This window comes from Lactuca sativa, chromosome 4 (genome assembly GCF_002870075.4).
Source record: "Lactuca sativa cultivar Salinas chromosome 4, Lsat_Salinas_v11, whole genome shotgun sequence".
Taxonomy (NCBI): domain Eukaryota; kingdom Viridiplantae; phylum Streptophyta; class Magnoliopsida; order Asterales; family Asteraceae; genus Lactuca; species Lactuca sativa.
The window spans coordinates 926,762-998,850 of NC_056626.2; the positions used below are offsets into that span (position 1 = coordinate 926,762).

Genomic DNA, 72,089 nt, shown 5'->3' on the forward strand with positions numbered 1-72,089 from the left:
ATATACAATTTCACCATATATATATAAGCAACTCTTACCCCACCCCATCGATCCTCACAACGACACTATCCATACTCTCAGATCTTAAAATTTATCTATTTACTTAATCTATACTCCCAGATCTAATCCATGCTCTCGGATCAATAACTGTGCCCATTCCATACTCTCGGACTAGGGACAAATTTCTAAATCCATACTCCCGGATTAATGTCAAATAACTATGTCCTATCCATACTTCCGGACTAAGGACATCTGACTATGTCTTAATCCATAATCTCAGATTAATGACAACTAACCATGTCTTAATCTATACTCCCGGATTAATGAAAATTGACTATGCCCGATCCATACTCTCGGACTAAGGACAATGACTATGTCTAATCCATGCTCCCGGATCAATGACATAATTTAAAGTTCTATTCTCTGTGTATAACTCACTCGTACTCATAAGAAGATACTACTCAATATTCCCCATAATTAATTTAGGTTTACTCTTTATCCTAAATCATCATATATAATCAGGTATGTTCTTTAACACATATTTCAGGAAACATCAAATAACTCGCACATAAACATATATTTAATACTTCAATCAATACTTGTATTTAAATCATGTTCATGAAAGGGACTATGCACTCACTTGTTAAAGTGACGATTCCAAACTCGGGCAACACTTCGCTTTTAACGATTCTATTTTCCTTTGACAAAACCTAGCATTATTATCGCTAAGTTTTAGTCTAATCTTTATTGCGACTAACTATTAGTCTAGATTCATCATTAGCTCAAAGTCTACTTCATGGTCTATCAAGTAAGGAAAACCAGGTAGGATCATATCAGAGATAGGGTCCGTTTGGTATACGAAGTATACTGTTTGGAAATCCCACTTTAAACACCTCACTAAATCACGGCCTAGCCATCATCCCCGTAAGTGGATCAATCAGTATAATGACTTTGAATCACTGATAAATTTTATTTATAGATTCATAATAACGATATTATAAGTTATATCTCACTTAAAACGGGTTTTGCTAAAAATCTGGGTTCCGTTGGAGCAGAGCTTCTGAGCCGAAAAGCTCTTTTTCTTGGATCATTCGGGCGCTCTAGGTCTTTTTCTTAAATACTTGATGCAAACACTTGAAAAATCGAAAAATATTGTTGTCTAGACAGTGGACTCGTCGAGTCCATGGGGGGACTCGACGAGTCCAAGCATATGTCCATCCTACTCGTCGAGTAGGTACATGCACTCGACGAGTAGGAGGCCCAGAGTGCAGTTTTTCAAGTTTTTAAGCTGGAATTGGACTAGAATCATTACACTAAACTATTTTGGACTTATAAAACCTATTTTTATGTTGTAATGATTATGCTAATCCACTTTCAAAGGCTAGTATCAATATTTCAAGTTTTGGTATGTGTTCATATGACTCTTGAAATTGTTGATGTGGATGTTCATGAACTTATGAGTTTTGTTAGATCATAGGAATTATTTACAAATTGTTTGTTAGTTAATTCTTGATTTTGATGTGTTTTAATGGAATCCATAATTTGTCCTCAAGTTATGGATTACCAAAAGTCTTTTCTTTTAAATTCCATTAAAAACCATAGGTTTCACAAGTTGAAGAGTCTTTTCATCATAAATGTTTTTGTGGACTCCATAACTTGTCCTCAAGTTATGGATGACCAAGAGTCTCTTCATTAAAAGTTTTTAAAACCTTAATTAAACTCATAAGTTATGAAAATCCAAAAGTTTTTGAATTGTTCACAACTTGCCCTCAAGTTTTGGAATTTGTAAAGTCTCACATACACTTTAGTTCCAATCCTTAGAGTTTTATAAGTTAAAATTCAACCCTTATACTTTATTATATTATAACTTAATAATATATATATATATATATATATATATATATATATGTATAGGAGCAAGTCAGTCTTACCGTTAGTAGGCCTCATTCACGAAGCTGGTCTATAAGGGGGTATAAGGTTGTTGCCTATAAAATGGCAATTTAATGGGTGTCCACTCTCACCCACCGCTTCCTTGACTGGTGGAGGGTCGTTAGCCGAACGGGTAGGACAAGGATTATAATTCTCATTACAAGTATAATGATGAATATAAAGTAACTAAACCTTTTATAAAATCCCAATCTTAGTTACTTTAGGAAAATGTGAATTTGGTGCTAACCCATGAAATTTACACTTTGTACTTTACCAAGTCGTTGGTGGAACGTGTGTGGTTAACCGACACACTAACTTGGATTGATAATGATGAAAAGGGGTGACTTAATGTTTATCATAGATCGGTGGAGCGCGTGTGGTTAACCGACACATTGATTAGGTGATAATATTAAGGGTACCAAGTGAATTTGCATGGTTATTCACACCTTGTTTTGTGATCCTCGGCATCCCAGTCACAAAACTCTGTGTCCTATAACCTGATCCATACTTGGTACCCTTATGATGAATTAATGTATACTAAGCATAAATATATATATAGATTCGGGTAGATAATAGATTGGGTGAACTCATTCCAAGCCCACAACCCAACGAGGACAGGAAATGAAGCGAAGAGCACACATCCTATTAGCTGTCGGAATCTATTAGTATATATGTATCCTATAGTGTATACATTAAGGAATCATAAGATTAGCATTATGGTCCTAACTTTTAAAAGTAGCCTTCTACCAAGACTCGACTGTTTTGAAAGTAGCCTTCTACCAAGACCCGACTGTTCTGAAAGTATCCTTTTACCAAGACCCCACTGTACGACTATTATTAATTAAATCTAATCTACCTTATTGATTATGTGAATATGACACATGGTAAAGGTATTAATAATATTGAAACTGGAATTTTATATCCTTCTATAATTGTCATATTGACAGTGTAAGTACTGTAGTATTTGTAATAAGTAACTACTTTTAGTACTATTGCGCCTTAATTGAGGGTTAAGGCATAATGTGATGGCTAGATCCTATGCTAAATGCTCCCTTGTCAAGAGATTCTAGGAACTACACGCGACCCCTGCATGAGTGCAAGCCGCAAACATCCACATTACTATGATCATGTATACCCAATATAACTATCACAATGTAGAAGTGATTCATTGGTATAGTTAGATCCTGAAAATGTTCCATGCTATAGCACCTTATTATGTTTTGTTCTGTTATTGTGTATTGATATCGTATTTATGTAAATGTATTCCATGTAAGTGTATCTATGTAAAAGTATTTATGTAAACGTATACCATTAGTATAGACTCATGAACTGAACTGACTCTTTGTGTGCTTCATTGTACTAGAAGTAATGAATAGCATTCTCCTAAACTATACATATAATAGTTTACTAATGTTCTACCTGGACTGTTACTGAAAAGACTCATTTATCTACTAAGTTATACTTATACTTTAAAAACGGATCTTTGTGTAACTATAAAGTAACATAACCTTTAAAAGAGTTTTGGAATGTATTGACAACTTATAAATAACATAAGTAACATTTTGAAAGATGTTTATAACAAACATTTACACAATTATCATTGTGTTCAACTTGTATTCCCCCCCCCCTCTTTAAAACAGTTAAAATAGTTAAAAGATTCATTATGGGGTATGAACTCACCTGATGTGGGTGATTCAAACGGGTATGCGCGTACGGATGAGAAGTTCCACGAATGAAGTCCCAATACACAATAAGTCCTAAATGACATATAAGGACACATATTGACATGAATATAGTGTTTATAAACAACTATATGAAAGAAAACACCTTTCGGGACTAGGAAAAACCTTGATTAAGTGTTGGAATCACATGTTATTCATAAAAGGGAAGTGAAATGGCATCTAAGGGTGTTTACGGTTTTGTAACCAACTACACTTGAGTTTACGGTCGTAAACCCATGAGTTTACGGCCGTAAATTCATGGTACTTTGACCATTTTGTGATTTGAAGTCTTACAAGTTATACTAAGCATTCCTACTTCATGGTTAAGCCTTAGGAAGTGATTTAGGGCAACATATCACTCCCAAATGGAGTTTACAGTCCATGGACCATTTCTCCATGTATTTGTTGCCGTAAACTCCTATGGACCATGGTATTTTGATGTTTTCAAGTCCTAAACACTTCAAGGTAAAAGTCTAGGCTAGTTTTTAGGCATAAGGAAGGAATGTGGGGCATCATAACCCACTTTGGGGTGTTTACGGTTTTGGGAGCTCCCCAAACCGTAAACACATATAAATGGGACTTTTTGATGGTTTTTATGTGCTAAACACATCAAAGGAAGGTTCTAGGTTTGTTTCCAAGGTTTGGCAAGAGAATAGGGACACTTTAGCACCCTTTTTAGGGTTTACGGTCCAAGAAGATTCTTGGGCCGTAAACACCTTGTTCTTTGTGATTTTTGGGTGTTTTCATGATGTTTAACACTTGATCTAAACATATTAGGGCTAGAAATACTTACAAGTTGAAGATCAAGAAGGAAAAATTCGGATGATACTTGAGAGGATTTGAGTTTGGATCTTGAGTTTGTGAAAAAGTGATAAAAAAATAACTAAGTCTCACTTATATAGCCTTTAGGGTTTATGGTCCCAATACCATTTTGGACCGTAAACTCCAAACTCTTGAAGTTTTGGGCACTTATTGCTACATAATAAACCCTAGGGTATTCTCTCTCCTGATATCTCTTGATGTACTATCTTTAAAACACTCAAACTTGTTCCAAAAAGCTTCAAAGTTAGCAGAAACAGTTTTGACTTCTATTGAAGTGGATGGTTGTACAGAATAGAAATTTTTGGGTTGTCACATTCATGGTGGAAATTGGTGAATCGTCATTCACCTACCTTCAAATATTCTATAGCTTGGATTACGGCATCCCTCTTCCAAGTTATAAAATATTGTGTTGGGTCCTAGCCTTAATATTTCATATTGGGTGTTATATTAAGGATTTTAAATCAACTAACTTGAATCTCTCCCATTGTAGATGTCTGATTTAGACAAGTATGATCTTCCCAAATCTCTTGAAGATGATGTCCCACAACATCATGCTTCGCTTCCTCCACCTCCTCCAATTATTCTCCCCGAACCACAAGCTCGAAGACTTGAAAAGTTCAAACTCACTCAAGTCCTATTGGATAGTAAACACAAGGATGGAAAGCCAGTGTGTGCAAATGTCTTAGAGATGAAGATACATATTGACAGGCTAAGGATGATGGGTGTCGGGTTCCCAAGGAAGTTGGCTATTGACTGGGTTCTTCAGTCACTTCCTGGGTCATATGTTGAGTTTGTTAAAGACTACTATATGACAGATCTCGATATGACCCTAATATATCTTACCTATTTGCTAATTGTTGCTGAATCAGCAATGATTTGGCGCAATGGTCAAGCAACTTGGAATGGAAGGCCTGCCTCCCAAGCTGACATGGACATCCTAGAAATGATTCCTTCTCCTAAAGGGAAGGAATTGGCCATGGTCAAAAGTGATGATTATAAGAGAAAGGCCATTTATGAGACTGCTCTATGTTCTGGCTCAGATGAGCCTGTGTGTTTCTATTGCCAAGGAAAGGAACATTGGTATCGAAGCTGCCCTGACCACCTGAGATCTTTAGTCTGGATGTATGGTTCTACTTCAGGTAAGTCAACTATCTAGCTCTGTTAAGTTCCTAATTGTTGATCCTTAATACATGATGTGACTGGGTGGCATTTTAATGTTTTGTAGGATCAAGCAAAGGGAAGGAAGCTTAAAAAGAAGAGTATTGATGTGTGTGAACTCAACTAGTTTTAAACCTACTTTTAATTATAAAATTAACACACAAAGGTAGTGGACCTGTTAATTGTGGTGTAGCTAGATAAGTAGGGTATCGAACTCAGGGAACCGAAAATTTAAACTAATAACTAATTTTTATCTAAAACAAGTAATAAAAGGGAAGGTTTTCTCTAGTTTTGCAAGACTAGAAAACTTAAATAAACTAACTAACACGTAATTTAACTAACTTAACAGCTAAAACAAGTTATTACCACTAAATTCAATAACTAAGAGGACTTCTGTTTAGGTTCGACTCAATTGATCCTATGGTTGATTTAATGGTAATAGTGCAATGGATTAACCTTTCATTAGCTACCGATTCAAGTAATTAGGTTCACATCCGCTATCTCTAATCCTTAGAAAATAAACTAATTCAAGCAGTGGCCAGTTGTCTAAATTAATTAATTCTCTACATTATTTATTCAGGTTAAATACGACTTGTAATGGTTAATCAAATTAATAATTCAATTAGCCTCTTGTTGTTGGTTTATCAAACAAGCTCACACATTAACTTACCTATTCTCTAATTAATCCTAGTTTCACATTCACTAATCCTAGGCACATAATAAAGTGTTCACATAAATCACAGGAGCTAAACAATCAAGGATGCTCATGCAGCCTAATTACCTTCCTATTAACAGCGAATAGTTATGGTTAATGCATAAGGATCTTTAACAAGCTTAATTTAACAAAATTACCAATTTAAAGTTAATCCTACCATTAATCAAACCATAGTCTCAAATTTGTCTTACCTAAACAGAAGATTAAGGGTTTAGTTCATAATTGCAGTAAACTTAAGCTTAAAAATGAATTCAAAGAGTTTAAATATGATTCAAATAAAAATATTACTAAGAATAAACTAAAGTTGCCTTAATTCTCTTCAAGATTAAATGTAGGGTTGATTCCTCTACTTCTCACGACCTAATAGCACCTTCAATCGTAATTTTGCCTCCAAGGGTTCATCTCTCTATTAGGGTATCGGGCAAGAATTCCCTTTATATATATTTTCACAAAACAAAGGTGACTTATCGAGTCCAATGACCTACTCGGTGAGTCCATCACTTAAAACCCGTGTACGGCAAGTCAGCAACTCCAGAATCGCGAAAGTTCGACGTGATTCGTCGAGTTGAGGCCCAACTTGTCGAGTCCGTTTGGAATCAACATTTTCTCAAAACATGAAAGTCGTCTGAAATTGTGTCTAGTTTACAGAACATTTTGAATCTCCTCAATCGGAGTTACAGTTCATGAGATATGGCCAAAACACTGACAAGGGGTCAAGCTGTCCAACAACATCCTTCTTTCTTCAGCCTTCCATCTCCAAGCTTCCAATCACTCAATCCTCTTCTTTTTTCACCCGATCATGTCTTTTATTGCTGAAATTGAAATATTAAGCTAATTAAGTACCTTTTGTCCATAAAATGATATAAAATCAACAATAATTAATAAGAAAATGAATGATTTCTATGACTAAATAAGCCCATATCAAGTATGTTGAATCTGATCGCGAAGATGGATTTCAATCGCATGGTTCGAAGATCGGATTCTTGAGCTGCTGCTTAGGAGTTATGATAGATTGCTAGGAAATATGTAATAACATAGTTTCCATTTAAAGTTGCATTGTAAGGAAAAAGTTTTTTCCGTATTTTAGAAATGAATAAAAATTTTGTTTTACTTCATTTTATATCTCCTTGCAATGGAGTTTATGGAAAGTTAATCTGTGTATGTTTCTAGCAATAATGAATTTGATTCTTTCATCTGCGGTAGTGTCTAAATTTACCAAATAAGGAAAGATTCTCATCACCTAAGTTTCAATTGAACCGAAACTTGGAATCATGTAGGTTGTATTGCATGATGAATGAGAATTTTCATTTTTGGAAAGTTAAGACAAATTCCCTGACCACATGTATATGTGAGTCGGGTGAAAGACTAAAGGATCGGGTACACTGGGTGTGTGCAGGTCAAAGTCCACAACAAATATCGATAAGACTATTCGTCATGATTTATTAAAGTTTAGTAAATATGGTTATACTTAATAGTTTAAGTATAATTCTGAAACATTGGAAAAGTTTCAATGTATGGCAGAACGAATGAGAAGAATCAAATTTGGCAGAAAGATAAAATTTTCTCAAATCTAAAAAGATGGGAGAGTACTTTAGTATCATGTTTTATGATCATCTTAATGATTGTGAGACCATATCACAATTCATCCTCTGGGGAAATCTTAGTGCATTCTTATGGATAAGAAGAGGAGTCATGAATTATTGAAGTGGTTAAAATCAAGAAGATGAGTCATACTTCGTTCTAAAACCAGTCTTAGAGTCATACTTCAATATTGTAACTTGAGTGACACTTCTTAAAGAAGGTTTGTAACACTTGTCAAATGTAAGAGTAAAATGTTTTCTACTCTTGTACATTTGAAATTGGTAAGTTGTGATGTTTTGGATAAAACAAATACCAACTAAGGCCAATTGTGTGAAGTGCTTATCTTGATAAGAATCCGCACTGACTCTTGAATATTTGTTTGGTTGTCAAGGAATGGTTCTTGACAAAGAGAAACATATATGTCAAGAGGACAATGGGAGTCTTAAAGGTCTTGAAAGTTTCAAGAGCTAATCAAGGATAAAACCTATAGTTTATTGCTAGCACACGACTTGAGGTTTGTAACCTATCATGTTGACATAATTCTTGTTTCTGTGCCTATTCCGGTAAAGTTGAGTATGTATATGAGTTCTGTGTGTTCTCAATTGTGTGTATAACAAATTGGAAGCAATGGTGGGCTTTTGTGCTACCAAGAGGCAAGAAATCAAGAATGAACAAGTTCAATCCATATGGTTTTGAGTTTGTCACTAACCTTGTCTTGTGTTTATGGTTTTGACAAATTTATATGGTTAGGAACACATACACTATAAAAACTAAGTGTCATAAGGTTTCTTTCCAATTCATGAAAATGATGACGAGGAAACGCTTTCACTAAGTAGATTTTAAGTAGATAGCAATTGTGATATTTGCATTCTCAAAGTCATTAGTGGAGCATCTATGATTAACCGGCACACCAACATGGACTTGTGATAAATGGCAAAAAGGTCTAAACATTATGATTACGACATCCCTCTTCATAATTGTTTCGACACACATGTGAGCTATCTAAGGAAAGATGTATGAGTCTGAGAAGCTTAGATAAAGTTTTGTCAAAGCATCTTGTATCAGAAATCTGAACTTTGGTAAGAAAGTCAATAACGTATTGATTTCTAGAAGTCCAGCTGATTTCTGAGTACATGTCAAAGCTAGTGGGAGCATAATTGTTATGCTAAATAATTATTATGCTAGTGGGAGCATAATGATAAGTATTGTTAATTATAGAAAACAAAAGTTTCGCTTGGAAAAAGGTTGTTTTGCTATAATTAAGGGAGAGGAGATTATACTTCATTTCAATCATAAAAGTTTAGATTGAGATTTTAATCATCTTTAGTCAAGAATATATATATATATGAATTTTATGTTGGAATGGTTCAACATAAGGGAATTCTATATATATTGCGTTCTCAAAAATTCGATTATGATTACGACATCCCTCTTCATAGTCGATTTTTGAAAACATGGCAAATAAAAATATTGTAGCAAAAGACTGATCTAGTATCATGTTTTTATGTGAGACATCATGAATCGTGTCCCATATGCTTCGGGTATAGGATCGATCACATGTGATACAATATCTATCCATTCTAAATTTTCAAAATGCCTAGAGCATTAAGAGGGAAAAAGGAATAGAACCGGATATGACTGAAATGATTAAGCAATTGTCGAGAACAATCTAAGGTTTACCTAAGATTGGTTTCTCATGGACAGTTGGAAGTATGATGCTAAATTTTGGAAGGGCCATATTGACATATTCTGAAAAAGGTAGCTCTTGTTCAGAAGTGGTAGTCAAAATTGGAATATGGAAATGTTTTCCATATTGAGAGTTGGATTTTAAGAATCTATGAGAAAGTTAGAATCTTTTATGCAAGAAGGATATTCAAATGAATGTACTTTGAATGTGAGACTTCATTTCCATGGAATGAATCTCCACTAGAATACTTTGTAATGTCTATTGCCAGGTCTCTGTGACTTTTGTGCATAGTCATTGCAAGAGTAACAATGCATATGAGTTTAAAATCTAACAGTTTACAGTAAATAACAAGAACTTGATATTCTTATGTTTACGACAAGGATTTGGGATTATGAAATGAGCATCATTGGAATCATGTTCAATTGATCTACTTCACAAAGTAAGGATCATAGACAAACATATGTTGCATATTTGGAGTATGGCATGACTATTGTTTAGAAAACATAGTGTACATGCTTGGAGCATGGGACAACTATTGTTTTAATTCAAGTGTTAAGTTGATAAATCAAAACAGAATAATGTGTAATCAATATGGTGATGAATAAAATGTGTTTTATTTATATTCATAAGTGATGAGACCATATTGGATTCAATTATTCTTGTGTTTGCACGTTTTGACTTCCATAATAACTAGGTTATTCTTTCCGAATGACTAAGTTATTCAAATTTCCACAGTTGGTCATATGTCGGAAGTATGTATGAATTAAGACTGTAATGAATTGGGCTTGTAGATGACTAAAGGTGTTTAGCCATAGCAATGGTTGCTACAACATTCATGAGTGCTCATAAGTTCTAAGTATTGGATTAAACCCACGCTCACTTGCATCACTTCATGGAATTTATCTCGAGTGATCGTGAGACGGTAATATCATATAAGTCTTCAAACCAAGAGATACGAGTTGTTGCCTATGAGTTGATTATGCATTGATTGCACGAAAATGCATCAGTAACTTGATGTTATAAAACGTGCCTTTGTGTATAATTCAACAAGTAGTAGAAACAAGTATATGAGTCGAAGTTTATCTGTTCCTTCTAGTCCTTGGAGGATTAGAAGCGATATATGGGCCCCACGATGATTTTGTTTTGACCTATGTACCGAGCCCGGTCAGAACTAAGTTGATCTGTTCACTTAAGTTATATGTCAAACAAATCGGAAATTGAGAAACAAACTGTTGGACAATAAGTAAGACATTGTTCCATGTATTTGTCCGACTGATATCTAGAACAGAGGATTATATGATCACTTATCTAAAATGGCGCTTCATAGTTCAACAGAGTTTTGAGAGCTACGATTTCCGGTTGGTTCCTGAAGTCATATCAGCAAATATAGTTATTAGACTTATCCAAGTAGGAGACTGTTGGATAAGGTGTCTAAGTCCATAACAATATTTGAGATGCACTTGACTCGACCCGACATGGTCCATTTAGGTTGTACTTCACCCGAACGATTTGGATAACCTTTTGAGAATAATATGTTTATGATTTGTTAATATATTATAAGTTATAATATATTAATATGAAATCATATTACTTAATTAGTATTGATCATAAATTAATTTGGTGATAAAAAAGGTAACTAATTAAATATGGGCTATTGTATTTTATATAGTATGGGCTAATACTCATTTGGAATGGGCTAGGCTTGCATGGTAGTCCATGGAGCTTTTAACCCATGGATCCTTGGAAAGGAAGAGTCATGAGTATTAGGGTTTACATGGATGTGACCCTAACCCTCCACACTATATAAAGGAGTCCTTGGCACTTGATTTGTGACTAGTTGTGTGTGTACAAGAGTGGTGGCCATTTCAAGAGTATTCATTATTCTCTCAAGAGTTTTCCAAAGTTTGTGGTGATTTGTGATTTCCATTTGAGGCATCCACACTATTAGTGCTAGGCTCTCAAACTCCAAGAAATCAACCACTACTAAAAGATATGTCATTCTACTAGTAATTTTATGATTCAAGTTCCCCATTCCATGCTAGTTAGGATGTAAACCTTGGAAATTCTTATTTGCATGTATTTTAAAGAAAACATAGATCCAAGGTTTATAGGGTTGCATGTACACCATAGGAGTGTTAGAATGCTCAAAACCCAACATCGTCTTCATCCACAGTTGCGACCATGCATATTTTTCCTTTCATCTTGTTGTCAGCTTCTTCATCTTCATCTCCAGATGACCACACTTGATGATTTCTTTTCACTTGGGCAACGTACGTCCTCCCCTTTTCTTTTTCCTCCATTTCATGGTACATTTTAAGGTAGAATGCCCTATCCTTAACTACGTTTTCCTTACAATCTTTGGCAAAGTGATTATCCTTGTTGCATTTGTAACAAATGATGGCTTTAGTCTTTTCTTCGGCTATGGTACCGGAGTCTGATAGTTTGTTGGACTGCGATACTTCTTTTGTGTGGTGTGAATTCTGTGGTTGCGGTAGATGGTGGGGATTTCAGGGATATCTTGTGTGGTTGTTTTGAGGATGAAGTTCCGACTGAACGGTGATTTAGTAAATTGTTGATTCTTCCGAAATGAAGATGGTGGTAGCCTGTTGAATTGCTGGCTAACCAAGGAAATGAAATTTTGGAATTCTTCTTCATCATCATCATATTCAACATCTGCTTCATATGACTGCAACGAGTTGTCATATGAAAGTGGGTAGGATGATTCAGCAGGATATGAGTATTGTGGGGTTTTGGTTTGTGGGGCTTGAGCTATTAGGGTAAGTGGACCACCGAGATCAACACAGTCTTTTAGAACTGTTGATTCTTGTGCCTGGAGTTCTCCATACAGCTTGAATAATGACAAAGTATGAATCTTTCTATCACCTTGAACAATCATCTTTGTAGTAGACCAATGTCTTTCCAAGCCATTGAGAAATTGAAGGTTTGTTTCGTGATTACTTCGGGCTGTACCAGCATTCGACAATTTGATGATGATGGGCTTGAAACGTTTGAAAGAATCATCAAGGCTTTCTCCGGGAAGAGCTTTGAAGTTATTAAACTAATTTAGGGCAGTGGTGAGTTTCTTATCTTGTGCCTATTCTGACCCTTGATAGAGATTCTTCAGCACATCCCAGATTTCTTTCGCCGATTTACAGTTGATGATAATGTCGAAGTTGTCATGAGTAACACCACAGGAGATTTCGTAGAAAGAAATGGCATCATTTTCCATTTTGTCTATATCGTCTTTGGTTGGTTGATTCATTGCTCCTTGACCACCACCTAGTCGAACTTGAGCACCGTCAGCTTGAACCGGAGTAAGAATAGGGACATGAGGTCTTTCTTCCACAGTTCTCCATACATCTCTTCCAAGTCTTTTAAGATACCTCTCCATCCTTTGTGACCAGTGACGATATTCATTTGCCACAAGTATTGGAGCTCTGTTTGAACCTCCAACATTGTTGGAAACGTTTAGTGATAGAGCTTGTGCCATATTTCCTTTGTTTTTGTTTGATTTTTGAGAAAGATGAGCTTCAGTGGTATAGAAGGCTTTTCAAAATCAGAGTTTTGTTTAAAAAACAACCACTTTGGCTCTGATACCAATTGTTGAGAGAAAAACTTTTGAGAAATACTTGAACAAACGTTAGTGGAAGATAAGGTTGCGGAATATGTTAATCTCAAAGGATCATAAAAGCTCAACAATAATAAGAAGTTAAATTTGTTAGATAGTTAGTTGCGGAAATGTCAAGTGCGAAAAGTAAAGGAAATATAAATGACAACAAGTTATATATCAAGTAAACACTAAACTGATTCTTAACAAGGTTTGCATTCAAACATAAGTTAGTATATGAGATCAGTTAAAGTGAAAGAAGTCTCGAAGGCTAGATGGGATAAGAACACAATCTTAATATCGGGAGTGAAAGTTTAGAAAGATCCTTTAGATTGATAATCGGAAGGTAAGAGATAGAAGATAAGTGATGTAGAGATATGTATTCAGAAGTGTAAGTTACATGAAGATGAAGACTTTATTTATAGAGTCTCAAAAAGTTACAATAGAAATAAACAAGTAATAAACTTCTGACTTTATGTGACCATGCAAGGTTCACTGGATAAAATAATGCATATAAGAAAAGTCAGATGATGTAACTAAAATCTTCATTGCGGATGGATAGTTACGGATGACATCTTCAGATTGTGGTTGCGGTAGCAAAAGAGATTGTAGTAGATAGAACAGATTGCGGTAGGAGAAGTGGTTGCGGATTGTCAAGTTTAAGAGGGTCACTTTATGTATCAACAAAACTACTCTACAAACAAGCTAAAAATGTATATAAACAAAGGGAAAATATAATAAGGATTAATGGAAACGAACTAATTTTGTGGAATCGAGAACTTACCTGGGAGAAATTGATGACGGCTAAGAGAATAGGGTCGGTTGAATCGATGAAGCACACAATCAAATTGAGTCCCATTATTGACGATGAAAATAATTAAATCCCTTCCTCCCACCACCACCACCTCCACCATTGTCCGGTTCTCAATTTCCTACCTCAATGTCTAAATCCCTATGGCCTCGATCCGGTGATGATTCAAATGTAGAATAACCAAATCACGACTTTTGCTCTTTTGTTGATTTAAACCAAATCAAGACTTTTAGAACGATAGAAAGAGTGTGTGTGTGAGAGAGAGAGAGAGAGAGAGAGAGAAAATGAAAAGTGGGTTTCTTGAGTCACGGATGAGACCAAAGGTTTACGGTGGGTGCAACGCTCCAATCTTAGCTTCACAGGAGAGAGGATGTGCTAGCCGGAAGTGGTTCATTAAATCTCGATGGAAGCTAGAGGGATACAGTTTTGTAGGTGTCGATGGAAGAGGCAATAGGATTTTAAATAAAGTAATTTGCCTAAATTCAAGGGTAGATAATTTTATTAAAATTAAATAATACTTGGCCCATATTAATCCCTACATCCATATAATATTTGTTCATCCACATTTGAACCTACCTATTTTTCTCTCTCTCTCTCTCTCTCTCTATATATATATATATATATATATATATATATATATATATATATATATAGAGAGAGAGAGAGAGTTAGAATCACATATAACCAACAAATATTGTGTGAATGTATGACTAATTTTAGACCAATCAACTTTTAGGGGTAAAATAGTCAAATTATAGAATTCAGTTATAATTTGTATTAACCAACTAATTAAATAACCCTAATTGAAATCCTATAATTAAGGAATTTAACCCATATCACGTTGTGCCATAGGGTTTATTTTCTTTTCGTGTGTCTTTTAAAAATTGACTAGATTATAAGCAACCATTTGAGTCCTGCTCACCTTTGCTAATTTGTACAGTGGTTGTTGGTATACATGATTCATACAAGCTTCATCCTCTATGCACCATGTAGGAACTCCATCGCCTGCACTAATCTTCCTCAGGAAATTTGTTGCCCTTCACTCTTTAGGAACTCCATCTTCTTCATTCTTCTAGTAATACAATGTAACACCTGTGTTTCTAGAGTAGACATTAATATTGATGTAATAGTCTAGGTTAACCTTTGTAACTCGTTTTGAAATAATAGAAATGTATTATTTGAGTATTATGTGTTTTATGCTTAATCATTGTGACTTAATTGAATTAAGGATAAAATAAGTGTTAAAGTAAAATATTAGATAAACCCAATATCTATGAAGGAAGTTGTAGTGGTCGTAACAAGGGTTCCGGATATATAGAGAATGCCGAAATCCGAGTTATAACGAAGAAGTTATGACCTGTCGAAGTTTCGCGACAAAACCGGTACGACACTGCGTGACGTAATTAGTGAATTTACGATAGAGCGGTATTTAGCCTTAGTAATCTAAACGAAAGTCGTAGAATACGTTAAACCCAGAGCATACATAAAAATAACGTCTAAATCTGACTTTGTATGAGGAAGTTATGATTTTTCGAAGTTTCGAGTTAGCAGTATGCAGCCCAAAGTTCGAATACGAGATCGAGTGATTTCTAGCCAAAATAATCTAAACAACAATAATCGAAGATCTCATCGATAGCAATGCAACGGTGAAAAGACAGACGAAAACGAACGTCAGATGAAGGAGTTATGAATTTCTAACAGAGTTTTCTTATCCCGGCCTACTAAAAATAATACAATAAAAGTTAAAGTCAAAATTAGCCGACGGAGTCTAAATGAGAGCTGTAGAGCATAATCGCACCTACGGGTGCATATAAAGAACGTCGAAAACGGAGCTCGTATGCGAAATATATGAATTTCTGAAGTTCAGGGCACGAACTTCAACCCCTGTGTCAGAGCTCACGACATGAATAAAGAGTTCACGACGTGAGCAGGTGATGGACGCCTTCCAGGGCAAGTGGCTTGATGACAAACGCAATGACATATCGAGCTCACGACGTGAGCACTTGTGGCTCACGATGTGAGCATAGAACTTCAGCCTCTTATAAATAGAAAGCGAGGCCAACCGAGTTTTGTTGCTCAATTCTTTTCCGCTCACCCATATTACCTCGTTTTACGTGCAAGTTATACCCCCGAAGCCCCGGTATCATCACGACACCCAAAGCAAGTCCTGAAGCACCGAAGATACCGAGAAGAAAAGAGTTTCCGAGCCGAAGCTCTGCCCGCGAGAAACTCGGTGTGTGAAGATATCCCGGATTCATCGAAGAGTTACTACTTGAAGAGTCGTAATGCTGTCCGATAATCTTCTTATCAAGTGAGTGCATAGTCCCTTTCATATACACGATTTTAATACAAGTATTGTTGTAGGTATTAAGTATATGTTTTGAGTGAGGGTATATTCCCTTTTCTTGTAACACATAAATATGAAGTATCTCATATAGAATACGTGTTATGTGTGTGTGTGTCTATATATATATATATATATATATATATATATATATATATATATGATATGTTTATCTGGAATGACTATTGAATGTATATCTTATCAAGTTTATAAGTTGAATCTGAATGAATATGCATGTTGCTATCTACAAAAATGTTGGGTAAAACTGGGTAGATAGTTGACGTGTGATAAACTGATGAGAGGGCTCGATGTTATTGTGATCCAGTCATGTAGCGGAGTTTAGATGACAACCACAGACTTTTCTAGACAATCTAGTGGAACGCTGGCAGGCTCGCCACCTATAGGTGTTAATGAACTTAGGTGTTCATTGGTTGTACTCCATACCCCACATGGTTGCCTTGTTTGACATATATTACTGAGGAAACCCCGAAGCTTGTGACATCGCCCCGATAAAAATCCTTAGACTAGGTCCCTTGTGATAATAGTTTTAGGGAAGTAAAGTGAGGATAACGGGAATGAGTAATTGGGTTATTGTTGGTTGATAAAATTAATATAATTATTTATTGTGGGTTGAAATCCCTATATGCTCACCAGACTCCCAAACCTGACCCACTCAATTTTCTTTGTATTACAGGTAGTGACGCGAGAGCATAAGTTGGATGACTTATCAAGATATTTTGATTATAGGCTTGTAGTGTATATAACTGTTGTAAGACTTATAATGTGCCGTTTATGCTTTTGTCTGTATCGGAACATGATATCCCGAGTTTTGTTATATAATGAAAATACATTTCTTTAAGAAATGCTTTGGTAAATCTTATTTTATCATATTTCGTTTTGGGAACAAATTTCGCAACTCTTTTAATCAAATGATTACTCTGAAATTGTTTTAAAAGCATAAATTAAACCGGTTTTTTCTGGTCGTGAATTTGGGGGTGTCACATACAATCCATTTAACCTCTAAATCCTTCGCCCCTTTTCAAATTACGATTCTTCGTCTAATTATTGGTTCCGATTCTTTGTTCGATTTTTGGTTCTGATTCTTTGATTTTTTTTGGAATTGTGGAATTGTGATTATAGTTTACTGGTTCTGTTTTGAAAGTATTTTGAAATTGTGATTATAGTTTACTAGTTTAGTTTAGAATTATGAATCAATGTTTATCGATTAAGTGGCTATTGAAAAATTGAGTTGTGATTTAGTGTTTACTAGTTTAGTGATATAGTGTTATAACTGATATAGTGTTTACTGGTATGTTTTTGTATCATTATTAATGAATTTGATGACATTCTTACAAATTATGTTTAATATCTTATAATAATCTTCACATTCTTAATAAATCTAAAAACCTTTTAAATTGTGATTATAGTTTACTAGTTTAGTTTAGAATTATGAAATATGTTTTTTAGGATGTGAAACAAGAAATATATAGAGTAGTCACTGTGCATAATTGGCTTTTTGGTTATGTTATATTTCTTACTTTCTATGATTGGTGTTGTGTTGTCTTGAGAATTGAAGCTTCATTCTATGGTTTGGAGATGATACAAAGTGGAAGGTGTTGAGTTGCCTATTATCCCAACTTGAAGAATTTTGGTATGCTCAAAAAACTATATGTGAAGTGGAGATTTATAAGTGCATTAGTAATCAATCATGTTTGAAAGAAGTCATGTAATGTGCTAGTAAGGATTGGCTACTAGAAGTACTCTCCGACATAATGAATACAAGGAATGTTGGTACCTATGTTATGTTGGCCCTTGGGTACACTTTATTCTACATGAAAATGCCCTCCCAAACGAGTCATTGCTTTGATTTGAAAAGTTTGAGTTACTTTCATGGTCTAGATTCAATGGTTCCAACATAAAATCATATATGGTTATTGATGCGGCTGATTTAGAGCATCTTGAAGTTTTGAGAATTCTTTAATAGTTCTTTCAGAATGGATTAGACTTCTACTCGATTGGGGAAAAACCAAATCTTTTTTATTTTTTAAAAATTCTTTCAAAGTGGATTAGACATGTACTTGATTGTAGAAGAACACAATGTTTTTTATTCTTTAAGAATTCTTATAGAATGGAGTAGACATGTACCCGATTGTAAAAGAACACAATGTTTTCTATTCTTTAAGAAGGTTATTTATTCTTTAAGAATGTTATTAATATCATTCGCATAGAATATTATAAGAATGTTTGTTATTTTTGAAGAATATCAAGATATAATTTACCGAGTATCCAAGTATTTTTAACATATATTCTGAAAGAATATAAACACACATTTCAAACAATTACATAATTTTCTCATGAAAATCTGATTCAATGTTTTTAAAATAATTAATAAACAACGCATTCTTAAATAATTTAATCTAATTTCAAATTATAAGAATGATAAAAATGAATAAAACTAATAAGAATGGGTACTTAAAAAATTGATATTACAATCCCTAGAAATCATTCATGCATAATCCAATAAAAAAATCTAACCGTTCCTTAAAATTTGCATTTTCTATATTTGATGGTAGACAATTTGACTAGTTTACCCTTATGTTTGTTTACTAATAGAAAAACAATTTTTTTCCATTTAATTACCAGCATGCCATCATGATCTTAACAATTCATTTTCTAAATCTAATGGCCATAAATTGGTCATCCAATCACACTATATTTATAGTTCATATTTAATCCTAACAATATATATATATATATATATATATATATATATATATATATATAGTGAGGTTCAATAGATAACCGTAATTAACTAAGGAACCAATGAACTAATCTTTTTTTTCAACATTTAGAGCTTGTTTTTTTTTAAATAAACTAAACATATAGAAATTCATAACTTTTTATCCTTTTTCCAATGATATCAAATTCGGTAAAAAAAAAGATCGTCAAATTCACAGTGTGAATCCGAATTCACACGGTGAACTCGAAAAATACATAATTTATTTTTTAGCATTTACAATGTGAAGCTATTAATTTATAAATTTTTTGTTTTTTTTTCGATAAACAATAAGCTCTAAAACTTAAAAAAAAAAAAAAATTGGTTTCTTCGAGAACCAATAATTATGGTTCTTAGTTGAACTTTTTTTTTCTCTCCCTCTCTTTCTCTCTCTCTCTTTCTTTCTCTCTCTCTCTCTCTCTCTCTCTCTCTATATATATATATATATATATATATATATATATATATATATATATATATATATATATAGAGAGAGAGAGAGAGAGAGTTTGTGCATGTAAGGAGAATTCTGGACCAATCGATGAAAATAATAAATAACTATGATTTTGAGGGTCTATGGTATTACAATGGAATATCATGTACCATATTATCACTCAAATTTAATTAAAATGGTATTTTAGACAATTAACTATATTTAAAAAAGGAAAATCTTGAACTTTAAAGGATAAATCTGATTTTTTTTTAAATTAATTCAATTTCAATTCTAATTTAATTTTTAATCATAACAGATTATGACATATTTTATTATGTCAGAATGTGATTCTGTTAGAATGAAATTTTGTTAGAATAACAGTTTATAAGATCCTTTATGAATACATAAATAAGAAGAAAACATGAATAAATACATTATGAAATAATATACAAAATCGATTCTTCAACTAATAATATATCAAATCATTACATTCTATGATTGTGATACAAAAAGAACATCTTTCAATAATAACAACATTTTGAAAGAATAACAAGTGTAATTCTTACAAAACAACAACATTCTTAAACTGTGAGTGTGATCAATCATTGATTCATTCTTCACGTCATTCCTATAAGGTCTTCAAGTCATTCCTATCACAAATGCAACAAAAACATCAAAAACCAACAAAAAAAAACATTAATTGATTATAAAAGAATAATATTGCTAAGATTCGTTTTATATATTCTGGTGGAATACATTCTACTATAAAACACTCTTATTCTCCATATTTTCTTTCTTCTCTACATGAATGAGAAACTCTCCAAAAACCTAAAAAGAAAAAAAAAAAAAAAAAAAAAAAAAAAAAACATCAAAATCTAGCAAAAACACTAATCCACTAAACGAATCGACAAAATATATGACATTTTAATAGGCAAAAAATATTCTAAAAAATCATTAAATCTAAAGTGCAATTACCATTTAATTATGACAATATATATATATATATATATATATATATATATATATATATATATATATATATATATATATATATATATATATATATATGACATTTTAAATTTTGGCAGAATACATACAACATAGTAAATTAGCACGTTGTAATTTTGACAGAATAACTAGGGCAATAAAATATGATCATAAAACATTTTATTTGCAATGTTGGTTGCGTCAGACAATTCATCAAACACTTGGCATGCGAATCTAAAAGTGAGAACATAACCAAAAATTATAAAAAATATAAAACAAATATATTGTACTAGGTGTGAGACTCATGTATTACATGGGTTTAATTAAAAAAATAAATATGAAATTTTAATAATTTGAATGGTTTGAATTTATAAGAAAAATAAGAAAAAATTTGAATTATTAAAATTAATGAGACTTTAATGTATTGAATACATTACATATATAAACCATTTTTAATAAATACTTTACATATATATTACCTTACATATTAAATGTGAAATTTTAATTTAATAAAATGAAAAATACAATAAAATGAAAAGTGAAAAATAGAAAATTTAAAAATTCTAGAAAATGACATGTGTCCAAATGAATGAGAAGAGGACATGTGGCAAAAAAAAACTTTCATTTATTATAGTAGATTGTGTTTGGTCGTTCGGAAAGAATTTGTAAGTTGAAATAACAATAGGTAAAACAAATAAAATTCATTATTGTAGGTGAAAACCAAAATTATAAAACCACAACCCATTGAATATTATAAAACCCAGAAGAATTATGAAGAAATTAATGTCATTTAGAAGCCTTGAAAGACCCTTGCATTTGTAGAAGAAAAAAAATAAGCATCCATATCTTGAATTCGCCTCCTGGTCTTCCAAATAGAGTTATACATGTGCATTGATTATCCAATTAAGATTCCATCAATATTTAAAAAGGTTATAACAGAAAACACGATCAACTAAAAACTAAAAGGGAGAAAATTATGGAGTATTGATGCTAAAATTGAGATATTAGGGATTTTTAATTTCTCACCTTCAAACTTGCTTGGATGGAAAAGACGTCAAACATGATTTAATTTAGAACGAGTGTAATCCTTATTTAATCGAGTCTTTGTGGGTTCAAGATGGAGGTAAACGAGTATGCAGTCGACGAGGGAACAAAATAAAGGGAAATTGTGTCTCGTTTTTTTCTTTTGCCAACGGTTGTGGTCCTTTAGGGTTGTTTGACGGTTGTGGTGTTAGTGAACGCAGGCATCGACATACCTATTTCGAGGATGAATGATAACGTGGTGAACGATACAAGGATTTAAATGCTATTAAAGAGAAATTGACATATTATTTTAGGGATTATAATTCTTGAATATAATTAATTGTACATACATAATGACTAACCTACCATTTATTATTTAATTAGTGATTTCTTTTTTTCCTAACTTCTGATTGGTTAATTCATGCATACAACAGTTGTTGGAAACATTTAAACACCTCTCTCTCTCTCTCTCTCTCCCTCTCTCTCTCTCCCTCTCCCTCTCTCTCTCTCTCTCTCTCTCTCTCTATATATATATATATATATATATATATATATATATATATATATATATATATATATATATATATATATATATATATGAAGTGGCGGTAGGTCGACCTTGGTTGGGTTTGGGTTCAACTAATTTAATAATTAGGTTAAAATTTTCAACCCAGCCCAACCTGTTTATTTAAATGGGTTGATATTTCCAACTCAACCCAACATTTTAGATAAATGAGTTGTCACCGGGTTGATCTGTTTATGTTGTTCACGACCAAACCTATTAAATAAATGGGTTAAATTTGGGTTAACTCATTTAAAATCAATTAAATAAATTATATAATTAAATATTATACTACTTAAATTATAAAACGTAAATAAACTTCATAGTAATTGTTGGATTAATGTCTAAGTTCATAACTATATTTGATATGTACTTGACCCGACCCGACATGGTCTATTTGGGTTGCACTTCACCGACACAATTTATATAGATAGTATTTTGAGAATAGTATATTTATGATTTATATTAATATATTATAAGTTCTAATATATTAATATAATCATATTATTTAATTAGTATTGATCAAGAATTAATTTATAATTAATTAAGTGATCAAAATGAACTAATTAAATATGGACTCTTAGATATATTTATGTGTAGTGGGCCAAGTTCATTTAGGTTGGGCTAAGTCTTCATGGATAGTCCATGGAGCTTTAACCCATGAATCCTAGGAAATGAAAGGTCATGGGTATTAGGGTTTAACCCTAATCCTCCACACTATATAAAGATGTCCTTGGTTGGTGAAATGGGCACTAGTGTAGGGGGTACACTAAGAGGGCTAGCCAATTTCACTAGAGAGAACCAAGTATCCATATTCTCTAAAGTCTTCCAAGGTGTTTTGGTGATTTGTGATTCCATTTGAGGCTTCCACACTATTGGGGCTAAGCGCTTAAAGCTTGAAGACATCAAGCTACACCAAAAGGTATGTCATCTAACTAGTTTTTGTAGTATAGTTACCTCATAGTATGCTAGTTAGGATTAAAGCCTTGGAAATTTCTTATTTGCATGTATAATAGAGAAAACATAGATCCAAAGTTTATAGGGTTGCATGTACACCATAGGAGTGTTAGAATGCTTAAAACCCAACAGTGGTATCAGAGACATGGGTTGTTTTCTGTTATATTGATGCAAATGTTTTATTTTCAAAGTTGAAAAAAAAGGAAAAAAAAAACATGACGCTTGTCAAATTTTAAGATAATTACTTTTTATTTTTTGAAAAACTAATTATTTGTAAAATTTGAATCATTTGCTATACGAGTTGAATTAGGTCAAATTTAGTAAAGGATAAAATGATATGATTATTTTATTAGTTTTAAAAGTTTGATCTAAAGAGTTTTTTGAAACCTCCATAAGTTATGGATATGAAAAGGTTTAAAAAAAAATTGATTCAAAGTTTTTATGGAGTTACAAAATTTGGTGTTAATGTTTTAAAGAATTCCATAACTTATTCTTAAGTTATGGAACATGAAAAGTTTCATCATAAAACAAACATTTAACTCCATAAGTTATGGATTACCAAAAGTTTTATGTTTCCTTGTTTTATGAGTTATTTTTTAGATTAATGAAAAATATGTGTTAGATGTTTTCAATCCAAATTAATCTAAAAGTTGTTCATAAAATGTGTTTTTGTAACTTGTCCTCAAGTTATATGAAAAGTCACATTTATGAATCTTAAAAACTCATAAAAATGCCTTAGGTTATAAAAAAATGAAGAGTCTTTTCTTATAAATAGTTTTTATGGCTCCATAACTTGTCCTCACGTTGTGGATGTCCAAGAGTCTCTTCATTAAAAGTTAGAACATAATTTTTTAATTTAGGACTATATTAAGGGTGTGTTTAGATAAATTAGCTTATATCTTATTATTTTATTGCTTATTAGCTTATTAAAATAAACAGTAAACAATAAACAACAAGCAAGGGGTGAGATGCTTATTAAAATCAGCTTATTTAGTTTATCCCTACAATAATAACTGATTTTTAAGGATTTCTATCCAAACACTTAAACTTAGGGGTTGTTTGGTAAGATCTGAATTGTTAAGAGGTCTGAATTTCTAAGTGGGTCTGAATTTTTAAGATTTGAATTTTTATCATATATATATATATATATATATATATATATATATATATATATATGTATGTATAAGAGTAAAGTCAGTCTTACCGTTAGTAGGCCTCATTCACGAAGCCGGTCTAGAAGGGGGGTATAAGGTTACTGCCTATAAAATGGCAGTTTAATGGGTGTCCACTCTCACCCACCGCTTCCTTGACTGGTGGAGGGTCATTAGCCGAACGGGTTTGACAGGACTATTATTCTCCCTTCATTAAAAGTATTAATGATAAATACTAAGTAACTAAACTCTTAATAATACCCAATCTTAGTTACTTAGGAAAATGTGAATAAGGTGCTAATCCATGAAATTACACTTTGCACTTTGTTTAAGTCGGTTAGTGGAGCGTGTGTGGTTAACCGGCACACTAACTCGTATTTAACAAGGTAGGCAAAGGGTAACTTAATGCTTATCATAGTATCGATGGAGCGTGTGTGGTTAACTGGCACATCGATTGAGGGGTAAACACTTAAGGGTACCAAGTAACTTGCATGGTTACTTCACACCTTGTTTTGTGATCCTCGACATCACAGTCACAAAACCTGAAGGGCACACTCGAGATTGAAACATGCCATTGAAAGTTCAATGAATCTCAAAGATCTAGGAATTTCAAATCCAATTAAAACCTAATTAATTATTTCGTTTTTCATGGTGGAAATTGGTGAATCGTCATTCACCTACCTTCAAATATTCTATAGCTTGGATTACAGCATCCCTCTTCCAAGTTATAAAATAGTTTGTTGGGTCCTAGCCTTAATATTTCATATTTGGTGTTATATTAAGGACTTTAAATCGACTATCTTGAATATCTCCAAAAAGATGTCTAGTTCAGACATCTATGATCTTCCCAAATATCTTGGAACTTCACTTCCTCCACCCCTCCAATTATTCTCCCTAACCTACAAGTTCAAGGTCACTCAAGCCCTATTAGCAAGGCAAGGTCTAGGTGTGATCACATCTTGGAGATGAAGTCACATATTGACAAGTCGGGAGAGTTAGGTGTCAAAGTCTTGAGAAAGTTAGTAGTTCAATCACTTTCTAAGACACATAGTGAGTTCCTTTGGGACTCATATGAGATAGACTATGACAAGACCCTTAATGATCTTATCTATTTGCTTGGTTCTACTAAATCAGAAATGATTTAGTGTACTAGTAAAGCAAATTTGATTAGGAGATCAACTTCCCAAAACTTTATGGACAGGGACAATAGTGACACAGGAAATCCAGAAATGCATTCTCTTCCCAATGGAAAGGGATTGACCATAGTCAACTTGGTTGACCAAACGGTAAAGAGAAAGGCTAAGTCTGAGATAGTCCCATGTACTATTACCTAAGGATCCATATATTTCTATTTCCAAAGGAAGGGGCTTTGGTTATGAAGCTGCCAAACTTACCTAAGGATGATAAAGTCAATAAGTTTGACTTTATTTCAGGTAAAGTCCATGGTCTAACTCTATTAAGTTCCTACTTGGAGATTCTTATTACATGATGTGGCTGGGTCACATGTTGATGTTTTAAGAATCAAAGAAAAGTAAAGAAAATTAAAGGAAGTATATGCTGATTCTGATCGCGAAGATGGATTTCGATCGCATGGTTCGGTGATCAGAATTTTGAGCACGTGCTTAAGAGTTATGATAGATTGCTTAGGAATAGATGACAACAAGTTTTCATATACATCTGCATTGTAAGGATTAGTTTTTCCGCAAAGTTTTAAAATAAAAGAAAAGTTTTTAATTTTATTTATTTTAAAAAAATATCCTTACAATGGCATTTAGGAAAAAAAAAGATGTTGTTTATATGATTCCATTGATAGCAATATTGGAAATATGAATTTGAGTCTTTCATTTGTGGTAGTGTCTAAATTTACCAAATAAGGAAAGATTCTCATCACCCAAGTTTCAGTTTGATAGAAACTTGGAATCATGCAAGTTGTATAGTATGATGAATGAGAACTTTCGAGCATTGGAAAATTAAGACTAACTGCTTGTTCACATGGATGTGTGAGTCAAGAGAATGACTAAGGGATCAAGTACACTTTCTTGTGCACTTGTCAAAGTCCACCACAAAAGATGGATAAGACTATTCATCATGATTTACTAAGGTCTAGTAAATATGATTATACTTACAACCTTAAGTATAATTCTGAAGCATTGAATTTTTTTTCAATGTATGACAGAACGAATAAGAAGAATCAAATTAGGTAGAAGGATAAAAGTTTCTCAAATCTGAAAAGATGGGAGAGTCCTTTAGTATCATGTTTTAAGATCATCTTAATGATTTTGAGACCTTATCACAATTCATCCTCTAAGTACATTCTGAGAGTTAAGAAGAGGAGTTATGAATTGTTGAAGTGGTTAAATCAAGAAGATGATTCATACTTTATTCGAAAATAGTTCATAGAGTTATACTCTAAGATTATAACTTGAGTGACATGTCTTAAAGAAGGTTTAAAACACTTGTCAAATGTAAGAGTAAAAGTTTTCTACTCTTGTACATTTGAAATTGGTAAGTTGTGATGTTTTAGATAAAACAAAGATCAACTAAGGCTAATTGTGTTAAGTGTCTGTCTTGATTAGAATCCACACACTATCTCTTGAATATTTGGCAAGAAAGTCTTATAGGTCAAGGAGAAAATGGTAGTCTAAAAGATCCTGAAAGGGTTTCAAGAAGTAATCAAGAAACCTGTATTTCATCACTAGCACACAACTAGAGGTTTATAACCTATCGTGTTGACATTTTTGTGCCCATTCCAGTTAAATTGGCTATACATTTGAGTTCTACATGTTCTCAATTGTTTGGATAACTACTTGGAAGCAATGGCAGGCCCTTGAGCTGCCAGGTGGCAAGAAGTTAAGATTGCACAAGTTCAATCCATATGAGTTAGGATTTGTCACTAACCTAGTCATGTGGTTATGGTTTTGACAAATTCACATGGATAGGAACGCTTACACCATAAAATCTAAGTGTCATAAGGTTTCTCTTCGATTTATGAAAATGATGGTAAGAAAACTCTTTCACTAAGTAGATTTTAAGTAGATAGCAATTGTGATATTTGCAGTTCTCAAAGTCGTTAGTGGAGCGTGCGTGGGTAACCGGCACACTAACATTGACTTATGAGAAATGGCAAAAGGTCTAAACAATTTAGACTACGATTACGGCATCCCTTTTCATAGTTCTGAAATTGTTTAGACACACATGTGAGCTATCTAAGAGAGGTGTATGATATTGATAAAGTCTTATCAAGGCAATCTAGTATCAGAAATCTGAACTTTGGTAAGAAAGTCAATAAGTATTGATTTCTAGAAGTCCAGTTGATTTTTGGGTACATGTCGAAGCTAGTGGGAGCATAAGTCTTATGCTATTAATCATCATGTTAGTGGGAGCATGATAAAGGTTGCAAGTTAGCAATGTTAATTATAGAAAACAAAAGGTATCAATTGGGAAAAGTTGTTTTGCTATAATTAAGGGAGAGGAAATTATACTTCATCTCAAATCTAAAAGCTTAGATTGAGGTCTTAATCGTATTTAGTCAAGAATATATATATATATATATATATATATATATATATATATGGATTTCATGTTGGAATGGCTCAACATAAGGAGATTCTATGTATGGGTTCATTATTTGCGTTCTAAATTTCGATTATGATTACGGCATCCCTTTTCATAATCTGAATTATGAGAACTTGGCAAATACAAATGGAAATATTATAGCAAAAGACTGGTTTAGTCTTTATGTGAGACATCATGAATCGTGTCCCATATGCTTCGGATATAGGATCGATTACATGTGCTATATTCATCCTTTCTAAAATTTTCCAAATGCCTGGGGCATTAAGAAGGGAAAAGGTCTAGAATTGGATATGACTAAAATGATTAAGCAACTGTTGACGACAATCTAAGGTTTACCAAGGATTGGTTGCTTAAGGACAGTTGGAAGTATAGTGTTGACTTTAGAAGGACCATATTCGCATAGTCTGAAAAGAGGAAACTCTTGTTCGGAAGTGATAGTCAAAATGGAATATGGAAATGGTTCAAAGTTAGAAAGTATTCAATATGTAAGATTAGGAAACTTAATGCAAGAAGGATGTTTCCAAGGAGTTGATCTCCGTTGGAATACTCTGTAATGATTGTTGCCAAGTCTGGTTGAATTTGTGCATAATCATTACAAGAGGATCAATGCATATAAGTTTAGAATCCAACAGATTTCAGTAAATGGCATGAATTTGGAATTCTTGCATTTGCAGTAAGGGTTTGGGACTGTGAAAAGATGATCATTGGAGTTATGCTCAATTTATCTATTTCACAAAGTAAAGATCATAGACAAACATATTATGCATACTTTGTGTATGGCATGACTAGTGTTTAGAAAACATAGTGTACATGCTTAGAGCATCAGACAACTATTGTTTTAAATTCAAGTATAAAGTTGATAAAACCGAAACAATGAATAATGAGTAATTAGTATGGTGATAAATAAAAGTGTTTATTTATATTCATAGGGTTTGATACCATATTTGATTCATTTATTCTTGTGTTTCACTTTGCATGTTTTGACTTCCAGAATAAACTAGGTTATTCTTCTGGAATGACTAAGTTATTCAAACCATCCACAGTCGGTCATATGTTGGAAGTAGATATGAATTAAGACTGTCATGGGTTGGCTTGTAGTCTAAGATGTTGGACAAAGGGCTACAACACTCATGAGTGCTCATAAGTTATGAGTATTGGATTCAACCCGCGCTCATTGGAATCACTTCATGGATTTTATCACGAGTGATCATGAGACGATAATATCTTATATTCTTCAAACCTAGAGATATGAGTTGTTATTATGAGTTGGTTGTACATTGATTGCACGAAAACGCATTCGGTAACTCAGTGTTATAAAACGTGCCTTTGTGTATGATTCAACAAGTAGTAGAACAAGCCATATGAGTCGAAGTTTATCCATTCCTTTTACCTTCAGGATAAAAGCGATATATGTGGGCCCCTCGATGATTTAATGATGATACATGTGAGTGCTTGGCCAAACCAGGACTGATTTGATTTGTTCAATCAGTCAGTCATCATGAATCGGAAATCGGGAAACAACAAATGGACAGAGAGAATGATTATAATCCATGTCTCAGTCCATATGATATCTAAAATGGAGGAATATATGATCCCTTATCTAATGGACAAGTTCGTTGACAAGATCAGAGTTCGACAACGGCTTTAAGAGCTACGATTGCCAGTTAGGTTTTGAAGTCATACTCAATAATAGTTATAGACTTATCCAAGTGGGAGACTGTTGGATTAATGTCTAAGTCCATAACTATATTTGGTATGTACTTGACCCGACCCGACATGGTCCATTTGGGTTGCACTTCACCGACACAATTTATATGGATAGTATTTTGAGAATAGTATATTTATGATTTATATTAATATATTATAAGTTCTAATATATTAATATAATCATATTATTTAATTAGTATTGATCAAGAATTAATTTATAATTAATTAAGTGATCAAAATGAACTAATTAAATATGGACTCTTAGATATATATGTGTAGTGGGCCAAGTTCATTTAGGTTGGGCTAAGTCTTCATGGATAGTCCATGGAGCTTTAACCCATGAATCCTAGGAAATGAAAGGTCATGGGTATTAGGGTTTAACCCTAATCCTCCACACTATATAAAGATGTCCTTGGTTGGTGAAATGGGCACTAGTGTAGGGGGTACACTAAGAGGGCTAACCAATTTCACTAGAGAGAACCAAGTATCCATATTCTCTAAAGTCTTCCAAGGTGTTTTGGTGATTTGTGATTCCATTTGAGGCTTCCACACTATTGGGGCTAAGCGCTTAAAGCTTGAAGACATCAAGCTACACCAAAAGGTATGTCATCTAACTAGTTTTTGTAGTATAGTTACCTCATAGTATGCTAGTTAGGATTAAAGCCTTGGAAATTTCTTATTTGCATGTATAATAGAGAAAACATAGATCCAAAGTTTATAGGGTTGCATGTACACCATAGGAGTGTTAGAATGCTTAAAACCCAACAGTGGTATCAGAGACATGGGTTGTTTTCTGTTATATTGATGCAAATGTTTTATTTTCAAAGTTGAAAAAAAAGGAAAAAAAAAACATGACGCTTGTCAAATTTTAAGATAATTACTTTTTATTTTTTGAAAAACTAATTATTTGTAAAATTTGAATCATTTGCTATACGAGTTGAATTAGGTCAAATTTAGTAAAGGATAAAATGATATGATTATTTTATTAGTTTTAAAAGTTTGATCTAAAGAGTTTTTTGAAACCTCCATAAGTTATGGATATGAAAAGGTTTAAAAAAAAATTGATTCAAAGTTTTTATGGAGTTACAAAATTTGGTGTTAATGTTTTAAAGAATTCCATAACTTATTCTTAAGTTATGGAACATGAAAAGTTTCATCATAAAACAAACATTTAACTCCATAAGTTATGGATTACCAAAAGTTTTATGTTTCCTTGTTTTATGAGTTATTTTTTAGATTAATGAAAAATATGTGTTAGATGTTTTCAATCCAAATTAATCTAAAAGTTGTTCATAAAATGTGTTTTTGTAACTTGTCCTCAAGTTATATGAAAAGTCACATTTATGAATCTTAAAAACTCATAAAAATGCCTTAGGTTATAAAAAAATGAAGAGTCTTTTCTTATAAATAGTTTTTATGGCTCCATAACTTGTCCTCAAGTTATGGATGTCCAAGAGTCTCTTCATTAAAAGTTAGAACATAATTTTTTAATTTAGGACTATATTAAGGGTGTGTTTAGATAAATTAGCTTATATCTTATTATTTTATTGCTTATTAGCTTATTAAAATAAACAGTAAACAATAAACAACAAGCAAGGGGTGAGATGCTTATTAAAATCAGCTTATTTAGTTTATCCCTACAATAATAACTGATTTTTAAGGATTTCTATCCAAACACTTAAACTTAGGGGTTGTTTGGTAAGATCTGAATTGTTAAGAGGTCTGAATTTCTAAGTGGGTCTGAATTTTTAAGATTTGAATTTTTATCATGTTGTTTGGATGGAACATCTGAATTGCTGTCTGAATTATAAAAATGATCATTTTACCCTTCTGTATTCAATATTTCTGTTTATAAAATAACTAAACCACTTCTTAAGTAATTATAAAAACATACATATAAAAACTATACAAAATCCAACATAAACAAAAATCAAAATCATACATAAACAAATGTGACTTTTACACCATGATTGACTAGTCGTTACATAAGCTACATCATTGTGATTACAAGACCTTGTGATGCATAAGGTATAAGTAGTGCATGTGGCTTTCCCATCTCAAATCATTTGTTTTATATTAAGTCACCAGATAACTATACCTGATATAGCATCAACATATACAAAACATGAAACCAAAAAACATGAAAATGCAGCACAGGGGAAAGAAGGAAAAAGCACAAATAACATGAAAATCATTTTCATTGATTGAAAACAAGAAAAAAAAACACAGAGGCAAACACAATACATGGGAAAAAAAGAAAACAAACGCATCCTTGTTCTTGTTCTAATAAGAAATCAACAAACATTTGGAGAATTATTGATTTTATTCTTCTTGTAGATTTGTATTTTCAGATGATATCTATAATGTTTGGGATGTGATTTAAACTTGAGCAGGATGGATCATTAATCAAATTACCTTGCACATTTCAAGCAAAACAAAAGAAAAAACTTAGGGCAAAGCATATGATTGCAGATTGGAGGCGATTTCAAGCAAACCTGGAGGGCTTCGTTGCCGACGGTGATGACGTCGTTGCCGGATGCGACGTCGCTGGTGGAGTCGGAGGCAGAGGCGGTGGTCGGCTGGTGGCGGATAGGCTGGCCGGTTTACAGATCGGAGATGCAATGGGGATGGAGCGTCATGTGTTGTGAAAAAGAAGAGAGAAAGTGGGGATGCAATATTAAGGGCAAGCATGTCTCTTTTTTATTCAGACTTGGTTTCATATATGAAAAAATAAGAGGCATATGATAAATTAAAAGGTAAAAATTCAGATGTTACTAAACACTCTTAATCTGAAAAGTTAAGAGGTTGCCTTTTAATTTGTCAATTAAGAGGCTACCAAACAACCCTTTAGTTGTGGTTAGGGGTGGGCATGGTGCGGTTTTTGCCGAAAACTGAACCGAAAACCGCAACTTCGATTTTTTGAAGTTTACAAACCGTACTGTTCGGTTTTTATGCGGTTCGGTTTTTGCGTTTTTTTTTGGTTTTTTGCGGTTCGTTTTTTTTTTTTTTTTTTTTTTTTTTTTTTTTTTTTTTTTGCGGTTTTTGGTTTTTGTTTTGCCTTTTGGTTTTTTACGGCTGAATTTTGAAATCAAATGACATAACTTTCATCCAATATATTTTTAATGTTTGAATATAATAAGAATTAAATATAATATTTTTTTTTCAAATTTATATTAGATAATATCAATTAATGTATTCATAAAACTGATACTATCATCGATAGTACTCTTTATATTTAAATGTTAAAAAATGTCTTAAATAGTATTGTTCTTATAAATATCATTAAATGTATGCTTAAAAATATATACAATTATCCTTTGATAAGATATATATTTATATCTATAGAAATTTTAATTGTCACAAGTTCTTCATTCTTACAAACATCAACACTTTATATACATATATATGCGGTGCAGTTCGTTTTTTTGCGGTTTTTGTAACACTAGAAACCGCACCGCACCGAACATTTTCGGTTTTTGCAAAACTAAAAACCGTACCATCGGTTTTTATTTTGGTTTCGATTTTTCAATTTCGGTTTGCGGTTCGGTTTTTGTTTATCCCTAGTTGTGGTGGAATAAACAATAAGAAGTAAACACATTTTCTATTTTTTTATTTATATTAAAAAAAAACGAAAATCCAAACACAAATATGGAAAATATATAAAATAGATCTATGGTTCGAAGTCGCTTCTTTTCAAATTCACGACTTCCACATCTAGGGTTCCCTGCCCTCGTCGTTCTCTCAAAGAATCACCGTTACCAATAACATCCCCAGTGAATAGGTAAGATCTCCATCTCACCGATAACGTCCGAGTGGGCGGTGCACAGGTACGATTTTGATTACTTTTTCATTTTACTGACGTTCTCTGTGAAAGAAGGTCTCCATCTCCCATCCTGTTAACGTTTCGGTTCTCATGGGCTTGTTTACAGGAGTTATAGTCCGGTGTTCACGCTACAGCTTCGTGGAAGGTCTTTGGTCTCCACCTCCATATATTAGTTCCCGGCGTGATTCGCCATATACTATCATGTATGCTCTAAATTATTTTGGGTACTAAACTCGGAAGGTGTTGCAGTTAAAGTTAGAGGTTTGAGTAGTAGTAGTAGTTATTCAAACAAGGCTCGGTCCGACGTCTCTAGGGTACTATTATCATCGTCCTCCGCCACGACTGCCGCGGCCGCCATGAGCAGCAGCAGAGTAAGAAATTTCCGTCGTCGAGCAGAGGAGGATGACAACGACGATGAAGATAAAGAAAAAACCACCACCACTATCTGCAAAAAACCACAATCAAAACCCGCAACAGCCACTCCAAAACCTAAGAAACCTAGTCTCCTTAGCTTTGCGGATGACGAATCTACGGACATCGTTACTCCAATCTCTCGAAACCGCCCTTCTAATCAAAATAAACAACCTAGTTCTTCCCGTTCATCAAAACCCTCATCTCTGTCATCATCGTCAACTCACAAACTAACGTCCGCGAAAGACAGAAGTTCGGCTTCGTATCTTCCCTCTAATGTACAGCCACAAGCCGGCGTTTACACCAAAGAAGCGCTCCTTGAATTACAAAAGAACACCAAAACCCTAGGTAGCAGCACCCCTCGCCCTCGGCCACCACCATCTGAACCGATTATTGTGTTAAAAGGTATGGTGAAGCCTGCTATTGAGGATTCATTAAAGAATATAAAAGGAGACGATGAAGAATCAAATAGGATAGGATTAGGTGGAAAAGGGGGAAATTTAGATGGGGGCTTGATACCGGACCAAGCCATGATAGATGCAATTAGGGCAAAGAGGGAGAGACTGCGACAATCACGGGTTGCTGCTCCTGATTACATAGCATTGGATGGAGGGAGTAATCATGGTGAAGCTGAAGGTCTGAGTGATGAGGAGCCTGAATTTCAAGGAAGAATTGCCTTGATTGGGGAGAAAAGTGAGGCTAAAAAGGGTGTTTTTGAGGATGTTGTTGTTGATGTGAGAAAAGAGAATTCAGAAGGCAATGGCAGTGATGAGGGTGTTGTAGATGAAGAAGACGAGGAGGATAAGATGTGGGAAGAGGAACAGTTTAGAAAAGGTTTAGGTAAAAGGATGGATGATGGGGTGGCAGTTAGAGGTATGAGTAGTAGCAGCAGTATTCCAACCATCGCTCAAAATGTTCAGAAAAAAGTTGTATATCCAACTGTTCCAGTTGCTTCATATCCCTCAATTAATGGTGGTCCAAGTATTGGAGGATGGTCATCAGGTTCAGATACGATATCCATATCACAACAGGCTGAGCTTTCTAAGAAAGCCTTGCATGAGAGTGTTCGTAGGCTTAAGGTGTGTTTCTATGCTGTTTCTGTTTTCTATCTTATCAATTATCATACACTACTTGCATCTCAAATGTTAAGGTAACAGTTGTAGAAACAGCAATTAGCATATACACTATTTTCCTTTCTTCTATTCCCTCGGCCCCTGATCTATGTAGGTAGTAACGCCCTCCTCTCTAATTCAGCAAATTGAGCAAGCAAGCAAAGAAAGAAATAACCATACAAATGCTGTGGGCATAAATCAACTAAACTGCCTCAATCCATGAAACCCTAAGTTACCAATTTGATGTCATATAAACTGCATTTGTTGGACCCAGGTTGACCCGAAAATTATTGAAATTAATAAAAACAGCTAATTCATAAATTGTTCAAAATATAAGATACAAACATGTACATGTGGGGGGTGATAATTCAGAACATGATCTTGTCAGGAAACTCATGGACGGACATTAACTTCATTGACAAAAACTGATGAAAAGTTGTCAGACTCATTGGCCAAAGTTATAGCTCTTGAAAACGCTCTTACAGTCACCGGTGAGAAGTTCATCTTTATGCAAAAGCTTCGCGACTATGTTTCTGCTATATGTGAGTTTTTGCAGGTAAGCTTAGCTTGTTTTTATTCGTTTGCTAACTAACTAACTAACAGATAGAAACTTATAATTTAGGAATTTTGTTTAAAACGTATTTCAGGATAAAGCTCCGTTCATCGAGGAGCTGGAATACCAAATGCAGAAACTTCACAAAGAACGCGCAGAAGCCATTTTTGAAAGAAGAGCAGCTGATAGCAGCGATGAATTAATGGAGGTGGAAGCATCAGTGAATGCAGCAATGGTGGTCTTCAATAAAGGTGGAAACACAAACTCCATGGTTGAATCTGCTGCATTAACTGTCTCCCAGGAATCACGAAACCTTCCGGTGAAGTTGGACGAATTCGGGCGTGACATGAATCTACAAAAGCGTATGGACATAAAACGAAGGGCGGAATCACAACAACGGCGGAAAGCCCGATCGGATTCCAAAAGAATCCAGTCCATGGAATCTGATTCCGATTCCCATTTAGTAGAAGGGGAATCCAGCACGGATGAGAGCGACAGTGAGAGTACTGCTGCTTACGAATCCAACCGCGATCAGTTGCTTCAAATTGCGGGACAGATTTTTAGCGACGCGGATGAAAATTTCTCTCAGCTTTCATCTGTTAAAGAAAGATTTGAAATTTGGAAAAAAGAGTATGCATCTAGCTACCAAGATGCTTACATGTCGTTGAGTATACCTGCCATCTTCTCTCCTTATGTAAGGTTGGAGCTTTTGAAGTGGGACCCACTTCATCAAGATTCAGATTTTATTGATATGCAGTGGTACGTACATGTACATGCTTCTTGAAAAGAGAGATGAATAGCCCAGCAGTTGAGTTAAGTGGGTGAGTAATCTGCTGCTGGCAAGGTCAAATGGTCAAATGGTCAATAGGTCATGTCATTGGATTGATTCATAAAAAACAGTTAAATTAAAAAAAAAAAAGAAGAATAACTATTCTCTTCCTTTTGTTTGTTTATTACTATATATATGCAAAAGGACAATTGTCTTTTATCTAATATTTTTTTTTTAATTTTTAATATGTATGTTTTCACTTTTCAGGCATGAGTTGCTGTTCAATTACGGTCAACCGGAGGAGGAAAGTAAAATTGACCCGGATGATGCTGATGTGAACCTTGTACCTGATCTGATTGAAAAGGTTGCGATTCCTATATTACAGCATGAAATAGGGCAGTGTTGGGATACCATGAGTACAATGGAGACAAGAAATGCTGTTTCTGCTACAAATCTAGTGTTTAGATATGTCCCCCTTTCCAGTAAGCCTGTCACTGAGCTTGTTGCTGTTCTCCGTGACCGCCTCTCTCATGCTGTCGCTAATCTCATGGTATTTTTTTTTTTTTTTTTTTTTTTTTTTTTTTTTTTTTAAGAGTTGATTTATTAGCTGTATGCTTTTCATTTTCATTTGGTTTAATTTAATGCACAAAACAATTGATTAACAAACAAAACAGGTCCCGACATGGAATACTGTGGTGCTAAAGGCAGTACCAAATGCAGCTAGATTTGCAGCATATAGATTTGGAATGTCTGTACGCTTAATGAAAAACATATGTTTATGGAATAATGTTTTATCAAGCTCCATTATTGAAAAGCTTGCTCTTGATGAGCTTTTGAGTGGAAAAATTCTCCCTCATCTTCGAAGCATTCAGTCAAATATTCATGACGCCATCACAAGGGCTGAAAGAGTTGTTGCCTCCATGTCTGGTGTCTGGACAGGTCCAACTGTCACCGCTGCTGACTGCAGGTATATATATATATATATATATATATATATATATATATATATATATATATATATGTTAATTCTTATATGTTTTTGGTTTTGGTGTGACCACATTTTCATTTTGCTGGGTGCAGCCCGCGGTTGCAACCCTTGGTGGATTATTTGGTCCTTCTTGGAAGAACATTGGAGAATAGGAGGCAAGGAGGGACAGATGGAGTTTTTGCTCGCAGGTTGAAGAAGATGCTGGTTGAACTCAATCAATATGATCATGCACGCCATATTTCAACAACCTTTAATCTTAAAGAAGCCCTATGATATGTATAATTAAAACCCATTCTTCTTAATCTTCGCCCTTGTTATTCTTTAACTCCATTATTGTCGTCGTATGTGATTTTCCAAAACTTTTACTCAAATCTCTCTCTCTCTCCTGTTATATATATATATATATATATATATATATATATATATATATATATATATATATATATATATATAGGGTTAGGTTCATTTGAGACCACTTATATTTTGTGAGACCGTGAGACGCATTTGTTTATTTTTTTTTAGTTAATTCATGTTCCGAAAATAATATTTAAAAAAAGAATTTTTTGATTTTTCCATTTATTTTGCATTTTAAAATTATTTTTAGAATATGTACAGTGTAATATTCTATTTAGAATATTTCATGTATTTTTCAAAAAAAATAGAATTTTTTTTTAATTTTTTTTAGTTAATTCAAGTTCCGAAAATAATATTTAAAAAAAGAATTTTTAGATTTTTCCATTTATTTTGCATTTTAAAATTATTTTTTAGAATATGTCAGTGAAATATTCTATTTAGAATATTTTACGTATTTTTCAAAAAAAAACAGATTTTTTTTATTTATTTTTATTTTTTTTAGTTAATTCAAGTTTCGAAAATAACATTTAAAAAAAGAATTTTTGTATTTTTCCATTTATTTTGCATTTTAAAATTATTTTTAGATTTGGTTTCACGGTCTCACAAAATTAGAATGGTCTCAAATGAACCTAAACCTATATATATATATATATAATGTGTGTGTGTGATAGTTCAAATAAAAAAAGTAAATAATGTGAAAACGTAAAAACCATATTTTTATGTTATTATTTTACAATGAATTTTATATTCATAGTTTTATGTCATTGTTCAACAATGAATAAATGAATACATATAAATTTATAATAGAACTAGGTGTAAAACCCATGGGACCCACGGTTGATTGATTTAAATAGAATCATAATTTTGATTACATAATAAACGAAGATACCATAGTTAAGAAAAAAAGATAAATACATAATAATAGTATATTTATTTTATTAAGATTGGCATTTGTAAGTATTTAAAATTTATAAATTTTAAACAATAATGAATTTTTAATTATAAAAATTTATTTAAAGTAATGTAATTAACATGAATAAAGGAAAAACAATGAAATATTATAAGTTAATTAACATGAATAAATCAAATAAAATATATTAATATAATTTTATCAAGTTATATAATTTAATTAATTAAAGTAAATATAATATAAGTGGGACCATAGTTGTAATGTAGTTACAATCTAATATTTTTATGTCAATAAAACCTAAATATAAAATAATGACAATACCACTAAATCATTTGTCTTAAAAATGATTTGTACATCAATATTATATACATCAATACCACTAATTTTTTTTTAAATTATAAATTGTAATATAGAATTGCAGTTTAGTATTGTCATTATAGTCATAGATTTATTATAGGTTATTAATTTTTTTACTTTATACACTTTGAAATGTATAATTTATCATTAATATCCCCTATTTTCAAAAATTGGCAGCCACGTATGAAACATCCCTAACCTCCCAAACCTAACGTACGAATCTACATTTCTCCATTTCTAGGTATTCGAAAAAGAAAGAAACGACGAATGGATGGGTACAATTAAACGTAGCCCTAAACATATCTATCCAATTGACTACAAATCTCGTTTGTGGCGTACAAAAAATGAAATGGAGCTATCATTCAGAATGTGTATGTAGGTCAGAACCTTGACGATTAAACAGCATAGAACGATTTGTGTCGATATTCTCGAAAATCAAGAAATGAGAAGGATGCGATTAATTACATATTATCGTGTGTTTTGCAATGGAATGTGGAACGATTCGGAAGAGGATATCGTCACCAGAGACTTCCATCAATTAATAGTCGATGAAGGAAGTGACGAAGGTAAGAGATGTGGAAGAGAAACTTACAACCAAAGTCGATGTCGAACTCAGAGACTTACATCAATAAATAGTCAATGTCGAACTCAGAGACTGAAGAAACGAAAAATTGGGGGTTGAAGACAGCAAGATTGAAGGTAAGAGATGGTCAATACTTTGTGAATCTTAGGTTTTATTAACAGAACATACATTATTGGGAAGAAATTTACCTGGTTTTGTTTTTGCAGAAATCTTGTTTATAAAGATATTAGCGAAAACTTCAAAAGAATACCTCGAAATCGATTAAGAATGGAAACAAAATCAGGTATTTTTCAATTTGCTAAAAGTTTTGAATTTCGTAATGTGTGAGTATTATTTTAAAATTTTGAAATTTGAATTTGCTAAACATTAGGCTTAATTTTGTGCAAAATTATTCACTGATTTATATTAATACGAGTAAATAAAAAAATACCTTGAAGTTTCGTTTTTTGTGATATTTGTTAATATTATTTAATTTAGATTGTATTTTAAAATTTTATTTGTACAAAAATAATTTCATATTAAAAAAAATTAAAAAAAAAACCACCGTGTGTTGAAAACAATATATATTTAGTATTATGTATAATTCTTGTATTTGGAAACTAAAACTTATTAATTTGTTTATTGTACCTTACATTTTTCTTATTTAGTCAAAACAAAAGAACCTAAAAAACTAATTATTATGTTATCATATTTGATTCAAAAGTAGATACAGATATCTGAAAAGTAATTATATGCTCAATAAATTAATTGTTTTAATCCTGAATAGGAAAATTATGATCAGATACCAGAAAGGGAGATCCAAACAATTGTCAACCATCTTTTGTTTAACCTATTAAACCCTATTGACGTGTTGATTGATAAAGATTACAAACCATTGAGCTGATGTTTCTCTTAGATGGACTGTTTTGCCCTTTTGGTTTTGCTATAAGTTGGAATGTTTTTCCCTTTTGTGTTGGGTGGCTTCATTTATGTTGTTTACTATTTCAATTTGTTGTCTTTTTCTTGCTAGACCCTGGTATACTTGGTTTCGGATGTCTGCTGATTCTTGCTTCCTTCATATGAGATTTATTGGCCTTTTTGCCCTTGTTGATGCTCCTGGTATGTTTTATGTCGCTTTATAGTTGATTGCCTTTTTTTGGTTCATTCCTATTAGTCCATTGCCCTTTATGTGGCTTTATATGAAAAGTAGGCCGCTATATTATGAAATAAGTTATTTGGTAAAACGGTCCATATATAAGGGCAGAATTGTCGTTTTCTATTAAAAATAAATAATGATAGTTTTTTAGTATACGACATAAACAGAAAAACAAACAATGATAGGAACAGGGCAAGATTAATAGGAAAGGGTATAATTATACTTTTCTATTAAATACAAAGAATAACAGATTATTATTTTTATTTTTATATTTTATACGAATTTGAAGTTTTTGCCATTTGGCTAAAAAACTGCAATAATGAAAAGTAAATAGCTATGGAATAGGAAAATTGTTTTAATCATGAATTTTACCAAATTATGATCGGATACCAGAAAGGGAGATCCAAAACTCTTAGCAAATTGCTTCTTTCTGGACATGGTCACCTGATGCAAATTGCAATAAATAACAATGTTCTTACAAAAATATAATTACCATTTTAAGTCATTTTCCCATATTTAAAATATTTATTTACCTCAAAAAATATTTGTATTCATATAATAGTTTTGTTAGTTTGTCATATAATATTTTCTTTAAAAAACACTTGATAAAAGAAAAAAAAATGTTAAGCGCTTATTTTAGAAAAAATGACAAGTTTTTGTTTGTTTGATATATCTTCAAGCTGCATACCCAATAAATGGATGGACCGGAGTTGCTGCATTATCTCATGTATAGTGTGAGGTACTAATACACCTTCCAAAGCTGCTTAACTTGAAGAACCTTGCCAAAACTATGTTATAGCTACCAATATAAACCCTACCCTTCATGAAGTAAGAAAAAATTGAATGTGAGTATAATTAAGTTTATCTTCTTAACATATGCTAATTTTATTTTGTCTAACTATAGGCTTATTATAATTGGGCTATGACCATATGTTATACAACAAAACTATATGGTCGCACAAAGGAAGTTGAGGAAATATAGAAATTAGCAACATATAATGCTTTTTTCTTCAAAAAAGTTTCACACATTTTGGTTTTGCTTGTGTAAAATACTATCTTATTGTTACGTCTATTTTCTTTTTTATTTTTTCTTAATTAAGCATTATACTACTATTGCTATCGGTAGTCTATCCAACTTTTTAGAAGTCTTTGATTAGTGATTACAATATTTAATTATCAATATTTTATTCTTACCCGTGGTTTCCACAAAGAATAACAAATTTTTATTTTTATTTTTATATTGTATACGAATTTGAAGTTTTTGCCATTTGGCTAAAAAACTGCAATAATGAAAAGTAAATAGCCATGGAATAGGAAAATTGTTTTAATCCTGAATAAGAAAATTATGATCAGATACCAATACCAGAAAGGGAGATCCAAAACTCTTAGCTTTTACTTTCAAATATAATAATCTTATAAATCACAATTAACAAACAATTGTCAACCATCTTTTGTTTAACCTATTAAACCCTATTGATGTGTTGATTGATAAAGATTACAAACCATTGAGCTGATGTTTCTCTTAGATGGACTGTTTTGCCCTTTTGGGTTTGCTATAAGTTGGAATGTTTTTCCTTTTTGTATTGGGTGGCTTCATTTATGTTGTTTACTACTTGATTTTGTTGTCTTTTTCTTGCTAGACCCTCGTATACTTGGTTTCGGATGATTCTTGCTTCCTTCATATGAGGTTTATCGGCCTTTTTGCCCTTGTTGATGCTCCTGGTATGTTTTATGTCGCTTTATAGTTGATTGCCTTTTTTTGGTTCATTCCTATTAGTCCATTGCCCTTTATGTCGCTTTTTATGAAAAGTAGGGCGCTATATTATGAAATAAGTTATTTGGTAAAATGGTCCATATATAAGGGCAGAATTGTCCTTTTCTATTAAAAAGAAATAATGATAGTTTTTTTAGTATATGACATAAACAGAAAAACAAACAATGATATGACAAATGGTCATTTTGGTGATAAAATGTGTAAGTATGGTCCCTATGGAATGAACTCTATGACGAATTATAGAACACGAATAGAATAAACAGGAAAAATATATGTTCTTCAACTTTTTCCTCTAATATTTTATTTCATGTTTCTATTAAAGTTGAAAGATTCATGTTATGTTGTGTGTAGAGTTTACATTGAATTTATATATGCGTTATACCTTTTAAAGAATTAAACGGTCAACCCTAATTTAGCACTAAAATTCAATGGTTTTAGTTATTTTAATATATTTCTTATTAATTGCAATGTAAAAACTATTCGTTATGCCCTTGTACACAAGTACATTGCTTGTTGTGAATTTAAATTTAACTGTTTTTAAACATATTATTTTCCAAGATTAATTTTAGTGTAATTGTGATACAAACAAATTTTAAAGCGAAAGTGTCAAATAAGTAAAAATGTACTGTTAAACCACTTCAAATAAACAAAACAAACGTATAAAAACAAAAGAAAGTCCCCAAAATACTTGAACGTAACAACGAAATAGTCTTTAAAACAAAACCAAACTTAATAATTGTTTTTAAAAACCATAATCAACTCAGTTCTCCACTTTTGGCACCCAAACTGGAGTATCTTCACCAAAAGATTCCGTATTTGATTTTATAGAATTTGCATCACCATCATCTTCTAGATCATAAACGTCATCACCATAACAACTCATTTTTCCACTTTTGGAACTAAAAGTGGGTTTCCCTCTCCCATTGATTTTCTTTTAGATTTTATTGAACTCAAATCACCTCCACCATCAACATCATAAATGTCATGGAGGTTGCGCTTCAAATCACCTGATATTTTCAATGGACTTGTTGCGGATGATTTGTCAATTGTTGAGGGAGTAAAATTCTCATCCGTTTGTGATATGACATCCTAAATTAAAAAAACATAAGTTGACAAGCGATCTAATTAAATATAAATAAAAGTTAATATGAGAATATAACATACGTTTTGAACATATTGAACGACATCATCTGATTCCAGGGGTACTTCATTTAAGGACACTGATTGAACACTGTAGAAAATAATATGGAAATATGTAAAACGTTATGTATGCAAATAAAAAATAAATATAAATATTGAACATTAAAACATTATTTACCATAAATTCTAGTTTACTTTCCAATTCTAAAACAACGGACTCATCTTTTGTAAGTTTGACAACTGTGTAGATATTGTTATAGTTGGTGACATTGTAGGATGTAACATCTACAAGAAACGCAAATTTGCGGTTTTTCAAGACGTTCATATGATTTGGATATAGTTCCAAACTGTCACAAGCCTATAAGAAGATTGTTTAATATATTAAAACAAATAAAATGTTATTTGATAGAAAAATATGAATAAAAAACTATACCTCTTCATGTATTTTTTTTTCAACTCGAATGCACTTATATCCAACAACCTTTTTGCTTCCCTATCAAAAAGAGTGAATCCTATGGTGTCAGTATGATCTTGTACGTTGATTGGAATTATATACCTAAAAAATATTAGATTATTAGTAATTTTGTTGAATGATTGAAATGATTAATATAAATGGAGGTATGTGTATACTTTATAACAGTATGAAAACTCGAATCGTTGCAAGCTGCATTTTTACACTTAATTACAACACTATCTTCCATCTTGCCGGGGGCGGTATAGGAAAGATTGGTTTTGGGCACATTGTTTATCCTTCTTCCACATTTGTAGCACGCATCGTAATACCAAGGTAGATTCTGTCTTATATTGACGATGGAACCAACTAATAGAAATTTCATTTCCTATATCAAATAAAATGTAAAATAAAAAAATACAATGTTCAAATAAAATTAAAGGATATAAAATAAAGAACATATAACTTAAGTGGTTCTGTGATCTCACAAACAGTTTTTTAAAGGGAAATCGCCTTTAAAATCATCTATATAAGAGGTAGAGTAGCTTGGGAGTGCAGTAATGCTTTTTTCAGACATACATCCTTTATTATTAGCCTTCAATCTGCAATGTTTAAAATTAATTTATTAAATATAAGAAATTGTATTCATCTAAATAAATATAATAACATAAATAAGTTTAAATAAAAATTAAAAAAACTAACTCTTTCTTAAACTCATTAATTTCAACAATGTCTGAATTAATGAACATTTTGGTTACATCAAAATGACTTTGGGCTTGACCAATTCCTGTAAAAACATATTAGTCAATAAAAGTAGATTGAAAAACAAATTAAGTAATAAAATACAAACCATTCCAAACATTAAGTTTCACGAACTGCATCACTATAACAACACAAGTAATCGTGGTGTTACTTTTCAGGTAATGTGACATCTCATGTGCCCGACTTCCAAATATAGTGACATTGAGGTGTACAGACCTAAATAAAAAATTAATTTAATTAGTATGAAAAAATATGACTAAAAATAATAAATAAATGAAATAAATATCATCTCACTCTAAGTTGCTAATAGTCATCTTCATGTAATGTTTTGATGGATTAGGATTGGTTGTCTCAAGTGGCCTAAATGAGACAATTAGCCCAATAATATCTACACAATTTTAATAAAAAAAAATATAAGAATCAGTTAAATACTAACATTTATAATTTATTTCTTTTAGTTATAAAAGTGAATGAAATAAAATTAAACAACTAACCAAATAATGTGTCTCTTGGGCATTTATGTTCGATGATAGAGTTGAAATCAGCAAACACAAAACCATTAACGGGACCCGAAAAATCATCATATTTTTTTACGATACTTTTCCAATCCAAAGTTAATGTCTGTTTCTAACCGGTAACACTAAAACCATTTTTAACACCCGCCAAGTTTGGTTTTAAAATAATATAACTTTCACCTTCCTTTAAAAGGTCACGAAATCTTGAAAATTTTTGGTGGAAAACACGAGATTGGTATTTTGTACCCTGTTAAAACAAAAACAAAAAAATTATTCTTTGTAACATATGTAATATTTAGTAGGTTTAAAAAAAGTTAACTAACCTCCGCGTCCATGACGATCATTTCAATCGATAAAACGTGGTTATTTTTTATAAAATTCCAAATCTTTAACACCCGTAGTTTGAGATGTGAATCATCAACAATATGTTCAATGTCTTTTAGATATAGTTTATTGCCGATATTCATTATCTGCGAACAATTGATAGCATATTGAAATTATCATCAATTTTTCCCTTTACATTATAAGTTGAAAGCATATTATTAAACAGTAAATATTAAATGCAAACAATTATAAACATATTACATCATATATTACAACACAAATATAGATGGAAAACATTATTGTTTCAAATACTGTTAAAAATACATTCACTTTGTCTAAAATATATACATTCACAAAGTTGACATGGGTAGAAATAGGACCTAACATAATTTTGTAAACATTTGACAAGTTAGAAATAAAGCAAAAACAGTAAATATTTGTTTCTTGAATACTTGGATTTGGAGTGTAACAGATGCACAGAAAAAAATGACAAACATGACTAATAAATCCAAATTGTAATTGTAATGACTAATAGTGTAACCGGTTAAATATGTATTTAGACAACAATATTTCAGTATTTTACCTTACATCCAACACTGTATCAATTTTTAGGTAAATTTATAGAACAATTATCAAATACTATACATTGGATTTTTTTTTTAAAACAATCACCACGTGCAAATCATGATCATCAAATAATTCTATACATGGACAATGTTGTTTCACTACACGTGCAAATGATGATATTTTCCATCACTAACTAATATGATTTAAATAAACAATTTTAGTAAATTCCCACAACTAAAAACAACTATTCATATACTTGGAAGGTTTATTAGTTAAGAAAACCAAAAAAATAAATAAATAAATAAATAAAATTAAACAACAACAACAATAATGCTAAACATAGGTATGATCATCAAAAAATGATTTTGTCTGATTCTATTAATTTTTTTTACGAATAAAATCAATAACACAACCTTAATTATTAGCTCATGAAACCCAACACAAAAAGTAAGAAGAAAAGGAGTGAATTGACTCACTTAAATAAGCAGATGAATATGTTAACTTAAAAAAAAACAAAGGGTTAAATTGAGGAAATAGTAACATACTTTTTTATTATTATTATATTATCCTACTTTCTGATTCATCATAAAATTACATTGTTAAATTTTGAACGTGTTTACAATTTCTTTTTGTCTGTTTTTTTTTTATTTTCTGGAAAGTACTTTGTGTATATACAGAATAAAAAAATAGTTTAGCATCACATTATGCTAATTGCTATATTATTTCTAGCAAAGTATTATAACTTCCTACAAAGTATTATGCTATTTGCTATATTATTGGTAGTTGTCGAGGCCAACACAAATAATAACCCTAAATATCACACACTAAAATAGTGTATAGTGGTAAAGGGATCGTATCCATGGAGATTGATTCAATTTGTTACTTCTATGATAATCTTGGTGTACAAACACTTGTAAAACTAAAATAAAATAAAATTGAGGGATTTTGATCTTTTAAGATGTTTAAAATAAAACTAAAATTACATTAACATTTAAAAACACAGTTCAACAAAAGAAAAGTTGATGTAAAATCAATTGGAGAAAGATGGTTGACTTTAGACTTTCATTACTTTAACATTTGGTTAAATAATCATGAGAATACCAAGGTGCAATACTTGTGTTTATAATCTAATTTGGCTATAGCAATTTATAAGCATAACTTGCCTCAACTCTTCTTTTGTATTAAAATGACTAGAGAAGCTCATAACACATTTCCTAAATCAAAGTCACAAAACTAATGAAGCATGTAATTTTGTGAAAATCAATTAGCATTGGGTTTTAAGAGTCACCAAATCCAAAGAGTAATCTATTGCTTTCATTACCACTATGGAGAAAATATTTTCTTAATCTAAATGAAATGTAAACAAACATTTAAACTAATTGTTGCTTGTTAAATTGAAGACCCATTACTTAGCCAATAATTTAACCAACAAAGATAACATCCATATATCAATATTCATGACTAGAGATATATAAACATGAAGGAAGTTTTCATAGAAAATTTAATCATAGATGTTCAACACAAGTTCTTGGAATTCTTCAAAATAACCAAAACATTCAAGCAATTACATCCAAGTCAACCAAATGAAAATCTAGCCAAGCATGGCTAAGATTAAACAAAACAAGAGGGATTAGAGGTACCAAACATTGTCTTAGATGCAAGATGTAAGGAAATTACACTAATCTTCCAAATATTCTTCAAATCTTCCCAAAACTTCTTAGAGAGAAAAAATGGAATGTGTTCTTCAAGTTCCTCCCCAAATGAGCCTCCAATCTCCAGCTAAAGAGGGTCAATTTCCGAATTCAAAAAGAGACCAAAAGCTACCCACCAAACTTCCACAAATAGAGTCAACAAGTCAAAACCCGGAAACAACTCAACACAATTCACGCGGACCGTGTATGGATCCACGCGGACCGCGTGGGTCACGCTGAATGTGAGAGTTGGGCCATTTAACATGCATTTAAGCCCAATCTTCATTTCTTCAACTTCAGCCCATAATCATAACTCTTTAAGACCCATTTGCCATTCCAAAGCCTTCTAAAAATTGACCCAACACTCCTCCAATTTCTTGTAGCTCGATTCCGCGCCGTCTCATCATCATCTTTGCCCATAAATTAGATCTAAATTGATTTCTTCTTTTACGCATGCACCTAGCCCAATCGCACCACTTCAAGTCCGCAAGCAAATCACATGCCTCCATGAGTCCCGCATCCTTCTAAGCCTCCAATAACAAATAGTCTTCGGAAAATCCTGCAATTAAGCTCAAAAACTAGAAAGTACCTGGTGAAGGAGAAAAATGACAAAAAAAAAAGAAAATATGCATGAAGATTGACTAAAATAAGATGGATTGTGCTAAAAAAAACTATAAAAAGAAGTAAATAAAATGAAGCTATCAATTATTTCCAACAAAGAAGGAAGAATTGAATGTTTAATGCTAATTGCATTGATCCTTTATAGTAGAATAAAAACAGAAAAAAAAAAAAACGGTTTAGAATCCCACTACAATATTAGATATATTATATCCAGCAAAATATGATGATTCAGGAATACTGAGATGCGATAGAGAAACCATGAAGAAGATGAAGGAGAAGGAAATAAATGCAGAAATAAATCACGATAGAATACAGACTAACCTTATGCGTTCAAGTTTGATGAAGCAGAATTTCAAAGATGCAATCGATACAGGAAGAATATGAAGCAGAATATCATATATCCAAGTAACCGGTGGATATATAGTTCAAAAACTGAAAGAACCGTAATGTTTATGATATTTAAGGTAAGATGTTCTGTTATCTTTTAATTGAAAAATTCTTCCTGATTTTATGTGATTTTTAATGCAGGTTTATTGGAATAGGAAGATTTGAAATTTCAAATCCGAAAAATTAAGGTAAGATGTTTCATTATCTTTTAGGTGATTACAATTTGAGTGCTAAATTTGTATATATTATTATTTCCGAAAACTGATACTGATTTTATTTTATGTACAGATATATACGAAAAATATTTGTAAAATTTTTCCTGATTTTACGTGATTTTTAAATATGAATTCCGTAAATTGAGTATTTGAGTATTGAAGAATAGTTATTTTCAATAAAGGGCAAATAAGGAATTTAACTTTCAATTTTGAGCGGGAAAAATTGTTGGGGGGAAGCTTATTGATTGCCACGTGGCGATTTGGTACCGTTTTATTAGATTACGAGATAATAACATTCTAATGAATATATGAGTATTCAGAAGTTAATATTCATATTTAGAATTACTTCAATGATATATATATATATATATATATATATATATATATATCACTCATTACAGAATAATAATATAAACATAGTGTTTTTACTTTTTCATACTATTTACTGTATTTATTTGAACTTATATATATATATATATATATATATATATATATATATGTTCAAATGTTTTTAGCAAGTATTGTGTGCCTAAATGCACCAATGAGAATTCAGGAAACAATTAAATCATTAATAAATAATAAAAGGGTATAATGGTAATCTTAGTATATTTAATTATGGTAAATGAACAATTCAATTAATATATCCTAAAATAAGGGAATAAACACTACAAAAATTACAATCACGTATCCCTTCTCAAAACCGTATTCCTCTATATTTGGAGGCGGCAGAAGCTTTGGCTGGATTAGGTCTTTTTCCTGCTACAATTTCTGAATCTCGTTGTAGTGAATCGACTGCTGAACGAGTCAAGGACGAGTCTAACAATGAGGTTTGTCACTAATCTAGTAATCTCCAAATTATTTTAATGTTAGGGTTTTTTTACTCCAAAAAGAACGTCAAAACATCTGTTTCTTCCTTCACAAATTACAACTTGAATCTCAGAATAAATCTGATTGTAATGAATCAATGACGAATATGAGAAATAACAATTTAATTAGATAGTTTTCGTCAACTTTGATTTGTGTCCATGGCTGCTGTGACAATGACATGACAGAAACATGAAACTGTTACCATGATTTTCATTGGGTTATATACATAATCTTGTACGATTTGAAATTCTTTTTGTCTTCTTTTTTCTGTTACAGAGCAGTGGTATTGATTAGATAGTACATATCCAGTACTAGTCTGATTTGCTTAATATGATTCTGCTATGGCCTCCATGTGTTCGATAAAATGCCTCAATGAAATAATAGTTAATAATCTTTAATTTTTTAACTTCGTTTTGTTCCTTATTCTTTTCAGAAATATATAACTTAATTTAGATTGCATTGGATGCCTTTTTCATAACAATAGGTTGATGCTAGTTGATTGGGATTAAGTTTGGAATTACATTTGATTCTTCAATCTCGTTTCACTACTCTTTTATTATTGGTATTAAATTAGATTCGATAGATTTTGCATTTGTTGTTCCTGCACGATTCAATATTATTTGATTGAGTTTTGGCAAAGTGGATTTTGCTTTCAAATTTCAGTGGATTTTGAATATGTGTGTTGCTTAGTATGTTACCGGAATAAGAAAATAGTTGTATGTACTCTATGTATTATGTCAGAATTTATTCTATGTATTCTGCCAGAATGTATTCTATGTATTCTATCATATTTTATGTATTCTTCCAGAATATATTAAGTGATGGGGATTGCAAGTAACATGCTTTTAACCATTCTTAGTTTTTGTTTTATTTGTGATAGGAATGGTTAGAAGAATGGGTTGAAGAATTACATTCTTATGATAATACATCACATTTTCGTAAGAATACTTGGAATCAAGTTGATTCTTTGGACCATTGAAGAAGATTAAGTGCATTTGTTCAATAACCGTTTGACAAGATGAATGGGGCTGCATTAGTTGCTATCATTGTGTTGAAGACCTAATAAGAATAACTTGAAGAATGAATAATGTTTGATCATAATCACAATTTTAGAATGTTGATAATTTTTAAGATTTTTATTCATTTTTGTTGATATTCTTTTAGAATATGTATAATTATATTAAAATGTATAAGACTTTTAATCTGTAGGAATATGTATTTAACTTCAGATGTATAAAAATATATATTAGAATGTTGTTATTTTTCAACCTCGGATTCAAGAATGTTGTTATTCTTCAATAATATTCTAATAGAATAAAACTATGAAATAACATCATTCTAACAAAAAAAATATTCTAACAGAATAAATTCGGTTATGTATACAAATCACGTTAGAATTAAAATTTAATTAATTAAAAAAATTCAGATTTTTAAAATTAGGAGATTTAATCATCCCTACACATCCAAAAATCTCCTTTTATAAATGCAGTTAATTGTCCAAAATACCCTTTTGCTAAAATTTGTGTGATTATATAATACATGTTATCCCATTATAATATCATACAGCCTCAAAACATGTCCATTAATTAATTCCATCTATTGGTCCAGATTTATGCATTCTAGCACATAATAGTTAGTAAAAACAAAATAACCTAAGCCTATATATATATATATATATATATATATATATATATATATATATATATATATATATATATATATATATATATATATATATATATATATATATATACTAGGTGTGAAACCCGTGTATTACATGAGTTGATTAAAAAAGTTAAATATAAGGTGTAGACATTACGTATTTTCTAAAGTGAAATTTTGAAATAAATATAAATGAAATGATGAATAAGTAATTCAATCTATACTAATAAAAGAATATTATCATGTTTAAAAAATCATGTTGAATATTAATGTGTAAAAACTAAGTATTTTTTAAAGTAAACTTTCGAAATAAATACAATAAATAGAATAAACCACAAGGACCATTTATGTAATTTGTCTTAATTAATCTATACTAATAAAACTAATTAATATAAATTCACAAATGAAATTCATTAAATAGAAATAAGAATTCACAAATGGAAGGTTTACTATATATATATATATATATATATATATATATATATATATTAATTCACATTAATTACTAATGAGGTGATATTTAATAGGTGGAAGTTGAATAAAAATAAAAAAAAATACAAAATTGACAAGTGGAAAAAAAATAATTTTAAAATTCTAAGAAAATGACATGTGTCAAATTCAATAAGAAGTTGACATTTGACAAAATTATTTTTATTTATTATGGTAGATATAACCAGAATTTGTGAAATCATGTTTTGAAATTCTCTTGCATCAATCGTATTTGATAATAGATAATTCTAGAAAAAATTGGTGGTTGCATTTCTTCACCAATGTATTCTTTTTAAAAAAAATACTTATTCAAATTTGAAAATGTAAAACAGGTTGGAACTTGTGATCACTCTTTGCAGCTCACATGTTACATGTTATTGACTTGTGGTCGTGGTCGCTAATGGTACCTCTTAAGTCTTGACTTAATGAAAACTCTCATCTTTCTTTACTTGGTGACAAGTTTTAATTTGCTGAATACTGGATAAACTTGGAAAACTATTATAAAGTTCCGAAGTTCAAAAATTTAAAAAAAGAAAAACATCAGTAAATTGACTAATAACAATACTAGATTTTTTTGGACAAATTTGAAATTCCAAATACCATTTTTAGAGAAGATATTTGAAAATCTTTATAAAGTTCAAAAGTTCAAAAATTTTAGAGTAAATTACAATTTTTGTCATTGTGGTTTGGTTAGATTTCATTTTCAGTCAAACATTTGAAAAGACCATATTACCCTTATTTTTATAATTTTGTTTATATATATATATATATATGACCCTTACTTTATATTTTTGTTTTTCTTTTATAAATAATTTTATACTTAATATGTGTTGATCATATGCACATTTAACAAATATTTTTATATTTTTTTTATTAAAAAAATATTTATAAAAGCTTTACAAAAATATATAAAAAAAAAGATGAAAAAAACATTAAAAAATATATTCGAATAAAAGATAAAAGGAAAAACTAGAAAAATTATTAAAAAAATATAAACTAACAAAATATTAAAAACATTCAGAAATACGTACGAATAAAATTTTAAAAAAATATAAATAAATAAAATAAAATATAAGCGGCATTGTGTGTGTGTGTGTGTGTGTATATATATATATATATATATATATATATATATATATATATATATATATATATATATATAAGAAAATCAAAAATATAATATTAAAGGTAAAATGGTCATTTTAAATGGACCGAGAACAATGTAATTTTTTTAAACCAAAGGGATGTATCTTGTTAAAATTTTAAAGGTTGGACTGAAAGTCTGAATATGACCAAACCACAAGAACCAAAACTGTAATTTAATCATAGTTTAAAATTCAAGATTTTCGGAAAAAGATGGCTAATTATGTGTTTCTTTATAATTATAGTTAGTTTGTGATATTCATTGGTTAAATATGGTTTTGGTGAATAGCCCTAGGAAAAACTGCAATAAAGTCCCTATATATTGGCCTCATAATCGATTTACTCCCTATATACTTTTTTTTATTCAATTAAGTCCCAAATACCGGTAATCGTATTCAATTTAATCCTTTGACTTGGTCAAGAGGTCATCTAACTTTCAAAAAATATATTTTTGGCTTAGATTTCAAAATTTATTACAAATTTGGTCCAAAATTTACACTTTTGGGTCAGATTTTAAATTTTGTTACAAATTTGGTCCAAACTTTACCATTTTTGCCCAAATTTTAAAATTTTATTATGAATTCATCCTAAATTTAGTTTTTTTACAAACTTTTTTCTCAAAGAATTGTTTCTAATATGTTTTTTCTTTATAAAATCATATTTATACAAAAAAATGTATTTTCACTTAAAAATCTTATATTTTCTATATAAAAACATTTTAAAATTTTTTTTTTGTATATGAAATATCTAGTTATAAAAATAAGTATTTATTAAGTATACAAATCCGTTTTTATAAAACAAATGTATACAAAAACATATTTTACAAAAAAATGTACACAAACATCTATTATATCTATATTTTTTTTTATAAAATCGTGTTTGTTTATATTTTTCTACAAAAACCTCTTTGAATAATTTTTTATATAATACATGTTTGTATACAGTTTATAAAACGTATACAAACACGATTTTATAAAATATATACAAACACGTATTATATAAAAAAATTATTAAAACACATTTTTATAAAATGTATACAAATACGATTTTATAAAATGTATACAAACACATATTATATAAAAAATTATTCAAACACGTTTTTATAAAAAAATATAAACAAACACGATTTTATAAAAAAAATAGATACACACCTATTTGTGTGCATATATATATATATATATGTATATATATATATATATATATATATATATATATATATATATATAAAGGTGATAGGTGTTTGTATACATTTTTTTAAATACGTTTTTGTATACATTTTTTTTTTATAAAAATGGATTTGTATATATTTATATACTTAATAAATATATATTTTTATAACTAGATATTTCATATACAAAAAACTTTTTAAAAAAAGTTTTTATATAGAAAATATAAGATTTTTATGTGAAAATACGTTTTTCTTGTATAAATATGATTTTATAAAGAAAAAACATATTAGAAACATATTTTTGAGAAAAAAGTTGTAAAAAAAATAATGTTATGATGAATTCATAATAAAATTCTAAAATTTGGGCAAAAAGGGTAAAGTTTGGATCAAATTTGTAATAAAATATAAAATCTGGGCCAAAAGTGTAAATTTTGGACCAAATGTGTAATAAAATTTTAAATCTGGGCCAAAAATGTAATTTTTGAAAGTTAGATGATCTGTTGACCAGGTCAATGAGTTAAATTGAATATGATTACCGGTATTTGTGACTTAATTGACTAAAAAAAAATATAAGAACTAAATCGATTATGAAACCAATATGTAGGGACTTTATTACAGTTTTTTATAGTCCTAAATATGAAGTTACGTGATCCCTAAACAAGTTACTTGATTTACTTTTTTTTGACAAATTCGAATTTCCTAACTGCCATTTCAAGAAAAGATATTTGAAAATCTTTATAAAGTCCGAAAGTTCAAAAATTTAAAGAAAAGTTACTTTCCGTAGTTTAAGTTGAAAATTATGAAAAAACATATTTTTCGTACACACTTTATGAAGAAAATAAGATCCCGCAGAATTTAGTCATAGTTTGAAAATTAGGATATTCGAAAAAGATGGCCAACTAGATTTTTTTGATAATTACGGTTAGTTCATGATATTCATTGGTTAAGTATGGTTTTGGTCGAAAACCATGTATTGGAAGCAAATTTTGGGTTGGTCCTGATGTCGATTTCTAGTGACTACAAAGAGAACAAGTAAATCGAGCAAAGTTTTCCCAAGAGATAAAATTCATTCAAGAAAATCAACCACCGAGTTTTTGACATGTTTTCCAATGCAAAGATATATACAAAGCAAAGAAAAAAACTCGTAAAATCCAGGTAACAAACAACGAGATAAACATAGGTTCTTAAAACTCAAAACAAGATAAAACTTAAACATAATTAATAAAATTTGCCTTAGCTAAATCGGTTGGGTCCGATTTACCAAGGAACGTAACGGGTCAAACTCGGTCATCACCATCATCCTCCTATGCTTTGAAAAGATTTGTCCTCGAGTCAAACAGATGATCTTCCTCCATAACAAATGGCTTTAAATCACTCACATTGAAAGTATCGGAGACATTGTAGTGACTGGGTAATTCAATCTTATACGCATTATCATTGATACGCTCCAAGACTTTAAAAGGTCCATCTGCACGCGGCTGAAGTTTACTTGCACGCCCCTTAGGAAAACTGTCTTTATTAAGGTGAATCCATACAAGGTCACCTTCTTTGAAAAGCACCCTCTTACGATACACGTTTGCCCACCTTTGATACACAATGTTATTGTTCACAATCTGGTCATGTAGCTGCTGATGAATCAACTTGATTTGTTCTGATCTCTCCTCCTCTTTGGCGTAAAAATGCTCGGTTGCAGGTAATGGCAAGAGATCCAACAGAGTGAACGGGTTATGACCATAGATTACAAAGAATGGACTCCTCCCAGTGGACCTGTGTGTTGACTAATTATAAGAAAATTCCGCTTGTGCCAATATCACATCTAACTGACGTGGGTTATTACCAACGGGGCTACGAAGGAGATTACCAATGCTGCGATTTGTAACCTCCATTTGCCCATCACTTTGCGGGTGATGCGCGCTACTGAAATGGAGACGTGAACCTAATTGCTTCCAAAGTATTCTCCAAAAGTGCCCCACGAACTTGACATCACGATCAGAAGTTAAAGACTTAGGCACACCATGTAATTTCACAATTTCAGCAAAGTAAAGATGCATAATTTGACTAGCATCATATGTGTTGGCACATGGAACGAAATGTGCCATTTTAGAGAACCTATCAATCACGACCATAATTGAGTCTTTTTGGCGTTGTGTGCAAGGGAGACCAACAACAAAATCAAGACTAACATCTTCCCACGGACCCTCCGGGATTGGCAGATGAGTGTAAAGGCCCACGTTTGAATGTTGCGACTTGTCCAAATGACAACTTCGACATCTGTCAATTATGCGTGAAATATCAGTAACCATTTTGGGCAAAAAAAAACGCTCCTGTACCAACCTGACTGTTTTATTTCTTCCAAAATGCCCAACTAACCCTCCCTGGTGACTTTCTAAGATGATAACATCCCTTAGTGAACACTTTGGAACACACAATTGATGTTTTTAAAATAAGAACCCATCATTTATTGAGTAGTTCTTAACGGATACCCATGCAGTTGCGTAACACTGTTTCCACACATCTGAAAAGTTAGGATCATCAGGATAAAGACCACGAAAGATTTCGAATCCCTCCACTTGGATTTGTAAGGATGTGAGCAACAATCTTCATCGATTAAGGGAATCAACGATAGTGTTTCTTGTCCCTGCTTTGTGACGGATGACAAAGGCAAAAGCTTGAAGATACTCCCACCCACTTAGCATGTATCGGGTTGAGCTTATGTTGACCATTAATAAACCGGAGGGCTTGGTGGTCTGAATACATAATAAACTCACCAGGTAAGAGGTAGTGGCGCCAATACTCGAGGCTTCTAATAATCACATAAAATTCCTTATCATACGTGTTGTATTTTTGTCTTGCTTCATTTAGTTTTTCACTAAAAAATGCAATGGGGGTGGCTGTCTTGGCTCAGGACACCGCCAACGCCCACTCTTAACACATCACATTCTACTTAAAAAGTACTATGACAATTCGGTAGTGCTAACACCGGGGCCTTGGTGACCTTTGTTTTCAATTCTTTAAAGGCACTGTTAGCTGCGGACGTCCAAATGAATTGATTTCCTTTGATATAGTTGGTAATAGGGGAAAAAATAGAGCTAAAGTTTCTAATAGACCGATGATAAAATGAAGCCAACCCATGAAGGCTTCTAACCTCATGAATAGATGTAGGTGTGGGCCAAATTGTGATAGATTCCACCTTAGACTCATGCATGTGTATGCCATCTCCTGAAACAATATAACCCAAAGAAAGAACTTCAGGTGACAACAATTGACATTTAGTTTGGTTTGCAAATAACTTCTAGCCTTGCAAGATAGACAAAATTCTCGTAAGTGCCGAGAGTGTTGACTCATATCGTTGCTAAACACCAAAATATCATCAAAATAGACTACATCACAGTGACCGATGAGGGTTTTAAACACATGATTCATCAAGCGCATGAACGTACAAGGGGCGTTTGAGAGGCCAAACGGCATGGCCATCCACTTGTAAAGCCCATCACTTGTCTTAAAGGCTGTTTTCCACTCATCTGTCACACCCCCAAACCAAGGATGGCGGAAACGTCCGGAGGTGGAGGGCTTCATGTATAGTATCATAACAACAATTGCAATAGTGATTAAAGTAAACACAACCAACATAAATATAATTGAAAGAGTTACATCATTGTATGAGTTTACATGTTCCAAATCAATTACACTATGTTGACAAAAATGAAAATTTTGACGCCTTAACGCCCCATCCTCAAAAGCACTTGAATACCTGTTTAGTGATTTCATGAGAATACAAGTAGTTTTGAAAAAGTGTCAACACAAAGGTTGGTGAGTTCGTAATATTTTGAAGGTGATACTAAAATCCTTTCCTTGTAAAAGTAATGTTTGTTCAAGAAAAATCTCATATTTTCTTACGTAATGCATTGTTATCTTAAAGGTCAAGACCGAAATGTACAAGTATTTTACCATACTTAAGGAAATTTGTGCAAGTTTAAATCGACATAAACTCGTTAAATTTAAAAGTAAAACCCGTAAATCTTATGTTTGTTAATACCACATGTGAGTTATTATAACCATACTATGACTCAGACGGCCTCGTAATACGACGTTCTTCAGGCGTCGCAAGTTATATGACACTTGTCACCTCAGACCTGCCGGTCTAACTGTTGCATGCAGCTCAGGTGTAGGTTTGTCAGAACCAATATAGATCTATACACAACTATCACATTCTCCCTACAAGAGACTCTGGTTACAATTTATAGGACTTTTGATTTTGTTACATGGATGTAACACGAAGCGAGTGTCTCACAAATTTATTCATTAACAGATTTATGTGAACTGAGAACCTTTGGTAAAGAGTTTGATATGTAATGAAACACAAACTATACCTATTATAGTTTATCATAATCATTTATAATGTAAAAGCAACATAAACTATACTTCCATAGTTTATCAAATATTTGCATGCCATGGTTGTAAACTTTGTTTATAACATTAAACTAATTTACCATTCTTGAGGATGTAAAAATCTATTTGTCTACTGATGTATGTCTAATTACCAAGACAAAATGACATATAATGTAATAATATATGATCACATAATGATATACACCTTGCTCAACAAGTTACAAGGTGGAATGAAATTGATAGCATTTTTCTGTTGTTAACATTTTCTATTGCTGTTCTTATAAAATTTATAGAAAAATTATCAAAGGTCCAAATCAAAATCCGTAAATTCTGGAAGTTTGGAAAATGAGTCTAGTTTGTTCATAAATTTTATTATGATTTTTAGCGACCTTGAACTTGTGTGAAATAGTCCATAATCACAGACTGGTCCAGATTCGTTCTTGAAATGATAGGCAATTTTGTAAAAATCACCATAAATTGTAGAAAAATCGTATGGAGATGTGCAAGTAGTCATTGTAACGCTAAGAACTTGAGATATTTTCTCCTAGTACAGTTTTGAAAACTAAAATGTTTAAGTTGCCCAAAACAGTCCGTGAATGGAGTCCAACTTTTCTGATGAAAGCTGTTGGAAGAGTTTAGTTGTGTTCTTGATGATTTAACTTGTATTCCCCTCTTAAAACTTAAGAAAATGTGAAAATATAGGGGCATGAAATCACCTTATGTGTTCTTAGTGGATGGATATTGAATAAAAGAAGTGTTCAACTCAAGAACACTTAGAAGATGCTTTGAAGAATCGAGAACCTGACATGAAGGTGATGATGTTTGTGTACGATTTCTATGATTTTGAGTAGAAGGATGTGTAATAATCATAAGAAAGATGATGATACTTACCAAATGAAGGAGAAAAGCCCTGGAGTATGCCTTGAAGTTCTCTAAATTGAGAGCGAAAGATGAGAGAGTTTGGAGGGTGATTCTTGGTGTAAAATGAGAGAATAAATGAAGTGTGAGGAGAGAGGGTGGATGTTCCAGCTCTAAGAACGTGAGAAATGGTTGGAAATGATGAGAAAGTACATTGACATGACCTAGGTATGGTGGAAGGAGTGTGGCTGGTCATGGGGTGGGTATGGGTGGTTGCTTGTGTCATAAACTAAAGAAAAGTCAACACTCCACCTCTTGTACTTCACCCACTCTTCTTGGATAAGATTTACCCCCCAAAAACGTGGTTTATTAACAAATATGGAGCCTTATATGTTAAAATAAAGTTTTAGGTGAAAATCCCGCGTTAAAATGATGAAAAACGGGCTTAAAATGAAGTCGTAGTCAAAAACCGGGAAAAATTGGGCTTGCTGCGAGACCTCTCGGTCCTGGCCGAGGTTCGGTCCCTTCTAGTCATGGACCGAAGGCAAAATGGAGCGAAAGGTGTGAGGGTTTCGGCCTGAAGGTGGCTTCGGTTCTTCATGCGAGGTTCGGGTCCGAAGGCTTCAGGTTCGGGCCTGGGGTTTCGCTTCTCAGCAGTTCGGTCCTTAAGGGGACTTTCGGCTCTAAGAGGGTTCGGCCCTATAGAGTGGGTTTCGGGTCCTTAAGCCTATTTTACTCGTTTTTACCCCATTTCAAGCCGTTTTGACCCGGTTAAGGTTCGGGATGGCCCAAATAATTACGAAAATTTACGGGAACTTTTGAGAGAGATTTGGGAGAAATTTAGGAGAGATTTCAAATAGAGAGAGATAGAGTGAAAGAGATTTAGAGAGGTTCCATTTATGACCTTTTTGGGTATCCGACTTCGCAACGCAAGGTCTGTGTTAGGTCATAATTTTGTGGTTTGAGCTAGGCATTCATCTTGTATAGGTGTTGGTAGGGTCTTGGGGTTTGCTATGTTGGTTGTAGTATGTTAGCGAGTGTATGCGGCTGCACACTCTGTGTGCGGCTGTACACATGTGTGCGGCCATACACGTGTGTGCGGCTGTACACATGTGTGCGGCTGTACACACGTGTGCAGCTGGTGGTCCTATAAATAGAGTGTGTCTGTGTCAGTTGTAAAGAGACGTCAGTGACGTATGTGTGTGTTTTCCCAAGGTGTACCTAACATTTATATGATATAGATGTGTGCATGCTTGGATTAATTCTTCTTCTACTCCTTCTACACTCTGTTTGATTGTTTGCCTTAATTGATCACTGATTTGGATCCATAGTTTTTGGGACTTACAATTGGTATCAGAGTCAATTCAGTGTCAATTTTGAAGAGACTTTGAAGGTGTGCGGCTGAGACTTTGAAGGTGTGCAGTTGAGTGTGCAGTTGGAGTGTACGGTTGAGTGTGCGGTTGGAGTGTGAGGTTGAGTGTGTGGTTGGAGTGTGCGGTTGGTGTGTACGGTTGGGACCCAGGCTTATAATGACCTGGGTCCCCAAATCTAAATAATCCCGCTCATTATGTAGGAACAGCTGCGGAGGAATGTCGTCAAACCTTGGTACGTCGACAGCGGTTGTTCCAGGCACATTGACAGTAGACATCTCCCAACTGCACGTCATTCAGACTTTTAATGGGGGCTATGTTTCCTTCACGGGAGGAGATGGAGGGAAGATCACTAAAAAAGGAACAGTTGTAAATGGAGTACTGAGTTTTGAGAACGTCATCTACGCTCCTGAGTTAAAGTATAGCTTGTTGAGTGTCTCACAGATCAGCTTATAAACTACGGATAATGATATAAGGTTAAGCTGTGAAGACCTCGATGCAATAGTGATTACAGAGTGTTCTATCGAGTTGTACCTGACGTTTTTCTGATATAAATGTGTGCAAGCTTGATTTTTTTTCATCTTCCTATTCTATTGCGATTGTTTGTTGCTTGATCATTGACAGAAGGAGTTAGTGGTGTTCTCAAAGTGACGTCTCCAACTTTTGATCAGATGGCCGACACCTTTCAACCGATATGGATACAACTTCAAGGATTCCTCCCCTTCCATTTGCTATTCTAACTTCATTGCCATTTGATGAGTGATCAAATACTGACACAAACCTCCCAACCTCCTGTGAAAACAAGATGACTTGATCAGAGGCAGGGAGATCTTATCCAAGAACAAGTACCACTAGTCCAACAACCCTCCAAAGCTGCTACACCAACTCAACCGACTCTAAAAGGACCAAGTAATGTTAGATCTTCGTTTGAAGTCGGGAGTTCTTCTGCTCCTGGGGGTTCTTCTCCTCCACAACCTGTGCATGATGTTGCCTCTTTGAGGCTTGCCAGGTTTCTTGCTCAACAAGATTCAGATCCTTTACCTCGTGGCAAATGAATATCAATAGGTGAAGGAAGTTCAGGGGGAGCAGGCCCATCTATCTCAGAGCCCAAGGAGGAGATCACTGATGAAGAAGACCTAAGTCCATGCTAGATCAAACCAAGGGGGAGATTGTTAGGTCATAATTTTGTGGTTTGAGCTAGGCATTCATATTGTATAGGTCTTGGTAGGGTCTTGGGGTTTGTTATGTTGGTTGTAGTATGTTAGCGAGTGTGTGCGGCTGCACACTCTGTGTGCGGCCATACACGTGTGTGCGGCTGTACACACGTGTGCGGCTGGTGGTCCTATAAATAGAGTGTGTCTGTGTTAGTTGTAAAGAGGCATCAGTGACGTATGTGTGTGTTTTCCCAAGGTGTACCTGACATTTATATGATATAGATGTGTGCATGCTTGGATTAATTCTTCTTCTACTCCTTCTACACTCTGTTTGATTGTTTGCCTTAATTGATCACTGATTTGGATCCATAGTTTTTTGGACTTACAGAAGGCGACAGCGAGCCCCTCGTAGGTGCGAGCCATGTGCGAGCCATGCGCAGCCCACGTGCGAGCTTCGGATCTGCGATGCGTGGCCTCTTCTCAGCCCTTGGATCAGAAGCCTCGCCCCTATATATAGAAGGGTGCGAGACCTCCCGGCTAACTTTGAAAATTTGTCCATTTTAACCCCTAAACCCATATTTTCTTCATCTTAACATCTCGCAAAGCCCTGGTATCGATTGTAAAGCCCGGAATACTCCACGAAGTGCCCGAGAAGCCCAAAAAATTTATCTTTTTCGGTTTCGAAGCCCGACTTTTGCAAAGCCTGGTTTCTCAATAAAACTCCCGGTTTTATTAGAAACGATCGTTTTAGGAAACGAATTGCTGCACGATTATCATCAAATTATTTGGGTGTATAGTCACTTTCATTTTACACATAGATATGAAGTATTTACCTTATAATACGTGCTATGTGTAAATATATTAATTGTTTATTTGAGGTAGCTGTTGAGTTGATGTTTTATACAAGTTTTAAACTGTATAAGTATTTTTGTATACAAATATGTTGGGTAGAACATGGGTAGATAGTGATGTGTGATAAAATAAAATTGATGAGAGGCCTCGATGTGTTTTGAGATCCATTCATCTAGCGGAGTTTGGATGACGACCACGGACTTTCTAGACAGTCCAGTGGGAAACATTAGCAGGTCCGCAACCTGTAGGTGTTAATGAACTGAGAGTGTTCATTTGCTGCACTCCATCCCCCTCATGGTTGCCTTTAGGACATGTATGGATGAGGTAACCCCTTAGCAGTACTGTCCATCCCGATAATATTCTTTAGGCTAGGTCCCTTGTGAAAAGTGTTTAGGGACGTAAAGTGAGGATAACGGGAACGGGTAATCAGGGTTATTGTTGATTGGTGAACTTATTAAGTTTATTATTATTGTGGGTTGAAAACCCTATATGCTCACCAGGCTCCCAAGCCTGACCCACTCAGCTTTTTATGTTACAGGTAGTGGACCCCGAGCATAGTCGGAGGACGACGAGAGATTTTTGGATTATAGGCCAGTAGTTGTAAATAACTGTTGAAAGGCTTATAATGTCTTGTTTATGCTTTTGATCTGTATCGGAACATGACATCCCGAAGTTTTGATATATATATATGGAAAACATATACCTTCTTAATGAAGGGTTTTGATAAACTTTTATCATATGTTGTTTGGGGACCAATTCCGCAACATCTTTTGAAAAGATTTCTCTAATTTTATTTTAAAAAGCATAAATTAAATCGGTCTTTTCTGGCCGGGAAATTAGGAGATGTCACAGTTGGTATCAGAGCATTAGTTTAAGCGAACTAAGAAATTGTAGAATTTCTAGACTTGAACTTAGAATGCTAAGTGATGATTGTGAGATGAGTGTCTACCATATTTTAGTCACGAGCACTAGTTTATTTTAGGGATGATGCCTAAAATGCCCTTATGTGCTAAATGCTATGTGTTTTCCATGTGTGCCTTTATTTGTTCGGATTTATGGTCTGTTGCCGACCGGATCTGGAAACCTTATGTGTGTAGGATTCTAAGCGTATGATTACGAGATTAGAACTAACATGTAAACGTTTCGGAGTGATAAGGGAATTGACATGTCCAACAAAGATAAAGAACTAAATTCGCCTTATTCGTTATATAGATTGTAATGGCAAGAACTCGTAGTGGAGCTGCAAATGCAAACGGAAACAGGGATCAACAGCCTCAACCACAAGTAGTTGAGCAAGTACCTGTTGTAGGAGCTGCACCTGAGCCAATGACGATGACTGGGGTACAAGCAATGATCCAGATGATGTTAGATCGCCAAATGGAGGAGACAAGGCGATTACTACAACAACATAGCGAAGAGACTACGGTGCCTGTTGAACAGCCCGTATTGAATGAAGGGCAATCAGTAGGAGGGAACTACAGTGGGACTCTTGGTCAAGCCAACCCACCGATAGTTAGACAAAACAACCAGGATGGAGGAGTTAATGGACGCGGATGCAAATACAAGGATTTCATGGCATCTAAACCGTCGTGTCTATCTGGGAGTCCGACACCGGTGGAAGTCATGAATTGGATCTCCAAAATGGAGACGACGTTTGAAAGTTGCGAGTGCAACAACAAACAAAAGACCGCCCTTGCGATTCCTCTGTTAAAGTCTGGTGTGTTGAGCTGGTGGAAGTTACTAGCTGATTCGATGCCCAAGGGAGAAGCTAGTAAGATGTCTTGGGAAGATTTTGTGGTACAACTGAAATTGCAGTACTGCTCTGAGCAGGATCTTCTGGAAATCAATAATGAGTTCCAGAATTTAAAGAAAGGAAAGATGAGCGTTACTGAATACGCTGCTAGTTTTATGTTAAAGATGAAGCTAGTTCCTCATCTAGTTCCAACTGAACTCTCTAAGGTCAACAAGTTTGCCCTCAGATTACCAGTGAACTTTGGTCCGATGGTTAAGCAAGCAACCAGTTTGAAAGCCGCCATCTGGGCTGCTAAGAATGTTGAGGTTCTGATCAAAGAGAAGGGTCTGGAGAGGGCAGAAGTTGGTGAAAAGAGAAAATTTGAAGGAACTTCGGGTTCCAACAAGAAAAGCAAATTTTCTAAGTCCAAGAAGTTTGGAGGAGGAGGAGGTGAAGTGAAATGGTGTGAGAAGTGCAAGAAAAAGCACTCTGGGAGGTGTAGTGAGGAGGTGACTTGCTTCAAATATGGAAAGACTGGGCATTATGCCAACGTGTGTCCATACGACAAGAGGGTATGTTTTGAGTGCCATGAAGTAGGGCATGTTCTTAAAGACTGTCCAAAGAGGAAGGATGCCGCAAAGCCCAATCTACCACCAAAGACGAAGGCAAGAGCCTTTTAGTTGACACTTGAAGCTGCAAAAGAAGAAGTCGATGTCGCTTCAGGTACCTTTCTTGTAAACGAATTGCCTGCCCAAATTTTGTTTGATTCTGGAGCCAATTACTCCTTTATATCGCATGAATTTGGTAGAAAGATAGCTTTTCCTGTAGATAGGCTAGTTGATGCCTTATTAGTTGAGATTGCTAGTGGCAAGTATGTACTTGTTAGCCATCATATGAAAAACATCCTCATTGACTTGGATGGGAATAAGTTCCACGAGGAATTATTGCCTATCGAGTTAAATGGATTCGACATAGTTTTAGGAATGGATTGGCTTAGCGCCAACGATGCAAAAATATTATGTAGAAAGAAGATAGTAAAAGTAAACCCGCCAGGGAAAGAGTCGTTTATGGTGTATGGAGACAAACGCAGAGTAAATTCTGGAATCATTTCCCTAATGAAAGCCAGAAAGTGTTTGGCGAAGGGATGTACATCATATCTAGCGTTCGTGATCGATGCTAAGATAGAAAAGAAGGAGGTGTAGAATATTCCGGTGGTGTGTGATTATCCGGAAGTCTTTCCCGAAGATCTTCCCGGATTGCCCCCTGATCGACTAGTAGAATTTCGTATCGACTTGTTACCAGGAACGACGCCGATAGCAAAAGCACCCTATCGATTAGCACCAACAGAGATGAAAGAACTTATGACACAACTTCAGGAGTTATTGGACAAGGGTTTCATTCGACCTAGTTCATCGCCCCGGGGAGCCCCTGTGTTATTTGTAAAGAAGAAAGTCGGAAGCATGAGAATATGCATCGATTAAAGAGAGCTGAACAAAGTGACGATAAAGAACAAGTACCCGTTGCCAAGGATCGATGACCTGTTCGACCAGTTACAGGGTTCAAGCTATTTCTCGAAGATCAATCTTAGGTCGGGATACCATCAACTAAAGGTGAGAAAGCAGGATATCGAAAAGACTGCGTTTAGAACAAGATATGGACACTACGAATTTTTGGTTATGTCGTTCAGACTAACCAATGCCCCAAAAACTTTCATGGATTTGATGAATAGGGTTTGTAAACCATTCCTAGATAAATCCGTGATAGTATTCATAGACGACATCTTGATTTATTCGAAAAACAAGCAGGAGCATGAAAAGCATCTGCGTGAAGTGCTAGAAGTCCTGAAAAAGGAGAAGCTATATGCAAAGTTATCCAAATGTGAATTTTGGATTCAAGAAGTCTAATTTTTAGGTCATGTGGTTAACCAAGAAGGAATAATGGTTGAACCAGCAAAGATTGAAGCTGTAATGAGGTGGGAACAACCAAAACGTCCTACAGAGATTCGAAGCTTTTTAGGATTAGCTGGATATTACCGAAGGTTTATCCAAGGCTTTTCTTCGATTGCTACTCCATTAACAGCTTTGACCCACAAAGGAGCTACTTATGCTTGGAATGAGAAGCATAAGGAAGCCTTTGAGAAGTTGAAGAAGAGATTGTGTGAAGCACCAATTCTTTCGTTGCCTGAAAGATTTGATGACTTCACAGTTTATAGCGATGCGTCTGGAGTTGGGTTAGGTTGTGTTCTGACCCAAAGGGATAAAGTGATAGCGTATGCATCAAGGCAATTGAAGGAGCATGAAAAGAACTACCCCACTCACGATTTGGAGTTGGCAGCGGTAGTATTCGCCCTAAAGATATGGAGGCATTATCTTTATGGCACAAAGTGTAAACTTTTCACTGACCATAAGAGTCTTCAATATCTATTTAATCAGAAGGAATTGAACATGAGGCAACGACGCTGGCTAGAGTTACTCAAGGACTACGACTGTGAGATACTTTACCACCCTGGTAAAGCAAATGTGGTTGCTGATGCTCTCTGTCGGAAGGTAAACCTTGAAAAGAAAAGGCCAAGAGCATTGAGAATTGAAGTTGTCTCGACAATTATGGAAAGTATAAAGAAAGCTCAAGAGGAAGCTTTAGGGAAAAATGACCGAAAGGAAGAACGTTTGGGCAAAACGTTAGTGTTCGGTACAAACAATCAAGGGTTGAAGGTATTCCAAGATAGGATTTGGGTACCTAAGACGGGCGGAGTAAGAGATCTTCTGATGGAAGAAGCTCACAAGACCATGTACTCGATTCATCCCGACAGTACAAAAATGTTTAGGGATCTAAAACCCTATTATTGGTGGCCGACGATGAAGCTCGATGTTGCTAAGTATGTGTCCGAGTGTGTAACTTGTGCTAGGGTTAAGGCACAACATCAGAAACCATATGGGAGTTTAGAACCTTTACCCGTACCCATGGGTAAATGGGAAGACATCACCATGGATTTTGTGACTAAACTGCCCAGAACAAGGAACGGTCACGACATGATTTGGGTGGTCGTCGATCGCTTCACTAAGAGTGCACATTTCATAGCAGCCAAAGAGAAATGGTCTATGGATAAACTTGCGAATTTTTATGTGAAGGAAATTGTGAGGCTTCACGGTGTTCCGTTAACGATTATGTCCGATCGTGACAGCCGTTTTACCTCAAGGTTTTGGAGGAGTCTACAAGAGGAATTGGGTACCAAGTTGTGTTTGAGTACAGCTTACCATCCGCAAACCGATGGTCAGAGCGAACGAACGATTCAAACATTGGAGGATATGCTGAGAGCATGTACCCTAGAATTCCAAGGTAACTGGGATGAACACTTACCTCTAGTAGAATTTTCCTATAATAATAGTTTCCACTCAAGCATTAAGATGGCACCTTATCACGCTTTGTATGGGGAAAAGTTTCGAACGCCATCATGTTGGCTGGAAGCTGGGGAAAAGCAGTTTATGGGACCTGAAATAGTCCATGAGACTGCTGAAAAGTTGAAAGTGATAAGGGAAAGGATGTTAGCTGCTCAAGATCGACAAAAGAGTTATGCTGACAAGAAAAGACAACCGATAACCTTTGAAGTTGGAGATTCAGTTTTACTTAAAGTCTCGCCGTGGAAGGGACTTATAAGATTTGGGAAATGAGGAAAGTTGAGTCCAAGGTTTATTGGACCATTCAAAGTTCTTGAGAGGATCGGGAATCAAGCTTACAAGCTAGAGTTACCGGAAGAACTGGAGGGTATTCATAACACCTTTCATGTGTGTTAATTGAGAAAGTTCATGGGAGATGTGCCCGACATAATTCCGATTTCTGAGTTAAGGTTGGATGAAAACAAGAGGTTGATCGAAGAACCTGAGGCAATCGTTGACCGTAAGACTATGAAGTTGCGACGCAAGATGGTCGATTTAGTGCTTGTGCGTTGGAAACATACGAATGGACCAAATCTCACTTGGGAAACGGAGAGTGACATGATGAGTCGCTACCCGCATTTGTTTGGTGATATATGATTCCGGGGACGGAATCATCCTAAGGGGGAGAGAATTGTAACACTCGTGTTTCTAGCCTAGGCATTTATATTAAGTTGATAGTCTAGGTTAACCTTTGTAACTCATTTTAAAGAAATGAAAAGGAATTATGTGAATATTATATGAATTATGTGTTTTATGCTTAATTATTAAGGCTTAATTAATTAAGAATAAAAATAAGCGTCAAAATTAAAGTGTGATATAAGCCCGATATATTTACATAAAGTTTTAGTGGTCGAAACAAGGATTTCGGGGATATAAAGAATACCAAAATCCGAGTTATAACGAAGAAGTTATGACCTGTCGAAGTTTCGCGACAAAACCGACACGGTGCTGAATGTCGTAAAAAGTGAGTTTTCGATAAACTACTTTTTGGCCTTAGTGATCTAAACGAAAGTCGTAGTATTTGTTAAACCGAGATGTTCGATAAAAAGAACGCCCAAATCTGACTTCGTATGAGGAAGTTATGATTTTTCGAAGTTTCAGCTTAGCAGTAGACAGCTAAAAACTCGAATTTTAGATAGAGCGATTTTTAGCCGACACAACCTAAACGAGAATTGAAGGTCTCGTCATTAGGAGCACAACGGTAAAAAGTCTGACGAAAACGGACGTCGGATGAAGAAGTTATGAATTTTTAACGGATTTCCTGTCCCGGTCTGTTAAAAATATTAATATAAAATTTAAAGTCAAAATTAGCCGACGAAGTCTAAATGGAAGTTGTAGAGCGTAATTTTAGCTACACGTGAATATAAAGAACGTCAAAAACGGAGCTCGTATGCGAAAGTTATGAATTTTAGAAGATTTTGGCACAAAATTCGAGAAATTTCGCATAGATAAGCTTCACCCGGAAGTCCCACGTGTCCTCGCTTCGGATGTGCCACGTATCCGAATTCTGCTGAGTCACCGAAGCCACCTGGCGAGACGTGTCGCCTGCCCTCGCATCCGAAGTCCGGTCCACTAGAGGTCCGACGCGTGTTCCACTCCTCGTGTCCGAGCCTCGCAGAAGGAGCCACGTCCGAAGCCTCAGAGTAGACCGCGGTCCAATCAGAAGGCGACAGCGAGCCCGTCGCAGGTGCGAGCCATGTGCGAGGCATGCGCAGCCCACGTGCGAGCCCTCCCCTGCGAGCTTCGGATCTGCGACGTGTGGCCTCTTCTCAGCCCTTGGATCAGAAGCCTCACCCCTATATAGAAGGGTGCGAGACCTCCCGGGTAACTTTGAAAATTTGTCGATTTTAACCCCTAAACCCATATTTTCTTCATCTTAACATCCCGCAAAGCCCCGATATCGATTGTAAAGCCCGGAATACTCCACGAAGTGCCCGAGAAGCCCGGAAAATTTATCTTTTCGGTTTCGAAGCCCGACTTTTGCAAAGCCCGGTTTCTCAATAAAACTCCCGGTTTTATTAGAAACGATCGTTTTAGGAAACGAATTGCTGCCCGATTATTATCAAATTATGTGAGTGTATAGTCACTTTCATTTTACACATAGATATGAAGTATTTACCTTATAATACGTGCTATGTGTAAATATATTAATTGTTTATTTGAGGTAGCTGTTAAGTTGATGTTTTATACAAGTTTTAAACTGTATAAGTATTTTTGTCTACAAATATGTTGGGTAGAACATGGGTAGATAATGATGTGTGATAAAATAAAATTGATGAGAGGCCTCGATGTGTTTTGAGATCCAATCATCTAGCGGAGTTTGGATGACGACCACGAACTTTCTAGACAGTCCAGTGGGAAACATTAGCAGGTCCGCAACCTGTAGGTGTTAATGAACTGAGAGTGTTCATTCGTTGTACTCCATCCCCCTCATGGTTGCCTTTAGGACATGTATGGCTGAGGAAACCTCTTAGCAGTAGTGTCCATCCCGATGATATTCTTTAGTCTAGGTCCCTTGTGAAAAGTGTTTAGGGATGTAAAGTGAGGATAACGGGAACAGATAATCAGGGTTATTGTTGATTGGTGAACTTATTAAGTTTATTATTATTGTGGGTTGAAAACCCTATATGATCACCAGGCTCCCAAGCCTGACCCACTCAACTTTTTATGTTACAGGTAGTGGACCCCGAGCATAGGCGGAGGACGATGAGAGATTTTTGGATTATAGGCCAGTAGTTGTATATAACTGTTGAAAGGCTTATAATGTTTTGTTTATGCTTTTGATCTTAATCGGAACATGACATCCCGAAGTTTTGATATATATATGGAAAACATATACCTTCTTAATGAAGGGTTTTGATAAACTTTTATCATATGGTGTTTGGGGACCAATTCCGCAACATCTTTTGAAAAGATTTCTCTGATTTTATTTTAAAAAACATAAATTAAATCGGTCTTTTCTGGCTGGGAAATTAGGGGATGTCACAGGTTGGGACTTAGATCCTAATTTGAGATCATTGTAGATATGGCTCAGGGGTAGAGGCTGGTGCGCAATGACGACATTTGTAGGAGCCGTTCATCATTCGAGGTGAGTCTTCTCACTATACCTTACCTAGAGTGGTAATTAGATTTGCGTGACAGAGTGCCTTATATGCTATTTGTATGATGTGATACACTATATTATTCTATGTGATTTATGCTATGTATGATTCAGAGTTTACAGAGTTAGGGCCGGAAGGTCCACAAAGTTAGGGCCAGAGGGTCCACAGAGTTATAGGACTGGAGGGTCCCACAGAGACACATTGACCAGAGGGTCATACAGGGTTATAGCCTCGAGTGGCTAATATGTGTTGCATGTGGTATTTTGGGGAACTCACTATGCTTCGTGCTTACCGCGTTATGTGTTATGTGTTCAGGTTCTTATCAGGATCGCGGAAAGGCGGCGACTCGATTGTACACACAAACGAAAAGAGTCACGAATGGGAATCCTGGATTTTGATAATTACTTTTGAAAACTATTTTGAAATATGTTATGACATCGACACTTGAGATTTTGAAAATTATTATATGTGATGTTGGTAATTTAAAATTGAAAAAAATTGTTTGAAAATTTACGGTGTTACAACTCGGTTCCATTTGACAATTCTAACAAAAATTCGGCAACATTTCTATATAAAATGAGCAAATCCCAACCAAAGTTTAAGCAATTTTTGAGCAAATTCCCAAGTAAATTAACCAATTTCAACTATTCTCATACCAATTTTTCCAAATAAACCGGGCAATAACTAACGATCCTAGGCAATTTTCAAAGGATAATTGGATGCACTTATCGTATTAGAACAATGCAATGTAATAAAAACCAAGGAAAGAAAATACCCGATTCAAGCGTTTTAGTCCCGAAAAATTGAGCTTGAACCCGAAATCCGCTACCGTTCACCGCAAGCTTAGTGGTTGTTTGTGGATGCCAAAATGCAAGACTTGT

General features: G+C 33.5%; 1 protein-coding gene and 1 long non-coding RNA gene across 3 annotated transcripts; both read left to right on the forward strand.

The window, feature by feature from the left end:
• Nucleotides 1-33,216: 33,216 nt before the first annotated feature.
• LOC111920461 (transcriptional repressor ILP1) lies at nucleotides 33,217-37,574 on the forward strand. 2 transcript variants are annotated; one of them, XM_052770127.1, is made up of 7 exons: nucleotides 33,217-33,374; nucleotides 33,477-34,860; nucleotides 35,282-35,449; nucleotides 35,541-36,205; nucleotides 36,483-36,765; nucleotides 36,890-37,182; nucleotides 37,296-37,574. In XM_052770127.1, the coding sequence occupies exons 2-7, from the start codon at nucleotides 33,727-33,729 to the stop codon at nucleotides 37,474-37,476; spliced, it is 2,724 nt and encodes a 907-aa protein (XP_052626087.1). In that variant the 5' UTR covers nucleotides 33,217-33,374; nucleotides 33,477-33,726; the 3' UTR covers nucleotides 37,477-37,574. The 2 variants fall into 2 exon arrangements, with proteins under 2 accessions (XP_052626087.1, XP_052626088.1); XM_052770128.1 differs by having other exon boundaries at nucleotides 33,237-33,328.
• Nucleotides 37,575-38,883: 1,309 nt separating this feature from the next.
• On the forward strand, nucleotides 38,884-51,124 carry LOC111920462 (uncharacterized). Its single transcript, XR_002859896.3, has 9 exons — nucleotides 38,884-39,523; nucleotides 39,614-39,690; nucleotides 40,417-40,505; nucleotides 41,223-41,387; nucleotides 42,183-42,264; nucleotides 48,620-48,851; nucleotides 48,916-48,962; nucleotides 49,719-49,816; nucleotides 50,737-51,124. It is a non-coding gene; the product is annotated as an uncharacterized LOC111920462 (long non-coding RNA).
• The last annotated feature ends 20,965 nt before the right edge of the window (nucleotides 51,125-72,089 follow it).

Bases quoted from the DNA above. Each gene is read 5' to 3' on its own strand.
- LOC111920461 (XM_052770127.1), top strand. From the start codon at position 33,727: ATGAGCAGCAGCAGAGTAAGAAATTTCCGTCGTCGAGCAGAGGAGGAT. The intron at 36,206-36,482 runs GTACGTACATGT...TTCACTTTTCAG, and splicing joins GATTTTATTGATATGCAGTG to GCATGAGTTGCTGTTCAATT. The intron at 37,183-37,295 runs GTATATATATAT...TGCTGGGTGCAG, and splicing joins GTCACCGCTGCTGACTGCAG to CCCGCGGTTGCAACCCTTGG.